Here is a 56,968-nt window from a genome sequence, read left to right as displayed (position 1 = left end):
CCGAAAAATGGTAATACAGGACTTCCCTGGTGGTCCAGTGGGTAAGACTCTGCGCTCCCAATGCAGGGGGCCCGGGTTCGATCCCTGGTCAGGGAGCTAGATCCCACGTGCATGCCGTAGCTAAGAGTCCGCATGCCTAATTAAAGACCCCACATGCCGCAACTAAGACCTGGTGCAGCCAAAATAAATAAATAAATATTAAAAAAAATATATGGCACTAGGACATTCGACTTGAGGTTGGGAACACAGAAGAGGGTGTTGGCAACTTCCCCGGGATAACTTGTGAAGCTCTGTGTCAGAGACAGCATTTAAGCTGAGTCTTGAAAGGTGTGCAGGCAGAGGGAACAGAGTCAGGAAGGGCCAGTGTGTTCAGAGTGGCCGTAACCATGCCCAGCGGTCCTAGCAGGAGAATGAGGCCAGGAGAGGCGGATAGGAGTCATATTGTAGAAACTCCCCTACCTAACTCAGAAATTGGCACTTTTTACTCTAGACAAAATATTTCTGAGCCGTGAATGACATGACCATGGCAAGTTTGTTTGAAGACATTTCGTAGGTTAAATGTGAAGGGAGGATGCTTGAAGATCAGTAACAGGCCGTTCCTTCAGGCCTGGGTATGAGAGGCTGGATCTGGGCGGCCTCTGTGAACAGAAGAGGGGAAATGGGAAGGACACCGGACGGGACACTAGTTTCATGAACAGGAGGCAAGGGACACACAGGTGCAGAGAGGACCCTATGGTATTAAGCCTTGGGTAACAGAGCAGCGGAAGCCACTGGCAGAAATCAGAACCTACTAAGAATCTCCTAAGAGAAGGAGCTTATTTTGCAGGAGAAGATGGGGCCAGGGGTGGGGTGTCTGGGTCAAGTTGAATTTGAGGTGACAACAGAAAATCCAACTGGAGCAGCTTCTAATTAAAGGTGGCCAGTTGAGCTCATGCAGTTCCCTTCCAGCCATCCTGAAGTCCTGCTAAACTACAGCAGAGGGATTTGTTTTAGGGTGTAGACTCATAGAAACAAATAGAATAGAACAAGGGAGGGAGTTCCCTGGCAGTCCAGTGGTTAGGACTCTGCTTTCACTGCAAGATCCCTGGGTTCGATCCCTGGTTGGGGAACTAAGATTCCCGCAAGATGCACGGCACAGCAAAAAAAAAAAAAAAAGAACAAGGGAGAAGACAACAGCAACAAGTTTCAGAAGCTGGAGAGAGGATGGGCAGAGAAAGCTGAGTCCTCAGCTAGTGAAGAGGGCAGCTGAGAGGCAATCTCCCTGCCTCCCCCTGCTCCACACTCGGGCCCAGAGGTCAGGGGAGGGTTGGCATGGGTTACCTTGGTTACCTCTAGAAGTAGGGATAAAGGCGAATTTTAAAAAGTAAAATGTAAGTGGTTACCAGGGGCTGGGAAGAGGGAGGGATGAATAGGTGGAGCACAGGATTTTTAGGGCAGTGAAAATACTCGTTGTGAGACTGTATGGTTGATACTTGTCTTTATACATTGGTCCCAACCCATGGAATGTTCAACACCAAGGGTGAACCTGCATGTAAACTATGGACTTTTGAGGACAATGATATGTCAGTGTAGGTCCATCAGTTGTAACAAATGTCCCTTGGGGTGAGGATGTGGATGACGGGGGAGGCTGGGTATGTGTGGGGCAGGGGGTATATGGGAACTCTCTATACTTTCCACCCAATTTTGCTGTGATCCTAAAACTTCTCTAAAAAATAAAGTCCATTAAAAAAAAAAAGCAAACTAGTTGAAAGTCAGTTTAAGGAGCAGTTAGTCCTCCAGATCCCTCCCCTACTCTGTGCAGGCAGGTCCCTTCCCCTCCCTGTACCACTGTAGGTGATGGGAGATGCATATTCTGGAGTGAGTAAAATGGAGGGCCTTTGGGCTGGAGGAAACACTGATGTAGGAGAGGCAGGACCACTACAGGGGATTGGGTGAAGGACTCTGACATCAAGGATTTCTAAAGGGCAGAGGCAGCAAAGGCCTGCCCACAGTTGCAAAGCTTGTAGAGTTCCATGCTTCAGCAGAAACCCAGGGACTTCCCTGGTAGTGCAGTGGTTAAGAATCCACCTGCCAATGCAGGGGACATGGGTTCGAGCCCTGGTCCAGGAAGATCGCACATGCCGTGGAGCAACTAAGCCCGTGCGCCACAATTACTAAGCCTGCTCTCTAGAGCCCGCAAGCCACAACTACTGAAGCCTACGAGCCCTAGGGCCCGTGTGCCGCAACTACTGAGCCTGCATGCTGCAAGTACCAAAGCCCATGTGCCTAGAGCCCATGCTCCGCAACAAGAGAAGCCACCGCACCACAACGAGGAGTGGCCCCCACTCGCTGCAACTAGAGAGAGCCTGCGTGCAGCAACAAAGACCCAACACAGCCAAAAATAAATAAACTAAATAAACTAAAAAAACCCCCCAGAAACCCAAAGATTCATAGACATATGAGGAAAGCATCTAATGTGAAAAACAGAGGTCGAAACAAACAGATGAAAGCAATTTGGAGGAAACTGTTATGCAGAGAGAAAGAAACTTTAAAAAAAATTATTTATTCTCAGAGAAATGTGATATTGCATCCATGAAATAAGAATAAGGTGCTATAAAAATGAACATTCAGAGAACAAAATGAGGTCTCAGAAATTTAAAACGTAACAGGAATGAAAATTAAACAGGAAGACTGGAAGTTAAAGATATCCTCCCAAACTGTAGCAAGCAAACAAAGAAACAAAAACAAAGAAGGAAAACAGAAAAAATAGAGAAGAGAAAATCCCTTAAAAAGTATTTCAAGAACATTTCCCAGAATTGATGAACATGAGTTCCAAACTGAACAGGCCAATAAGCATATAAAAATGTACCCTTACTGGGCTTCCCTGGTTGAGAGTCCGCCTGCTGATGCAGGGGACACGGGTTCGTGCCCCGGTCTGGGAAGATCCCACATGCCGCGGAGCGGCTGGGTCCGTGAGCCATGGCCGCTGAGCCTGCACGTCCGGAGCCTGTGCTCTGCAATGGGAGAGGCCAAAACAGTGAGAGGCCCACGTACTGCAAAAAAAAAAAAAAAAAAAAAAAAAAAAATGTACCCTCACCAAAGCACAGCATCATGGAATTTCAGAACTGGAGACGCAGATGCTACAAACTTCTAGAGAGAAAACTGAGTCACATGAAAGGATCAGGACTCAAAACAGCACTGGTTGTTCAACAGAACTGACACAGAAGATGATGGAGCATTGCCGTAGAAGTTCTAAGAGATTTTTTTCCAACCTAAAATTCCATACCCTGCTAAACTATTAATTTGTAAAATAAAAACATGTTGAGACATGCAAATTCTCTCCAAACTGCAACTCTCATTTACCATTTCTCACAGTGGGAGGGTGGAGGATGTGTTCCCTCCCCCAAACACAAGAAAAAGAAAGCAGAAAATCAACGTAAGAGAGAGATTAGGATCCGTGCCAGGAGTAGAGAGCAAGCAGGTCCTCCTGGAGAAGTGAAAGGGCTCTGGGAGAGATTTTTTCAAGAAGATGAAATGCTCAGAATGCCTAAAATTGGGACATATCGAGATGAGATCCACACTACCAGGGAAGATTTAGAGATTGAAACACTAATATGTATGAGGAAAACTAAGCAAATAAAAAAGGGCAGCTCACTCTAGAGAGAAAAAAATGTTGAAATAGTAATAATATACTAACTACATGGTTTAGCTATAAATAACATTTAGTCATAAAAATGAAGACACTGAGATCCCATTTAACCAAGAGGATGATGTAACCATGTTGGAAGAATGGGGAGACACGAAGGGGTTCTGGGGGAAGGTTCTAATGGGGAGGGTGGATAAAAGGGAATTTAATCTACATCTTATAAAGTGAGAACTTAATTGGCACCTAAAACTGAAAAGTCAAAAAGTAGCGATGCAAGTCTCTTTTCTACAGATATGTATGATGCTAAAACTCAAAGGAATCATCTAAAAGAATTGAGAGTGGGGGGACTTGGGGTGGGGTGGAGGGGTGGAGGTGGGGGGCAGGGAGCCAGGACACTGCTGCTTTCTTCACAAGACTGGTAGAGCTCTATTCTTTCAACCACAGCACAGCACACAGCCCTCTATGGTTTAATTCCGTGCTTATTCACGTGCCTGTCTTCTAGAAGATGAGCTCTGCCAAAACCAGGCCCCATTCATCTTGTTGCCCCAGCACCCAGCCCAGTACCTGTCAGACAGCAGACCCTCAATTACGTGTTTGTGGAATGAATCATCGTAGGTTCAAGCTGGGAGGGAACTTTCATTTCAACACTATCATTTTACAGATTAGAAAACCGAGGCCCACAAAAGAAAGGGCGTGTTCCCCAGGGCTCAGGTGGTGAGTGACAGCTCCAAGGCTACACTGTCAACCTCTGGATTCCTTGTCCATCCTCCTGCAAGCCCAGGGGTACCTTTGAATCTACAGAATAAGTGACAGTTTGAAAACTGAGCTGCTCTCGTGGGGAGAGGATTGAAAGAGGGAGGAGAGGTAAGAAGAAGAGAAGACAAGCATCCAGGCAGAGGGAGATGTGGTTCCTACCAGAAAGGTGTGGCCCTGCCCAAGTCAGGAGAACGACATCTCCCAGAAGAGGAGGTGAGCATCTGGGACCCACCAGGGACTTCTCCCTCTGAGGCCCCACTGGAGCGCAGAGATCAAGATCACACCCCATGGCTGCCATCCAGGGATCAGGAAGCTGCTACTGCTTCTGCCAAACCGGCCTCTCAACAGCCGGGAAGCTACAGGATGGCCCCTGGGAGGCTGCAGCAGAAAAATGGCACATTTCCTCCCCGTTTCCTGGGAGCAAAAGCAGCCCAAAAGGGCATTCACGGCTGCTTCCAAATACCACCAATGCATCTACATTAGGGGGAAACTAATTTGCACCCGGATCCCTATTGCCAGCGAGTTCTGAGAAATGTGGCTTTCAGCTCTCTGACCTCTCCAGAGAAGGGTGGACTGGAGGTTGAGAGCGACACTCCACAGTCCCCTCTGTTGATTTCACTTCATTCCTCTCCTGTCCCTCTGTCCCAGGCCAGGGCACCAGAAGCATCCCTTCTCTTCCCAGGCCTCCAAGGAATGCCCACCTGTCTGTTAGTAAGTTCACGCCAAGAGATGCCTGGAGGGACCCCTGGGCATCCAGCTCTGAATCACAGTGCGGGCTCTACGGGCCTGAGGAGATACTAGTGTCGTTAATGTCCCCTCTCAGCCATATAGGCATCCAGGATCAAGGGGGGGAGGGGAATTTCAGGTTTAGCTTGTGACATGAAAAGACTATTTGGCAGGATGCCATAGATAGGCAAGAGGGACCTCTGGGCCAGGGAAATGCCCACAGTGGGCAGCCCCGTATCCATCACAGCATGGGCACTGGGTAGCAGGAGGCTGGCCACGTGCGTCCCGGGGTTAGCAAGCTGAACAAGCCAGGAGACCGTCTCAGAGATAGTATCCAATTGGGACCATGTGAAGTCTGGTGGTGTCCCAGGCAGGGTGGGGGGCTGAGGTCCGTCTGAGTCAAAGAGTTCCTGGTCACAGAGCCCCTTTCTCCCCATGTTAACCCCCAGTGCAGAACCTGGCCTCCTTTTCCATCTTGCAGTGCCCTCCTCAGCCGGCTGCCCTCTGGCCAGGGCACCAGAACGGTCCTGGACGAGAGCAAGTTGGGCGGCACCTCTCTCTCCCTCCTGGCATGGGAACACGGGTTCTCCCCTGGTCTCCCAGCCAGCCCCTTGTCCTGCCCATCTTGGAGCTGGACAGACTAGGTCCAGTCTACACTCCAGCACTTTCTAGTTGTGCGACCGCGGGCATGGTGATGTCACCCTTCTGAGCCTGGGTCTTCCCATCCGTAAAATGGAGCGAAAGGTAACGTTTCTCCCAGGGATGCTGGAAGAATTAATAACATGTGTAAGGCTGTTGGCGGTGCTTGGCATATGGTCAGTTGCCCACTGTTGTGTAAAAACTGCTCCAAAACATAGTGACTTAAAAGAACAGCTATTTACTTCTCATGATTCAGAGGGCTCAGCTGGGCAGTACCTGTGCTGCTTGTGGCGGTAGTGGGGCACTCATTTGGTTACATTCAGCTGGAAGTTCAACTGTGGTGGCTGGACCTCCTTCTCCAGCAAAGTGGGCTTCTCGCATGGCAGCCCAGGGCCCCAAGGAGTCCAGGCAGAAGCCGTCAGTTAATTCCTGGGCTAGAACTGGCACACTTCACTTCTGGTGCATTCTATTGTTCAAGGTGAGTCCCAAGGCCAGCTCAGACTCACGGGAGTGGAGATAGCCTCTGTCTCCTGGTAGGAGGAGCGACATGGCACAGATATGGGAGAGATTGTTGGGGGCTGTCTTTAGAGACAAGGTACCAGCACATAACTTTAGGTCAGTGGTAGACGGGGAAGTCTCGCTTGACCACTCGGCTTTGCACCCTCAGGAGTCTGGCCCAGAGCAATGTTTCCCAGACGATGCGGGCTGTATCACTGGTGTCCCAGAGATGATTTGATGGCAAAAAGTAACTTTGCTTGGGACTTCCCTGGTAGCGCAGTGGTTAAGAATCCGCCTGCCAATGCAAGGGACACAGGTTCAATCCCTAGTCCGCGAAAATCCCACAAGCCGCAGAGCAACTAAGCCTGTGTGCCACAACTACTGAAGTCCATGCGCCTAGAGCCCATGCTCCTCAACAAGAGAAGCCACCACAACAAGAAGCCCACACACCACAACGAAGAGTAGCCCCCTCTCACTGCAACTAGAGAAAGCCCACACACACAGCCAAAATAAAATAAACACAGCCAAAAATAAATAAATTAATTAAAATATATTTTAAAAAGTAACTTTGCGCTTTGAGTCTTTTTTAATCCTTTTGATACCATCAAAGAGAAAGATGTTGGCTTAGTGCTAGCCTGTGTCTAACACGCTCTACCACTAGCTATTGCTGGCCCGGCATTAGTGGTATCCGGCAGGCAAAGTATCTTGCCAGAACGTAGTATGTTGCTTTGTTTCTCAGGCATTTATTTATTTATTTTAATACATTTATTTATTTATTTATTTTTGGCTGCGTTGGGTCTTCGTTGCTGCCAGCAGGGACTATTCTTCGTTGCAGTGCACAGGCTTCTCATTGTGGTGGCTTCTCTTGTTGCAGAGCATGGACTCTAGGCGTGTGGGCTTCAGTAGTTGTGGCGTGTGGGCTTCAGTAGTTGTGGCACGTGGGCTCAGTAGTTGTGGCTCACGGCTCTAGAGTGCAGGCTTAGTAGTTATGGCGCATGGGCTTAGTTGCTCCGCAGCATGTGGGATCTCCCTGGACCAGGGCTCAAACCTGCGTCCCCTGCATTGGCAGGCAGATTCCCAACCACTGCGCCACCAGGGAAACCCTCATGCATTTATCTTTACAATCATCAAGTGAACTGGCTTTCTACTCCTGAGGGTAATAGAACATTGGCTGAAGTAAGGAGAATCATCTCAACAGAGGGGTCAGAACCCAAGGGCTTCCCAGCTCCAGGCTACAAGCTCTCTCCTGATAACCCTACTTCCAGTGAGTCTGTTGTCCCCTGAAGAAAAGCCCTCAGCATCCCCACCGCCCTTACCTCCTTCACCCATTAAACTTTCCTCCTGTACATTAAATTCCACTCCCACAGACATTCCTTGGCATCTTTACAGGCCTCTTCCAGAAACTCCTCTGTGCTTTATTCTTTTCTCCCCCCTACTGAAATATAGTGGGAATCGATTTATTTATTTTTTTTGAATACAGTATTTTGTTTATTTATTTATTTAATTATTATTTTTTTTCTTTTGGCCATGCCGCACGGCACACGGGATCCCAGTTCCCCAGCCAGGGATCGAACCCATGTCCCCTGCAGTGGCAGTGCGGAGTCTCAACCACTGGACCACCAGGGAAGTCCCATTATTTTATTTATTTTTAAAATTAATTTTATTGGAGTATAGTTGATTTACAATGTTGTGTTACTTTCTGCTGTACAGCAAAGTGAATCAGTTATACATATACATATATCTATTCTTTTTTAGATTCTTTTCCCACTTGGTCTTTACAGAGTATTGAGTAGAGTTCCCTGTGCTATACAGTTGTGCTTTACTCTTCCCCAATACCTTCCCTGTTCTCTACTAGCAGGCAGTGTGGTGCAGTGGGGAACATTTGGGGTCAAACCACTTTGGTGAGGTCTGGGGTCTATCACCTACTAGACACAGCCCCACATTTCATGTTTGCAGCCCAGGGCAAGAGTGCAGAGGAGACTCCCCAGTTCCATATCTTGAGAGTTAAAAGCTTCAAATAAAGCTAACAAACCATTACGTAAAAAAAGTTCCAGCTTCCTAGGTTGACAAATACATCTTCCTTAAAACCAAAAACGTGTAAGCGTGTGTACACAGAGCTATGCTTTTTCTACAACGACAGACAGAAAAATATAAAAGTCACTGAATTTTGTGTAATTTTAAAGTCTTGAAATCAGTATAAGTCTTCCTACTTTCTACTTCTTTTCAAATTTGCTTTGACTATTCCAGATCCCAGTTTTTCTAGGTCTGAGAAAGTCTAGGTAGGTTGCCTTCATTTTGAAAGATATTTTTACTAAGTATAGAATTCTAGGTTGATGGTTTCTTTCTTTTCTTTTCTTTTCTTTCTTTCTTTTTTTTTTTTTTTTTTTTTTTTTTAGTACCTTAAGGATGTCTCTCCATTGTCCTATGGCTTGCACAGTTTCTCACGAGAAATATGCTATCACTCTTTTTCTTTGTTCCTCTTCTGAGATGTGTTCTTTTCCCTCTGGCTGCTTATACAGTTTTCCCTTTCTCACTGGTTTTCAGCAATCTGATTGTGATGTCTTCTTATGTGGTTTTCTTTGTTTCTTCTGCTTGGGTTCATTGAGCCACTTGGCTCTGTTGTTTTTAGTTTTCATCAAACCTGAAAATTTTTTTATCATTATTTCTCCTTTGGAGAAATATATATTTCTTATTTCCCTGCCCCAATCTGGGTCTCCAATTTCTCATATGTTAGATGACTTGGTAGTATCTCAAATGTCACTGATGCTCTATTTATGTTTTTTTCCCCCTCTTCTTTTTGTCTCTGGGCTTCATTTTGGATGTTTTTTGTTGCTGTATCTGCATATTCTCTGATCATTTCTTCTACAGTGTCTAATCTGTTCTTAATCACATTCAGTGTATTTTTTTATTTAAGATATTATATTTTTCACTTCTGGACATTACCATTGGATTTTTTTTATAACTTCTGTTTCTCTCCTGATCATGTTCATATGTTTCTCTACCTTCTTGAATGCATGAGACATATGAGTGAGGCACAATTATATTATCTCAGTGTCTTCCTCTGCTAATTACTTCATCTCTTCATTTCTAAAGCTGTTTCTACTGATTGATTTTTCTCCTGGTCGTGGGTCATACCTTTCTACTTGTTAGCATGTCATTTTGTTGTTGTTGTGTTGTTTCTAGATTTGTTGTTGTTGTTGTTGTTGCCACTCTGCACATCTTGTGGGATCTTAGTTCCCCAACCAGGGATAGAACCCAGGGCCATGGCAGTGAAAGCATCAAGTCCTAGCCACTGGGCCACCAGGGAATTCCCTGTTTCTAGATGTCCTTTATCAGACTGAGGAACTTTCCCTTCTATTCCTAGCCTTCTGAAAGTTTTTAACAGGAAGGGATGTTGGATTTTGTCAATTTTTCTACATCTATTAAAATGATCCTATGGTTTCCCTTTTTTCGTTTGTTAATATGGTGAGTTCAATTGATTGGTTTTCAAACATTAAACCAACTTTGCATTCCTGAGATAAACCCCACTTTGTCATGATGTATTATCCTTTTTATATATTGTTGGATTTTGTGTGTGTGTGTGTGTGTTATGCGGGCCCTCACTGTTGTGGCCTCTCCCGTGGCGGAGCACAGGCTCTGGACGCGCAGGCTCAGTGGCCATGGCTCACAGGCCCAGCCGCTCTGTGGCATGTGGGATCTTCCCAGACCGGGGCACGAACCCGTGTCCCCTGCATTGGCAGGCGGACTCTCAACCACTGCGCCACCAGGGAAGCCCCCATATTGTTGGATTTGATTTGCTAAAATTTTGTTTAGAATTTTTGCATCTATGTTCAGGCCATTGGTCTGAAGTTTGATTAGATGCTAGACATTGTGAATTTTCCATTGTTTGGTGTAGGAGTTTGTTGCATTCCTTTAAGCAGTGTTGGACTTTGTTCTGGCACATAGCTAACATACTTGAAGTAAGATGTATACTTTTGAGGCTTGCTTTTAAGATTTTTAGGACAGATACAGAGTAGCTGTTAGTCCAAGGTTAATTTAGACCTCTGCTAAGGGGATACGCTTCTGAGGACTATACTCAATACCCCGTGTATTATGAGGTCTTTCCACTCTGCCTGATGGGAACACAAACTAATCCCTGCCCTGTGTGAGCTCCAGGCATTGCTCTGCCTTCAGTGGCTCTTTTCCTAGCCTTTCTTTTCATGTGTGTGCAAATCAGGGCTCAGCCAGACTCAAGGAGACACCTCTGCAGATCTCTGGATATATGTTCAGCTCCACTTCCCTGGGACTCTGGCCTGTGAATTTCTAGCACCTTTCTAAATCTGTCTTCTCAATCAGCAAGACATCCAAGCTCTGTTTGCATTCCCTCCTCCCCGCACTGAAGCCTGGAAACTGCCGAGGGTGGGGAGCTGGGGTAATTACAGGGCTCACCTCATTTGTTTCCCTCTCTCCAGGGACCAGTCCCGTGTTGTCTTTGTCCAAAGTCTGAAAATCATTTTTTCAGCTATTTTGTCTGGAGTCCTAGTTTTTTAAGGCAGGAGCGTAAACCTAGTCCCTGTCACTTCATTATGGCCAGAAGCTGAAGTCTCATTCTATTAGTAAATTTCTTTTCCCATGTGGCTGTGACATGCAGAGCCTTCTAAACTGCAGATCCCTGGTTGGAGGCCCCTTTGCCTAAGTCTGAGATCACTAGTAACTAGATGTGTTACTTTGGGCCAGTTACTAGTCCTCTTGGTGCCCCAATTTTCATTATGGTCAGATGGAGGGGACAATAATTGTATTGACTCTAAGGACCGTCGTGAGACATGGGTGAGATCTTACATGCTTAGCACCCCTAAAACAGTGCCTGACACATAGTGAATGGGTGTTTGATAAATGTGGATTATTTCAGGGACAATCCAGACCCCCCAACTAGGGCTCCCTCAATCTCTCAATCTCCTCCCACCGTCTTCACTCAGAGAAAGAGGAATCCTTCCTTTTTTTTTTTTTTTTTTTTTTTTAAGGCCATCATACCCCCTGTCTGATGAGTTAAAAAGATCCTTTCTGGACATATTTTCTCCTGGTTTCTCAGCCTCTCTCTCTTACCACAGACTCTTTTCCCTCCGACTAAAACATATTCCTGTCTACTGCCTTCTAAACACCAAGGAACACAGACGTTCCCTCTCGTCTCCCTCCCCCTCACGCTCCCTTCCTCCGGCTTTATTTCCTTTCTCTGCCAAATTTCCTGAAAGAGAGCTCTGTGCTCTCTGCCTCCCATCCCTCACCTCACACTCACCCCACATCTCTGCACACCCCGCCCTGCACAGACTCCGCTCTCACCAAGCCCAGGGCCACCTTCTCGGGCAGTGGCCTTTTCTTAATCCTGTTCACTCAACCTCCCTGGAGAATGTGACATCGGAGGAAACCTCTTCTTAGGGCTTCCATAATTGTCTGCAAAATGACCTTTAGACCCAGACAACCAGAGTCCTTGACAGAACAAGGAGTTCATGAGGCCAAAGAGCATGCCGCCCCCACCCCCGGAGCACGTGACTTGTCTTCTAGGCCACGCTCCAGGTACCCAATATTTGGGCATCTTTGTCCAAACAGCTCAAGGCCCACTTCCAGAGCCTGCAAGGGCTTCCTGCCTTGGTTTGGCCTCTTGAGGGTGAAGCATGACGGGTGCGTGTGCCCAGGGCCTGAGGGGCAATTACGGGCAGCTGTTTACAGGTGGAGAGCACAGACGGAGCTGGGGTTTACGGTTGGAATGTGCATGCATTCCATTAATAGGAGACCCTCACTCTGCAGGACAAGCTGAAAGTGTGAAAAGAAAGGGGGAGGGGCAGGCTGGGAGCCAGGAGCCATTTGCATTTCCCAGGCCCTGCAAATGTCAGGGGTGGGCTTGATTTTGCCCCCTTGACTCTCCTGCAAGCTCTCTGACCACTTTGACCTGTCTCCTTCGCTGACTTTGCTCCATCTCCCATCCTCCTGGAAAAGGTTTCCCAGGAGCCGGCCTTTGGTCTCCACACTCCCTCCCCTGCCCATCTCTCAGGGTGCTCACTGTACAGCAAGGGGGTTCAGCATCTGCATGTCTGCCTTCTCCTCCAGATGGGAGTTCCTCGAGTCCCCTTGTTTCCCCTAGCCCAGAGTTGGCACCCAATGGGTGCTCCATCCATGTTTGTTGAATGACAAAGGGAATGGATCAATGAAGCTCACTCATTCTCGCCCATGAGCGTCTAAACTCACCCTGCTAAGCTTGCATTTCCCCAGCAGACGTGATGAAAAGACCAAAAACAGGAGCTCTGGAGTCAGACAGCCGGGCTGCAAACACCCCTCTCACCACTTGTAAGCTCGGTGTGTTCCAGGGCAAGTCATTTAACTGCTCTCTACCTCAAGTTTATTCTTCCGCAAAGTGGGGATAATAATAGTACCTACTCCATGGGCACCCTGTGAGGAGTAAAAGATCTAACCCACAGCCTCCACTTCTCTTCCTCTATGCCTTTGCTGGTGCTCTTTGTCCTACCTGGAATGCCACGGGCATCATCTCTGCTTAGTGAAGCCTACTTATTCTTCAAGACGCAACTTAAACGTGCCACCTCCTTGCAGCCTTCCAGGATTCCTACATCCTGGTGCCTCCTCCCCAGTTAAACACCTATGACATGCTTCCTGAAGGCCACAGTCCTACTCTGCCCAGGTTACAATTATGCCAGTCCAAGCCCCACTCTCCCTCATAGGGTTGGAGCTTCTAGAGGGCAGGGGATAGTTGATGCTTCATGGATGCTTCTTGAATGAACGAATGAATGCTTGCAGGATATTCCAGATGCTCTGGCAATGTCTGATAAATCTATCAGGACTCATTTTTAGGCAGCCCTGAACCAAGGCCTGTAAGATAGCAAACATATCTCCTCTAACTGACCTCTTGGATTTAAAGGGACTTTGACTTACTGAAAATCCACTTCCAACTTGTAAAGAGTTAATTATTAGCAGCGAGCTGACTCAGGAGTGAAGAAGGGCGGAAGGTCCTTCCCTCTGTCTGTTCTGTAAATCTGGAGACAGTAGGGTGCCGTGTGAAGATTAAACGACACAGTGTTCTAAAAGCCCCAGCCGAGTGCCTGGGGCGCAGCTGGCCCCCAAGAAATGGAAGCATCAGCACCAATGTTTTTTTGGTGGTTGTTGTTACTGTTCTGGAAGAACTCAGTTCTCAGGGTAAGAGGGCTGGAAAGCTGATTCATCTGCAGTTAGTGAGTAGCAATTTCTGCTTGAGGACTGTATTTCCACTTCCAACCCCATGCTTGTCGGTACACGTATTAGTTTCCTATCGCTGCCTCGACCAATGTCAGCGGCTTTACATACCACAGGTGTATCACCTCACGGTTCTGTAGATAGGAGGTCCAACACGGGTCTCGTGGGGCTAAACTCCAGGCGTTGGCAGGGCTGCGTGCCTTCCTGGGGCCCGGGGCCCTTCCCTCCATCTTCAAAACTGGCAACTGTAGGTCAAGCACTTATGCTGCCATCTCTCTGACCCTCTGCCGTCCATGTCGAAAGCCACTGACCTTGTGTACCTTCTCTCTGTACTTTTATTTTTTAATAAATTTATTTATTTATTTATTTATTTATTTATCTTTGGTTGTGTTGGGTCTTCGTGGCTGTGCACGGGCCCTCTCCACTTGTGGCAAGTGGGGGCTACTCCCTGCCGTGGTGTGTGGGCTTCTCATTGCGGTGGCCCCCCTGGTTGCGGAGCACGGGCTCCAGGCGCGCGGGCCTCAATAGTTGCAGCACGCTGGCTCAGTAGTTGTGGCTCGTGGGCTCCAGAGCGCAGGCTCAGTAGTTGTGGTGCACGGGCTTAGTTGCTCCTCGGCATGTGGGATCCTCCAGGACCAGGACTCGAACCCGTGTCCCCTGCATTGGCAGGCGGATTCTCAACCACTGTGCCACCAGGGAAGCCCTTCTCTCTGTACTTTTAGCCAGGAAAGCTTCTCCACTTTTAAGGATTTATGTGATTAGATTGGCTCCCCTGGATAATCCAGAGTAATCTCCCCATCTCAAGGTCCATACCTTTAATCACATCTGCAAAATCCCTTTTGCTATGTAAGGCAACGTATTCATAAATTTCTGGGACATCTTTGGTGGTATGGGGGGGTCATTATTCTGCCTAACACAGTGTACCGTCTTACAAGTTGTCCTGAGTATGTTTTCTGTGTGGGGACCATCCAATCTCCTCTTCAGAGGGTCTCCCTATCGTCATCATAACAGCAAGTCGTTCGGAAGGGTTACCACATGCCAGGCACTGTTCTAAGGAGCATGTATTTCTGCACTTATTCAGTCTTCACAAATTCCTTATGAGGTTCCTCACTCCTTAAGCGTGGACTGTGCACAGCCACTTCCTTCCCAGGAGCACAGCCAGGAGAGAGGGAGGAACTTCACAGCAGAGAAACCTAACAAACACCACCTCAGCCAGGTGATCAAGGTCAACATCCACAGTCATAAGTCATGTTGATGGGATGTAGTATTGAGACAACACGATGAGAAGGGTGCTTTACCCCGGGACCTTCTCCTCCTCAAATCTATAATCCCAGTCCAATCATGAGAAAAAGTCAGACAAATTCCAGTAAAAGGGCATCCTGCAATATACCTGACTAGTACTCCTAAACACTGTCAAGGTCATCACAAGCAAGAAAAGTCTGAGGGCTTCCCTGGTGGCACAGTGGTTAAGAATCCGCCTGCCAATGCAGGGGACACGGTTCGAGACCTGGTCCGGGAAGACTCCACATGTTGCGGAACAACTAAGCCCGTGCGCCACAACTACTGAGCCTGCGCTCTAGAGGCCGTGAGCCACAACTACTGAAGCGCACGTGCCACAACTACCGAAGCCCATGCACCTAAAGTCCGTGCTCCACAAGAGAAGCCACCTCAGTAAGAAGCCCGCGCACCGCAATGAAAAGTAGCCCTCACTCGCCGTAGCTAGAGAAAGCCCGTGCGCAGCAACAAAGACCCAACACAGCCATAAATAAATAAATAAATTTATAAAAAAAGGAAAAGTCTGAGAAACCATCACAGCCAAGAAGAGCCTAAGGAGCCATGACAACAAAATATAATGAGCTGTCCCGGATGGGATCCTGGAACAGAAAAAAGACCTTAGGTAAAACTAAGGAAATCTGAATAAACTATGGGCTTTAGTTAATAATAAAAAGTATCAGTGTTGGGTCATTAATTATAACAAATGTTAATAACAGAGAAAACTGGCTATGAGATACACGGGAACTCTGTACTAGCTTCTCAATTTTTCTGTAAACCTAAAACTTTTCTAAAAAATAAAGTCGACCATAAAAGCAAATAAATAATTTTATAGAACTCTACAACATAGGTGCCATCATTATCCCCATGATACAAATAAGGAAATTGAGGCTCGAAGAGGTAACTTATCCTATTAATGGTGGAGCCAGGATTTGAATACTGGATTCTGGCTCCAAAGTTCAGTGTTCTTAACCACCATGTTTTCCTGTTTCTCTGGGGCTGTCTAATCTCCCCCATTAGTCCAGAAGTTCCCCAAGGTCAGGATCTGTCTCTTCCCTCAGACTAGGGCCAGAATTGTGCCTCTCTCCTCAAGGGGCAGGACTATATTTCTGCCAGACTGGGCACCATCTCCTGGCCACTGGTCATGTCCAGTGTAGAGATGCAACCTGAGTTTTGGGGATAGACCATTGCTTTTTTTTTTGGCTGCGCTGCACAGAATCCTATTATCTGGCCAGGGATGGAACCCGGGCCCTTGGCAGTGAGAGCATGGAGTCCTAACCACTGGACTGCCAGGGAATTCTGACCATTGTTTTTCAACTGGAGTGCTTCCCTCTACCCTGCCCTGGGGACACTTGGCAATGTCTGGAGACATTTTCAGTTGTCGCAACTTGAGGAATGCTACTGGCATCTAGTGGGTAGAAGTCAGGGATGCTGCTAAACATCCTACAGTGCCCAGGACAGCCCCCAAACAAAGAACCATCTGGCCCCCAAGTGTCAAGAGTGCCAAGATTGAGAAACTCTGAGATAGACCCTATTTCTAACCCTCTCTCCCATTTTCCTCATAAAGACAGTCATATGTGTCTAACCACATGTACCAATTTTTGGTTTGGGAAATCTTGTCACTCTAAGTATAGCAGAGACTCTGCGATGGAGAGCTCCACCCTGGGGAACAGAGGAGGAAGGGTTCCACGCAGGGTCCCGCTCCTGCCTCTTCCAACCCCTGTCTCCATTGACTAGCCTACCTGACTTCCAGCGTGGCCCTTTTGGCAGAGAGGTGCCAGGATGCCCTATTTCCTGGGGCAGGAGGAAGTTCCCAGCCCTGAGGAGGTCACAGCTGAGTCAGCCCTTCTTGGCTTCAGCTCTGAGAGCACTTGTAGACCTGAAAGAGACATCCACATCACAGCTTGCTCTGGGCAGCCAGACCGGAAGGCGTGGCGGGCAGTGGGGCGCAGAAAGCTGCCAAGTCAGCCCTGTCCTCGCTCAAAGCCTTCCCGAGACTTGTCAGACAGACATGTCATGGCAGCTGGGTCCCTTTGGGCAAGTCATGACTTTCTGGACCTTGGTTCCTTTATACATTGAAAGCGGAGAACACTCACCCTCTCTCCATGGGAGGATAAAATGGCCAGGGAAAACAGCTTTATGGAGCACTGACTCAGGTACCCCGTTCAAGGTGCTGGAGAAAGTGTGGTGGACAAACAGCACCCTGTCTTCAAGGATGGCACCCCAGGTGAGGGGAGACAGAAAATTCAGTGGTCCACGTGGGTCTGTTTCTGGTGGGGTCTGCGGTGGCTGCTGTGACTTGCTGGTGCTCTGTCTGTTGGCTCCCAGCTTCATGTCCTCCCTTCTGTGTTCTGCAGGTGCTGGAAGCTAGCAAACTACATTTCCCAAACTCCAGTTAGGTTCTGCGAATGGGAGGAACCGGTGAGAGATGAGGAGGCATGAGGGAGGGAGAAGCAGAGTTTTCTGCTTCCGCAGGTTACTTCTGAATTGGCAGCAGCAGCGTGGACACCTGGGGTGGGCACTTCCTTAGCATCAGTGGGCAAGAAGGGTCCCTGCTTGCTGCTCAGTGGCAGCTGTTCCAGTGACAACACTTCAGCTACTCAACCCCAAGTGTGGGTTTGTGGGTTCCAGCCCAGGGATGGTAGCAGCTTCCTAGCCTCTGAGCATCACCTCCTCCCTTCTAAGACATTTGTGACCAATTCCCAGTATTAAACCCCCTTCTGCTAAAAGCACCTAGAACGGTTTCTGTTTTCCTGTTTGGACACTAATTGATACAAATGGCAATAAATGAGATGATAATGAGAATGTGAAAATGGCTTGCTTCTTATTACTGCAAGGTCCAAAGCAGAAAGGAAACCCAAATGCAAACTCTCCGTGATTTTCCCCTTAGTGGGAATCTGACATTATCCCACCCATCAGCTTGGCGACTTAAAGCCAGACTGTCTATCACCCCAGTGGGAGTCCATGGGCATCTTCAGGGGCCAGGATACACAACCCCCACCCAACAACCCCCCTTTCACTCCTACCACCACCTTCATCACCTGCAGTTCTGTTTTATTCTCTTGGCTATTCAGAAGCACTTTCTGATTATTGGATGCAATTCCAATCTCCATATATTTTGCTTTGTTTGTTCTCTTCAGCAATGTCAGGTTATCCTAAAAAACCCATAGACTCAGAAACAGGGCTACGGAGGTGAATAAAATTCTTTCTCCCCACCTTCAAATGTCACTTTATGCAGATATCTGAAATTCCACCGCTGAAGCAGTCCTTCAGATTAAGGCAAGTAATCTTAAATGAGCCTTACTGGGCTTCTATGGATCTCCCAAACTTGTATTGGAAATGCTATGTTTATTTGAGGGAAGTTTTTTTGGAGAGTGCCCATAATTTTCATCAGATTGTCAAAGAAATATGGGATCCTGAGAAAGCTACAACCAGGAGGTTAAGGTAAGGCCGTCTGTCAATCACATATATTCTTTCAGGAAGAGTGGTACATCATTGTCTCCAAAACAGGATTCAGGAGGAAACACTTATTTATATTTACTTCATTTATATTGGATTCATTCATATTTACTCTTTGTCTCAGCCTTTCACTTTTAAGCATATTTATTATGTACACTATATATAACATAATAGCACAGGTATATAGTTTATAAGTAAATGACACATATGGGGATTGATGGGCAATTTTAAAAACTCGATATAGGTTCACTGTCAAAATACTTTAGAGGAAGCAGGGCTTGAACACTAATGTTCATTGCAGCATTATTCAGAGTAGCCAAAAGATGGAAACAACCCAAGTATCCATCAACACATGAATGGGTAAAAAAAAAATGTGGCATATCCGTACAATGGACTATTTATTCACCCATAAAAAGGAATGGGGCCTCCCTGGTGGCGCAAGTGGTTGAGAGTCCGCCTGCCGATGCAGGGGATACGGGTTCGTGCCCCGGTCTGGGAGGATCCCATATGCCGCGGAGCGGCTGGGCCCGTGAGCCATGGCCGCTGAGCCTGCGCGTCCGGAGCCTGCGCGTCCGGAGCCTGTGCTCCGCAACGGGGGAGGCCACAACAGTGAGAGGCCCGCATACCGCAAAAAAAAAAAAAAAGGAATGAAGGTCTGATACCTGCTACAACATAGATGAACCTTGAAAATATTATGCTAAGTGAAATAAACCAGACACAAAAGGACAAGTATTGTATTCCACTTATCTAGGATAAGCAAATTCATAGAGAGGATCCCACATGCCGCGGAGCGGCTGGGCCCGTGAGCCACAATTACTGAGCCTGCGCGCCTGGAGCCTGTGCTCCACAACAAGAGAGGCCACGATAGTGAGAGGCCCGCACACGGCAATGAAGAGTGGCCCCCGCTTGCCACAACTAGAGAAAGCCCTCGCACAGAAACGAAGACCCAACACAGCTATAAATAAAATAAATAAATTAAAAAAAAATTATTAAAATGGAAAAATGTATGTTATAAATGTTTTACCATAATTTAAAACAATTAGTAATGTAATATACCAAAACCTACTAAATCATACACTTTAAATGGGTAAGTTGTATGGTATGTGAATTATATCTTCATAAAGCCGTTAAAAAATGGTTTGTATATGGAGGGGCAAAAGACCCAGAGTACCCAACACATTATTGAAGAAAAACAAACTTGAATAACTGACACTACCCAACATTAAGAGTCACGATAAAGCTACAGTAATCAAGAAAGTGTGGTATTGGCAAAGAATAGAAAAATAGAACATTAGAACAGAACAGAGAGCCCAGAAGTACTCACATAAATATAGTCAATTGATCTTTGACCAAGGAGCAAAGGCAACCCAATGGAGCAAAGACACTCTTTTCAACAAATGGTGCCGGAACAATTGGACATCCACATACAAAAAAATAAAAATAATCTAGACACAGACCTTACAGTCCTCACAAAAATTAACTGAAAGTGGATCACAGACCTAAATGTAAACACAAAGCTATAAAACTCCTAGAAAATGATGTAAGAGAAAACTAGATGACCTGGCAGTTGTCAATGATTTTTAGATATAATACAAAAGGCAGGGCCCATGAAAGAAATAACTGATAAGCTGGACTTAAAATTTAAAACTTTTGCTCTGCAAAAAGCACTTTGAAGAGAATGAATAAACAAGCCACAAACTGGGAGAAAATATTTGCAAAAGACATATCTTTTTTTAAATTTTAAATTTAAAATTTTTATTCTTTAAAAATTAATTTATAAAAAAAATAAAAATAAAAATAAAAATTAATTTATTACTTTGGGGGGGGCTGCGTTGGGTCTTCATTGTGGTGTGTGGGCTTCTCATTGTGATTGGCTTCTCTTGTTGCAGAGCACGGGCTCTAGGCATACAGGCTTCAGTAGCTGCAGCACGCGGGCTCAGTAGTTGTGGCTCATGGGCTTAGTTGCTCCACGGCATGTGGGATCTTCCAGGACCAGGGATCAAACCCATGTCCCCTGCATTGGCAGGCTGATTCTTAACCACTGAACCACCAGGGAAGTCCCACAAAAGACGTATCTGGTAAAGGACTGTTACCCAAAAATACAGAGAACTCTTAGAATTCAACAATAAGAAAATGAACCACCCAATTTAAAAATGGGCAAAAGACCTGAACAGACACATCACTGAAGATGATATACAGATACAAACAAGCATATGAAAAGATGCTCAACTTCATATATTATTAGGGAAATGCAGTTTAAAGCAACAATGAGATACTACTACACACCTATCAGAATGACGAGAATCCAAAACACTGACAACGTCAATGCTGGTAAGGATATGGAGCAACAGGAACTCTCGTTCACTGCTGGTGGGAATGCAAAATGGTACGGCCTCATTGGAAGACAGTTTGCAGGTTTCTTAGAAAATTAAACATACTCTTACCATACGATCCAGCAATCATTCTCCTAGGTATTTACCCAAATGAGCTGAAAACTTACATCCAACAAAAACCTGCATACAAATGTTTATAGCAGCTTTATTCATAATTGTCAAAACTTGGAAGCAACCAAGGTACCCTTCAACTTAAAAAGTGGATAAAGAAACTGTGGTACCTTCAGATAATGGAATATTATTCAGTGATAAAAAGAAATGGACAGGGCTTCCCTGGTGGTGCAGTGGTTGAGAGTCCGCTTGACGATGCAGGGGACACGGGTTCGTGCCCTGGTCTGGGAAGATCCCACATGCCGCGGAGTGGCTGGGCCCGTGAGCCATGGCCATCGAGCTTGCGCGTCTGGAGCCTGTACTCCGCAACGGGAGAGGCCACAACAGTGAGAGGCCCACGTCCCGCAAAAAAAAAAAAAAAGAAATGGACAATCAAGCCATGAAAAGACCTGGAGGAACATTAAATATGTATTATTAAGTGAAAGAAGCCAATCTGAAAAGGCTACATAATGTATGATTCCAACTACACAAAATTCTGGAAAAGGTAAAACTATGGAGACAGTTAAAAATATCAGTGGTTGGGACTTCCCTGGTGGTACAGTGGTTAAGAATCTGCCTGCCAATGCAGGGGACATGGGTTCAATCCTTGGCCCAGGAAGATCCCACGTGCCGCGGAGCAACTAAGCCCGTGCGCCACAACTACTGAGACTGTGCTCTAGAGCCCGCAAGCCACAACTACTGAGCCCACATGCCACAACTACTGAAGCCTGCGTTCCTAGAGTCCGTGCTCCACAAGAAAAGAAGCCACCACAATGAGAAGGCCGCGCACAGCAAAGAAGAGTAGCCCCCACTCACCACAACTAGAGAAAGCCCGAGAAAGCCCATGCACAGCAACGAAGACCCAACGCAGCCAAAAAAAAAAAAAAAAAAAATCAATCAGTGGTTGTCAGAGGTTAGGGGGAGGGAAGGAAGAATAGGTGGAGCACAGAGGATTTTTAGGGCAGTGAAAATACTCTGTACGATACTATAGTGGTAGATACATGTCGTTATATGTTTGTCAAAACCCACAGAATGTACAATGCCAAGAATAAGCCTGAATGTTAGCTATGGACTTTGAGTAATAATGATGGGACAGTGAAGATCCATCAGTTGTAACAAATCTAGCACTCTGGGGGGCATGTGGATAATGGGGGAGGCTGGGTATGTGTGGGGCAGGGGGTGCACGGGAACTCTATATTTTCCACTCAGTTTTGCTGTGAATCTAAATCTGCTCTAAAAAATAAATCTTTTTTTTTAAGACTGGCACTGTCCAGAAAATTTTAAGAGGTTTACTTATAATTGTTATAAAGTTGAATTACTTTAAAAAAAAGTTTGGAGGCCAGTGCATAAGGGCATTTATACGTGATTAACAGCAGCTCAGAATTAATTAACTTCCCTGGGGGATAAAGAGGACCTATCCAGTAGAGGATCAGCCCTGAGACCCCTCCCTCCCCCCAGGGAAGATGGTGCTGAAGGGAAGGCTGTGAGGCTTAAGCAAGTTGCTGAACCTCTCTGTGCTTCTGTTTCCTCACCTGTGAAATGGGGGAAATACTGGTACTTAATATTAATTGATATTTAATGTTGTGACTATTAAACTGGTTAATTCATGTAAAGTGCTGTGAACTGTGCCTGTCGCATAGTGAGCACCATGTAACGTGCTGGACACATGCCCTGTGAGGCTCCCTTTGCTTGCTGCTGGGTGAGCGTCAGGGAGGGCAGACCCGGGCAAGGGAGCTACCATTTACTGAAGCCTCTGATGTTGTACCAGGCGCTCACTTAATTTCTTCCCAATTGTGAAGTGGGAACCATCCTCCTGGGTTTACACAACAGAACTGGAAGCTCAGTGAGTTCAAATGACTTACCCCAAATCACAGAGCTAGGCAGAAGTGAGTGAGCCAGGATGTAAATTGGGTCTCCACGATACCAAACCAAGCCCCGCTCTTTCTACGCTGCCAATTACCAATGAGACAGAGGAGGGAGGCCAGGGCCATGCCTCCATCTCCAGCGGCCAGCTTGGAGGTGGGGGACACATCCCGAAGAACATCACAGTTCTCTCTCTGTGCTAAAGGCCATGTCATGGATTGGAATGAGCACTGCAGTGGGCTTCAGAAATGTGGTACAAGGGACTTCCCTGGCGGTCCAGTGGTTAAGACTCCGCACTTCCACTGCAGGGGGCATGGGTTCGATCGCTGGTCAGGGAACTAAGATCCTGCATGCCACACGGCACAGCCAAAAAAATAAAAGAAATGTGGTACAAGTCCCAGCTGCAACCCATACTAGTTGTGTGGCCATGGGCAAGTCACTTCACCTCACTGTGCCTCAGCTCCCTCAGCTCCCTCACCTGTAAAATGAGGATAATAGCTATCCGGACTGTGTGGGCATTAAAGGAAGCAGCATGGGAGGGAGACGCAAGAGGGAGGGGATATGGGGATATATGTATACATATAGCTGATTCACTTTGTTATACAGCAGAAACTAACACAACATTGTAAAGCAGTTATACTCCAATAAAGATGTTAAAAAAGTAAATTTTAAAAAAAAGAAAAGAAAGGAAGCAACAAATCTAGAACTATCCAGCAAGGGGCTGGCATATAGAACATACCCAACTCATGTGTACTGAATGTGACACACCACCGTCTTCTGATCACCAAGAATAGAAGAAAGGAACAGAATCAGGCCTGGGGCCCAGAGCTCCCTTCCCACCGTCGCATGCCATGTCCTTGAGGAAGGGAGGATTAGAGCCCCATTCTCCACTCTGCTCATTACGGAGGGTGTTCCTATCTAGTTGTTCAGTTCCTATCCAGCATCCCCCTCCCCCCACTACACACAAACACACCCCCTTCAATACAGTCCTCTGCAGGGAGGTCGCACCACAATGGCCTGCCCCACATTCTCCAGGGTATGGAGACCACAGCTGTGGTCCAGCTGCGGAACCCAGCCCAGCCACTGACCAGCCCTGTGCCACAGACAGGAAGCCAGGAAGAGCTGTGCCTGCCTGCTGGACACTGGAGAGAGGTGGATGCCAGGGTCTGGAGCCTGGCCAGGCTCTGTAATCACATTGTGTGGAAGGGAGTGTACAGGAGAGCTGTGCAGGGTCGCCCTTCGCTGTCTGGAGGGCTGTGGGGGTAGGGGTGACGATAAGCCCCAGGAGGCAGGAAAGAGCACTGAGTTGGGAGTCTGGAAACATGGGATTTAGTAAGCTCTTGCCACCAACTCACTGCGTGACTTGCTAATGCCCCTTCCCCTCTCTGGCCCGTTGTTTTCCACCTGTGAAACGAAATATTTATTGAGCTCTCTGTGTCAGACCCAATTCTAGGGAATACCCTAGCAGACAAAGCAAAGTCCCCTCTCTCCTGGAGCTTTCATTCTACTAATCAACAAGAGGTGAAAGGTTTATGAAGAATAATAAAGTGGTGGGAAGGGACAGAGAATGAGCGGTCTGGGATGGCCTCTCTGAGAAGGTGACATAAGTAGAGGAAACAAGGAAGGGGGCCAAGTGAATATCTAGGGGAAGCACATTCTGGGCAGAGGGAAGAGCAAGTGCAAAGGCCCTGAGGCAAGCACATGAAGCAAGTTGAAAAAACAAACTCAGGGAGCAGCAAGCTGGAAGGAAATGAGTGAGGGGAGATGAAGGCCATGGCAGGTCAAGCCCAGCTCTTGGAGCCTGAAGGTCATTGTAAGGACTTTGCATTTGACTCTGAACTGATCAGTGGGCCCCAGGAAAGCTAGGCCTGGGCTTGAATGCAGAGCCTACCTGGTGTTGAGGGGGGTGGTGAGGGGGGTGGAAGCATCTTCAGCCTCCCGCTCATTTATTCTGGGGTCCTAGCCAGGTCCTTCAGGAGAAGACAGTAATAGGCCAGGGACAACGGTGAGGTGTATAAGGTCTAGAGTGAGTGAGGCTCAGGTGCAAAACTTAAGGGAGCATCAAAAAACTCGGTAATTACAATTACTCGGTAATTACTCGGTAAACAATACTTTCCTGCAATATATCTAAAAATCAACATTAATGCAAAAAAATCTATAATGAACAAAATGCCAATATTTTAAATAAAGACAGGATCTAACCCTGAACTTGCATGATCCCATCTCACTGGCTTCACCCTAATCCTGTCCCTGGTTCCAATAAAACTTTATTTATAAAAATAGGCAGCTGGGGAATTCCCTGGTGGTCCAGTGGTTAGGACTCAGCGCTTTCATTGTTGAGGGCCTGGGTTCAATCCCTGGTTCCATCCTTGGTCAGGGAACTAAGATTTCACAAGCTGGAACTTCCCTGGTGGCACAGTGGCTAAGAATCCACCTGCCAATTCAGGGGACCCGGGTTCGAGCCCTGGTCCAGGAAGATCCCACATGCCATGAAGCAACTAAGCCCGTGCACCACAACTACTGAGCCTGCACTCTAGAGCCCGCGAGCCACAACTGCTGAGCCTGAGTGCCACAACTACTAAAGCCCACGTACCTAGAGCCCGTGTTTCGCAACAAGAGACGTCACCGCAATGAGAAGCTCGCGCACCGCAACGAAGAGTAGCTCCCGCTCACCGCAACTAGAGAAAGCCCGCGCACAGCAACGAAGACCCTACGCAGCCAAAAGTAAGTAAATAAATAAATAAAATTTTAAAAAAAGATTTCACAAGCTGTGAGGCACAGCCAATAAATAAATAAATAAATAAATAAATAAATAAATAAAAATAGGCAGCTGGCTGGCAGGGCTGTAATTTGCTGGTTTGGCTTTTTAAAAATATTGAATTAGGGCCTCCCTGGTGGCGCAGTGGTTGAGAGTCCGCCTTCCGATGCAGGGGATACGGGTTCGTGCCCCGGTCTGGGGGGATCCCATATGCCGCGGAGCGGCTGGGCCCGTGAGCCATGGCCCGTGAGCCATGGCCGCTGAGCCTGCGCGTCCGGAGCCTGCGCGTCCGGAGCCTGTGCTCCGCAACGGGAGAGGCCACAGCAGTGAGAGGCCCGCATACCGAAAAAAAAAAAATATATTGAATTAAAACATTTTTTCATCTTGGCACCTTCCTAAATTTTGCACCCCAGAGGAGCGCCCCACTTACCTCACCCTAGTCCTGGTCCTGGATAGCAATGAAACTATTAGGTTCCACACGGAGGCCCCCAATGTTCATCCCTCCTGAGGCTCAGAGAGGTAAAGGGACTTCTCCAAGGAAACACGTGGATGGTGGAGTTGGGATCTGGAACTGGAGTCCCATGCCTGGTCATCACACCATACTGTGTTTTGCCCTAGAATGTTGATTTTAATGCGTGTTGATTTTTTAAAACATTTTATTCAAGAATAATAGCCATATAAAAAAGTGTATGTACCTTAATGTTCAGCTTGCTGAATTTTCACAAACTGAGCACACCTGTATAACCGGTATGTGGGATTGAATGTAAATATTTTACATTTCCAACAAACCAGACATATTAATTAGTGTTGGGCCAGATTCAGAGGACTTTGGATCCCAAGCAGCTGATTTCGGACAGTAAGGCTGGGAGACTGGGCCGATCCAGAGTTTAGGGGCCCTGGATAGAGACTGAGAAGCAGGGGGGAGGCGGGGCGGGTTAGTGGTGCAGGGCTAGGGTCTGTGGTTAGGGAGGGGGCCCCACATTCAGGAGAGGACGGAGAGCGACGGTGGGGAATGCACTGGGGACCATGTCCACCACCCTGCCCCCTTACGCCCTTCCACTTCCACTCTCGGCGGCGGATGAGGCCAAGCTCGCGGACCCAGGTAAGCTGGTCAGAATGCTGCAGTCGCCAAGCCCCGCGGGCGCGTCCCAGTGACTCAGACCTTGCCGGGAAGGGGGAGTCCGCCCTGCTCCCCAGAATTTCCATACAACAGCCTGATCTGGGCTGGCTCCCGGAATTCCAGGCCCCCTCACCAAGCAGCGCGGCCGCGGGAGCCGGACCCCTTCCTCCCGGCCCGGGGGCCCCCCACTTCCGGCCGAAGCCACCTGGCCTCATCGCGGGGACGCGGCCTCGGGTGGCGAAAGCCGTGGGGACCACAGCGGTCCTGGCCTCGACGGCGCCGCGAGGACCTTCGAGCGTCGTAAGTAGCGACTGCGGGGACTGGGGGACACCAAGGAGAGGCCCCGAGTCCCTAGCTCGGCCCCCGCGTCCCAGCCCCGGCTTCAAGCCCGGACTGGAAGGCGGGACCGGGAGAACAGGCCTGGCGCAACCGTCGCCTCCCTAATTGCTCACGGGCCCTCGTGGTGGGGAGCCCATACTCGGCTCCGAGGAGTCCTTGGTCTAGCGTGGCCGAGACGCTGTCACCACAGCGGGCGGCCCCACCTGATCATCCCACGGGCTCGCCCGCCCACCCCCACCCAGCGGGCCGCAGGCTCCATGCCCTCCCCCATCCTCGGGGACCTACTCCCTGGGCCACGCTGAGGGTCCCTGAACCCCCCCCCCCCCCCGACTCTCTGGCCACGGCTCCTTCCTACCCCCGGCCCTGAGGAGGGACCCAGCTCACAATTCCAGATGTGTCGCCGGTCTGCCCCCGCCGGGAGGGGTTCCCTGTCTCCCCTTTCCCGAGCGCCCGCAATTTGGAAGGCCTCGGATTCCAGTCTGGAGCCAAAAGAAAGGCTGAACTCGAGAACCTCTCTTTGCCTCCAGAGTTGGGTTTCTGACCAAATTCCCACGCACGGCTGGTGGAGGTGGGGGAATTAGGGCTGCTCTAGGACACGGGATGCTAGGTGATCACTAACCGGATTTCCCGGAGGACAACTTCTGGTCTGTGCCAAGGCTTAGGACCCCGGGGCAGAGACCAAGGGGGTGGGCAAAGGGTGCCTGAGAAACTTGTTCACTCCCACCTTTAGGACAACGAGATTTGGGGGCCACAAATGTTCAGACAATTGGCTCGAGGTAGTTGTGGTTACCGTGGTTTCTCTCTCTCTCTCATTCTCTTGCTTTTTCGAAAACTTTCGCAGAGTTTAGGACAGGCGAAGGGGAACGCGCGCGGCCCCTTTTGCACGCCCCCCGGGGCGCTGGGCCTGGGAGGGGGGCGGGGATCTGGGGAGACCGGGCCCAGCTCCGAGAGCGCGGAGGAAACGCGCGGAGCCGGCTTCCTGTGGGGGCTCCAGCCGCGGCGCCCCGCGGACAGACGTGTCCCGCCCAGGCAGCGCCGAGCCCGGCGCGGGGGAAGGGACGTGGTGGTGGTGGGGGCGCCTGGGAAGGCGAGGAGGGGGCGGGGAGAGGGTGGGCCGGGGAGGAGGGGAGGGAAGAGGAGAAGCAAGCAGGGGAGGAGCGAGGGGGCTACAGGGAAAGGAGGCAGAAGGAAGCGGGCCAGCGGCGCGCGCTGGCGCCGAAATGGGAGAAAGGAGCGAGTGAGAGGGGAGGGGCGCGGGGCGAGCGCAGTGGAGCCGAGTTGCCCCTGGGCTGGGGCACTCACGGCCGTCGTGCATGGCAGGCCCCGTGCAGTGATCCCCGCGGCGCGAGAGAGCGGCGCGCAGCTCGCACGAGTAAGTCGGTCGGGGGCCGGGCTGAGAAGGGATGGGCGCACGGCTGCCGCGGGATCGCCCTCTGCCCGGCCCCCTTTTCCCCTTTCGCGCGCGCGGGGACCTTCCGCCCCGCCCGCTGAGCTCAGTTTCCCGCAGGTCCCGGGCCGATGTCCCAGGTGAGTGGCCAGCGCCCCCCTCACTGCGACGCGCCCCATGGAGCCCCCAGCGCAGCCCCCGGCCCAGGTAGGACCGGGGGTGGAGAGCTAGACTGGACGAGAGCCGGGTAGGGGGTTGGGGGCGGTGGTCATTCTCCCCCCTCCTCCCTGAGAAGCTTAAGTGGAGGTGGAGGCGAGGAATCTGGGTATCGGGGACCGGGTCCAAGGAGAGTGGAGGGCTGAGGCGATGGGGGTAGGGCCCGAACGGAGGCGGTGGCCGCGCCAAGTTGGCTCCAACTCTCCCCACTCCCAACACCAGACACACACACACCGCAGTGTCTGTCTGTCCGTCTGGGATTGGTGTCCCAGCCTTTTCTGCCCAGTGTGTAAATATTTATGGGGGCCTCAGGCGGGGCGGGGGTGTCTGAGTCTTTCTCTCCTTCCCTTCCCCCAACCCAGCCAGAGCCTAGTGCTTCCAGAAAACTTTTGTCCGACAGGACCCGGCCCCTCCCCTCCTTGCCATTTCGTCTCGCTCGTCTTCCTCCCCACCCGGGCCCAGCCAGTCCCCGCCACCACTACCCTGCAGGGACACGCGCGCGCGCACACGCACACACACACACGCGCACACACACACACACACACACACACGCTTTATCTCCTTCTCCACCCGAGTGAAACACCCCTTCCCTCAACTCACAGGGTCTGTAACCTCCCTGGGATTCCTGCAGGAGCCCCCCAACCCGGGAGGGTTTGTGACTCCCTGAGGGGGTCCGAGGAGGGGGCAGAGGGGAGTCCTGGGGCTGTGGCTCTCAGTCAATCCCCTCACCACACACGTGTGAGCTGAGGCTCACAATGGACCACAGGGACAGGGAGAAGTCAGGAACATCTGGGATATGTTGCGGAAGGCTGGAGGGGTTGCATGCAGGAGTACAGGCCCAGATTTCATGCCTTTAATCCCAGCTCTAGGTTAGTCTAATCTTCTGCCTTCCTCTCACCCAGCCCCATTCGCCCTTTCTCCCCTCTTTGAGTCTCTGAATAACGGAGGTCTGGTCCTGGACCTCTGACACTAACTCCCTGCATGGCCTTGGACAAGTTCCTTCCCCTCTCTGGCCTCAGTCTCCATATCCGCCCATGAGAGCTGGTCTGCCCGTTTGGAGAGGCCCAGGTCTACCTGGTGTGGATGCTGGCCCTTTGGAGACCCAGGGCTGTGGAGGTGTGGGGTGGGGCTGGGGGTCTCCTAGAGTGAGGACAAGTGGGAGACGTTTGGCCAGGGGCCGGCATGTACGTGCGACTAGTGTGTCTGCTGTGCATCCCACCAGCCCTCAGATTCCCCCCTCTGTGGGGACCCTGGAGTAGGGACTTCTGGGGAATAAACTCCCCCAAGAACTGGACTCCTGCAGCCTGGAGAGAGAGCTAGGGGCAGAGGCCTGGGAAGGCTCTTTCTCTGTCCCTCGCCCCTCCTCTCTTTCTCGGCCTCCTGCTTCTCTCCAACTCTCCCATTCTTCCCCTGCTTATCCATTTTCTCTGCTCTCACCTCCACTCCTTCCTTCCAAGATCCTCGCCCCTGTGTGACCCATTTCGAGCCCCAGTAGGGAAAGGAGGGGCTGAATGTGCTCAGGGCAGGGGCAAGGGCCAGGGTGGGCCACTGGGAGGGTTAAGCCCTGGGCTGTAACTTGAGGCCCCCCAGTGCCCCAGCGAGCCCCCTCCCCAGCCTGGGCTGGGCCAGACAATGTGGCTTTCATAACACGAGAAGGCCTGGCTCTGCTGCCTTGGGAGAATGAGCCTGCTGCCCAGGAAGCCCAAACCGCAGGAGACCCAGCCAAAACCCCACAGACGCCTAAATCGGAGACCAGAATCCCCCACGCTCCCTGCTAAGCGCTGACAGAACAGCAAGGCTGAGGCCCTGCTGGCAAGATAGCCAGGGAGCAAGTCAGCCCCTCCCTCAGCCACCCAAGATGCAGACAGGGGTGCAAGGGGACCCAGGGCAGCTCTGGTCGGGGAAGGTGGCCAAGCCCGCACACCCTTGGCTCCCCCAGTGGCCTCTTCCCCATCCAGCCCCGAGAGCCCCAGGAGCCTGGCTCCCTAACCCACAGATTTCTGTCCAGCACTGTGGCGTCACATTCCTGCTCTTGGTTCTAAATTGAATTTCCTGGGGAATTGGAGCCTTCAGACCTAAAATAAAACCAACTGGACCCAGCCTAACTGGCCATCTCGGGCCCTCACAAGTCCTCAGCCTGGTGACCTGAGCCTGTGACCTGTGTGTCACAAGTGTGTATCAAACGAGTCCACATTCTTGCCTTCTTGGTGCCGGGTGCCAACCCTAATTCTCACCTTCTCATTCTCTCTCCTCTTGACCTGGGGCTCCAGGCTCCAGAACTCAATCCTCAGCAACAGACATTTGTTAAGTGCCTACAGGGGGTGCAGAGACAGACTGGGGCTGCAGTCTGATTGAGGACCCGCACTTCACTCCCTAGTTACAGTTTACAGCAGGGAACCCTGGACGCTGAGTTCTCAGTAAGTGGCCACTCCGAGGAGAGACTATTGGCTCGAGGGTCAGGGAAGGCTTTCTGGAGGAAGAGGTGAAACTCCAGCTGGGTCATGAAGGATGAGCTGGATTTGGGGAGAGGGGAGAGGTAGGACATTCTGATCAAGGGGAACAATATAAGCTTGGATGGATTGGGCAGAAGGCCCTGTGGTCGCCTGGGGCCATGGAGAGGTCGGCCAGCCTGGAACATAGGCTCCTTGTCCATTGAGTAGGCTGAAGATATAGACCGAGGCCTTGAATACCAGGCCAGGGATAGATTGGAATGTGGGGCTTTGGTCACTACTCTCTGAGCAGATCAGATCCTGGCCCTCTCTCTGCAGAGATGGTCGGAGCTCCAAAGGGGAAGGCTGGGTCCACTGTCCACGAAGACAATGGAGAGGGCTCGGCTGGAGGCATCAGGCACCGGAGCTCGGGGACGAGGGCCCTGTGGACACTTTCCAGGCTTGGAATGAACCCTTCCCACCTGGAAGAGGTCCCCCAAACTCCTTCTCCATCCAGGAACAGCAGGCAGAGGGAGCACACAGGGTCTAGCTGAAGCTTGAGTCTCTCTGCTTCGCTCTCGGGCTTATGGATTTAAAGGTGATTTTTCCACCCTCTTCTGGGGCCGTCTTTCCAGAACTCAGGGCATTGACCTGAACCTTATCCCATGTTAAGGATGAGAATATGTCGAGGCACAGGGGCTCTTGCCTTTCTGTGTTTCCCCCTTGGAGATGGGGACTCTTGAGAGAAGTGCAGGGCTGGGGCTTCTGCTCAGAGATGACTCCGGCATGGCTGGCCCGCTGTGCACATTATTATTTTTTCTAAGTTTATTTATTTATTTATTTTTGGCGGCACCGTGCTGCTTGCAGGATCTTAGTTCCCCAATCAGGGATCGAACCCGTGCTCCCTGCAGTGGAAGCGCGGAGTCCTAACCACTGGACCGCCAGGGAGTTACCCCCTGTGCACATTAGAAAAAGGTGGCTCTGGTGGGGCCCCAGCCAGGGACTCCAGCCCCACCCCCACCCGGGGCAGATGCCTTCACACACAACTTGAGTTTCTTGTCCACACAGTGGCCCTTGTCCTTTGCTGGCCTCCCATCCTCCTGGAGTTTCTCCTCAGAGATGTTCTCCCCTCTGTGGCTGGGCAGGGGTCTCCTGGTCGCAAGAAGGAAAGCTGGGCTCTTTCCATCTTTTGATGGTTGAGCACATGGGCCCCGCCTCTTGTCTGGTTTTTCGGCTCCATGTGCTTGCAGGGAGAGCTGTTTCTTCTCCAGCATCTTGGCGTCGGGGCCCCTGGGCAGCGTGTCACCCGCAGACCAGGTCCTCCTGCTACTTCTTGTTCCTTCTCTGCCTGCTCCCACGTCTCTGGGCCCTCAGCACAGTTTCCTCTTCTGCCCTCAGCGCTGCTCCCCCAGTGTCTGCTGGGTCCTCTCCGCAGCCCTCCCGGCTCCAGGAGGTCTGTCCCTCAGTGTTTCCAGGTCAAGATGACTGGACTGAATTTACCTTCCCCCCTTGTTTCCTTCCGAGGTCTGATGCTCACCCCAGAATGGCAGGTTTCCTGCAGGAGGGGCCTCCTCGAGACTTTGTCTGTGCTCTCTGTAATTTCCTGTTCCCACCAGATTCAAGGTCACCAGCCCTGTAGGTGACTTAGGAGAGACTGCCCAGAGAGTGGCAGGTGACATAGGGGTAGGAGGGCCCAGGTGAGGACCAGTCTCCTAACTCCTCTTCCTCGCCTTCCTCCCTCTTCAACCCTGGGGGCCAAGAGGCTGCAATCCTGGCTCCTTGCACTGCAGGACTGACAGTGTCACCTCTGTGTGCCCTGGTGACCTCAGGAGAAAGCCTGGGAAGTGACCACAAGGCCCACCGTGCCTCAGTTATCATTCTAGTCTCCCCTCGTTCATGCTATGGCTGTTCACACTGGGGTCTTGGCTTCTGCTGCTATTCTTGAAAGGTCCTTTTCCCCTTCTTTGCTGACTGATTGATTATTTAATACCCAATGTAGGCATTGCCTTCTCCAAGAAGCCTCCTAGACACATACAAACACACACACACACACACACACACCCCTGGGATAAGTGCCCACCTTCTGTGCTTCCTCAGTTCTTAGATGCCCCTGCTGTAACTCTTGCTCTTCGGTGTATGTGACTGTCACCCACCCCATCCCCGACAGAGGACTCCTGGGGGAGTGACCAGGTCTTTCTCATTTTGGTCCACCCAGTGCTTGATGTATTGGGAGGTGCGTCGTAGCTATTACACCAAACAACACAGGAAGGAAGGAGGAAAGGAAGGAAGGGAGAGGAGGGAGGGCAGGCAGGGGGATGGGCAGGTGGAAGCGTATGTGAGCGGCCCCCTGCATGCCAGGCACTGCTGAGTGTTTCATTTACTCTTTGAAACCCTGAGGGACAAGCATGGTGAGCCCCCTTTCACACAAGGTGACCCAATTCCTGGTAACTCGCCCAAGCTGGTATCTGGTAAAAACCAAGGCTTGGGTCTTCCAGCTGCTGGCTCAGGCCTTTGTCATTACACCACCTGGGACAGTCAGCGCTCCACTTCAGGGCTTTGGCAAGACGCCTCTGGGGCCAGAGACTGGAGCTGGGCGGCCCCCTCCCTTTCTGGGAATTAGGACTCAAGCCGTGAGCCTCCCTCTCCGTGCCAGGTTGGTCGTGACCCTCCACTGTCCTGTCCCGTCTGTGCTGCTGTAGACCAGGCTCTGGGCTGGGAGAGGTTCCATGGAGCGGGCGGCCTGGATCCCCCTTGGGGGTCATCTCTGCTTCCCTGCTCCCCCTCGTCCGAGCCCTGCGATGCTCCCAAAGCCATTTGACCTCTTAAGAACGCAGAGAGCTCTCAATAGGCCCAAGGAATGGATGGGGCTGGAGGGGCCTGCTCCCTGCCTCCCCGGGCACCAGGAGGGGTTCCCAGCACAGAACTGCCACCGTTCAGTTGTGGTGGGAGCCCCAGCCCTCCCTGCACCCTGTCCCACCTCCCAGCTCCAGGCAGGGTCAATGGTTTCCCTAGGCAGGTGGGAGCATGCCAGCTGCTCTCTGCACGACCCACATGGGGTCCCTGGGGCCTCGGTCCCCCTGGCCGTGGGAGACCAGGGTCTTTGGAACAAGGATTGTTCAGGGGTCTCTGAGCCCCTGGATTGTCCCCTCCCCCCAGGATGCTCCCATCCCCCAGACCTACACACCCAACCTGAATTGAACCCTCTAATGATCTCCTTCCCTACCCCTCCGCCCCCATTTGGAGACAGCTCAGGGAAGGAACCCCTATGTAAGGCCCTCTGCGCTCTGTGATTGGTTCCGTTACTGTTTCCAAGACTAGCTTTCGTCTCTCTCTGTCCCTGTGGGTGTGTCTCGTGATTTCTGTGTGTGGTGTGTACGGGTGGGCGCTGACCTCTTACTCTCTGGGTTTCATCACCCTTTCTCTTCATCTTTCTCTGTGGCTCCCTGTGTCACTCTCCTCTCCCTGAGCCTTTGGTCTCTGTGTCTCTCTGAGTCTCTCATTTCTGTCTCCCCTGCTCCCAGTGCGGCTTGGGGGAGGGGCACCCTCTTGAGGCCCCTGTCATTCCCACTGCACGACCTGGGGGCTGATGGGAGGCCCAGGCTGCACCCTGTCATTGCCCAGCCTGACCCCTGGCCCCATGACCCTGGGCTTCACCCTTCCTGTCCACCCTCAGGCCTTCCCACGCCCAGTCACCTTTCTGCCACCCTGCCCCACATCTCAGCCCCCAGAACTTTCCTCCCCTGGGCCCAGGGGGCCCTAGTCCTCCTGCCTCAGGACCTGTAGGTGGCTCCATTTCTGCCTTCCGCCCACCCTGCACAGAGGGGCCGAGCCATTCACTGTAATTACATGTGGCTGCCATACGCCTCTTCCAGCCCTCTCGGGCCGTCTCCCCGTCTCTCTTCCTGCCCGGAGCCCCTCCGCCTCACCCCCCAGGGTTCTCTGACTCTCTTGCTATCATCCTCTTTCTCGGCCCCAATTGCTCACTGTCTGTCTCCCTCTTGCTCTGTCTGTACCCCACTCCCTCTCCATCGCCTCTGCCTCTGACCTCATCTTTATCTTTCTCTCCATCGCTGACTTTCGCTCAGTTGCTGAGTCTCCTGACTGTCCCGGGCTGTCTGTCACTGGGCGTCTGGGGCGCCCTCCTCCGTGCCCAATCTCCCACATTCTGATGCACTGTCTGTCTTTGCTTCTACCTTTCACTGTGCCTTTGATTCTTTCTCTCTCCATGTCACTCTGGATGCCTGTCCCTGTCTCCCCATCACTGCCTGTCTCTTCTCTCCTGCACTGTGTTTCTGCCTCCCCCCACTTCCCTTATACCATGCATCTCGGGCCCCACTCCCTGACAGTGCGTGCACACACACACACACACACACACACACACTTGCACATGTACACACCCTTGCTTGTTCACGGGCTGTGGTTTGGGAACTTTCTATTCTAGAGTCTGGCACTGTTGCCAGATAGGGTAAGGGCTGGGTAACTGGTACAGAGTCCGAGAATAAGGGCTCACAGCATTCTGGGCTGTGGGAAGGGGACCAGGGCTGGGCAAACAGGAGGGCACCAGGAAAATGTCCTTCGGTCATCTGCTTTTTCCCTAGCCCAGACCCTATCCCTCCTGCCTGGGCTGGAGGTAGTGACAGGATCCGCCCAACCTGCAGAGGCAACGCTAGAGGAGGGCTCCCTGGAAGAGGCGGCACCCTCCATGCCCCAAAGCAATGGCCCTGGGGCCTCCCAGGCTCTGGACAGCACTGACCTCGACATCCCCACAGAAGCTGTGACACGTGAGTCCTAGGGGTCAGGGGATTGGGATGGCAACATGTAGGGGTTGCTCTAGGGAATCCAATGCAGATGGGCTGGCAGAAATGCCGTGGGTGCCTGTGGGAGCCTACCGGTGGGCCAGGACCTTGAGGTGTGGGCGGTGGAAAGGTGTAGGATGTTGCCCTTTCTGTCTAGGAAGAAGACCTCCACATACAAAATGATTCGGATAAAATTAGTTCAAAATGAGTGTGGCCAGGCTCCAGGCAATATGGTTCAGGACAAGAGAGCGTGAGGCCAGGGGCAGGGAGCCAGAGCCTGAGGCAGCCCAGCCTTCAGGGTGTCAAGAGCAAACCGGCAGGAGAGACACCCGCAGTTGCTCTCTGTAGAAAGGAGCAAAACTCAGCTCTGTTCCCAGGTTTAGCTCCGTGTCTCCAAGGAGGTCCTGGAAGGGGAGAATTCGCCACTGTTACCCTCAGGAGCAGGGGAAGGGACAACCAGAATCATTTTGTAATTACCAGTAAGATCCGCAAAATCTACAGACACATTGGCACTTTCCAACTTTCTTTCCCGGCATGATCTCACGCGCTTTCCAAATTGGCCTGTATTGAGGCAGCAGGATAGCTCTTGCCAAGCCCATTTTACAGATGAGGAAACTGAGGCACGGAGACCCACTCTCCCTGGACACAGACTGGGGAGCTCAGGTCTCCTGGCCCAGTGCTCTTTCTTATGCGTGCCTGCCCAGCTGGCATGGCCAAGTGTGGAACCGCCTTCAACCAGGGCATCTGGGGTAAGCTGGACTCCCTGGAAGTCAGGGTTACTAAATCCTGCTAGTGCACTGCCCTCCAGACACACCCACCAGCAGAACTGAGAGAAAGAGATGAATGCCATGGTCACGGAGGAGGGGACCTGGATGGGAGTTGGACAGACACCCCTGTGTCTATGGGCCCTGAGTGTTTGCTCTGTGACTCAGCCACCACGACCACCGCCACAGCCATGGCTACAGGCGAGCTCTGTGTCTGCCCCAACCTCCTGGGCCCTTAGCTCACCACACGCTCCCGCCCTCTGGTCACTGTGTCCATGTTTAGGCAGCAGGGCAGGGGGCACTGAAGCTGGCCAAGGACTCAGCCCAGTCACCCACCATGGGGCCAGGAGTTGGGGGCAGGATGATTCAGGCCTGGCCACTTCCCCTGGCCTTACCCCTGTTTACCCAGATGCAGGCACCAGCCACTGCTCAGGGCCAGAGACTCCCAGCACGGTCCTTCCCAGAGCCCTGTCTTCCATCATCTCCCTGACTCCCCAGCTTGTCCTCAGCTCCCTTCTCCCAATCTCCATCCCCTCCCCACTCCCAATTCCTAGCTGTGGAACCTCTGGTAAGTTTTACCCTTTCTGGGCCCCAGTTTTTTCATTTGCAAAATGGGCTAGTAATAGGAGATCTGTTTGATGCTTAAGGAAGTTACTACTGGGAATTGCTGGTGGTCCAGTGGTTAGGACCCAGCACTTTCACTGCCATTGCCCAGGTTCAATCCCTGGTCAGGGAACTAAGATCCCGCAAGCCACTCGGTGTGGCCAAAAAAAAAAAAAAAAGCACATAAGGAAGTAGTTACTACACTTAGAGCTCTTAACACTGTGTGTGTCTGGCACCTAGTCACAGCTCAAACCATGTCAGCTACTAGTTATAAGAGTAGTGATGGCTGTGATAGTAGCGGCTTATTCCTCAGTCCCTTGCCTCCCAACCTCTGCCCCGCTCCTTGCCTCTCTGCTCTCGAGTCCCAGCTTTTAGCCTCCAGGCTGGTCCCACCTCTGACACTTCGCTGTGTGACCTTGGACAAGTTACTGTACTTCCTTGGGACTCAATTTCCTCATCTGTAAAAGGAGGATACTGCCCTATAGAGATACTGAGAACAATTCGCATGCCAAATGCTCCGAACAGTGCCCGGCGGGCGTGCAGTGAGTGCCCAGCAATGTGCTCCCACCATTACTAAAAGGCCCAGCCCCCTCAGTTAGGGGAAGCACTGAGGCCCCCTTCCGCTCTCCTCAGCCTCCAGCTCCCGCCCCAGACACCCCCTCCTGCCACAATCCAAACCCAGAGACCTGACCCAGAGGGAGCTGGGGATCTAGACCCCAGGGCCTGAGAGATGGAAGTGCCCCACGTTCACGTTTACTGAGGGTCCTGAGGGCCAGAGGGTCCCGCCCAGGAGTCAGGGGCCCTGAGCAGAGGGATCCTCGAACTCCTGTGACCCCCTTCTCAGACTTCTCCACACACACACACACACACACACACACACACACACACACCTGCCCTCATCTCTTGAGACACACACACACAAACCCCTGCCCTCATCTCTTGACACACACACACACACACACACACACACACACACACCCTCTGCCCTCATCTCTTGAGAACAGAACCGTGCCATCCAGGTGGGCAAACCTGAGGGAAAGAACGGGCTGTTTGGGGGGACCTCCAGGGCCAGCCTCCCCACACCCCACTGATAAAGCTGCTTTGGTTCCTCAGCCTAGGATGGGGACCCAGGGCTCCCAGCTTCTGGGGTCTCCCTGCTTGGCCTCCCTCTTCCCTTCTCCCCCTCGTCAGACCCAAGGGGCCCCTCAGCAAGCCCGTTCTGCAGCTGCCCCACAGAGGCTGGATGGGGCGGGGAGCTGGAGGCAGAAGGAGCGGGAGATAGGGGGCTGCTCTGAGGAGTCCCTGGATTCCAGGGCCAGGGCATTCATCTCCAAACAGATGTTTCCAATCAATCACCTGGCACACGAAGGGCAAAAGCAGCAGGGGGCTTGGCAGGGGCCGAGGTGATGGTTAACCGCTTCCCTGCTGTCCCTCCACCCCCAACTGCCACCTCTCTCGCCAGAATCTCAGGACCCCAAGAGCAGGAGAGTGGATTTCACGTGGGGTAAGAAGGTGGGGTCCAGGGCCCTGAGCCTCTCCCTTTGCCTTGCACCTCTGTCTTTTCTAGAATGAGCACAGACCTGGGAGTCAGGAGCTAGGCTCGACTCTGTGGCTGTTTCATGATGTGCCACTGGGCAAGTCAGTTTCCCTGGGCCTCAGTTTCCCCATCTGCAAAATACAGATCAGCTAGATGACTTGTGGTGTAACTAGGAACAAAGCAGGCAGGATTCAAGCAGAGCCCCGGGAGGGTGTGCGGGGACCCCCCCGCCAGCTCCCACCTTCCCCATTGCCCTTTCTCATCATCTTCCTAGGCCAGCCTCAGGGGAACCCCTTGGGCTGCACCCCACTAGTGGCGAATGGCTCTGGCCACCCCTCGGAGCTGAGCGGCACCAGGAGGACGGGGAACGGTGCCCTGGGGGGGCCCAAGGCCCACCGGAAGTTGCAGACACACCCATCTCTAGCCAGCCAAGGCGGCAAGAAAAGCAAGAGCAGCACCACGTCTGCTGCCTCCCAGATCCCTCTCCAGGCGCAGGAAGGTAAGCACCCCACCCCGCCTCCCTCTGGGAGAAGCCTCCAAAGCTGGCTTCCTCGAAGTCTGATGCCGGGGCCAGCGGCAGCATCTTTACAAGGTTGCTGGTTAGAAGTGCAGCATCTCAGCCCCACACCAGGTCCGCCAGAGCTGAACCTCTGGGTGGGGCCTGGGAGTCTGGGTTTTAACAAGCCCTCCAGGGCGTCTGATGCAAGACTCTTAAATCAGAGAACCTTGCAGAGGACACATGTTGGGTAAGGTAAGGCACGTGTGAGTTCTCAAGGCCAACTCCTTCTCATCCCTACTCTCCCAGAGTTGCTCTGACAAGAAATGGAGCCATCTGGGCTCGTCCAGCTTAAGCCACCTCATTTCTGGAAACAGAAATGTTCCTTGAGGAATGGACCATCTGTTTAGTGAGAGCACAGCACTTAGCGTAATAAAATGATGCACCATCAGATGCTTAATTGGGGCGGGATGGGGGCTGCAAGGTTCAGTGGGAGGTCAGAGCACCCAGATATACCAGCCACTGTTCCTGCCACACAGAGGTCCTCTGAGGGACTGACCTGGGCAGTCAGGTCCCCCTCCCCACCAGGCATCAGTTCAGCATGGGTGACGGCTACCTGTAGCCCAGTGATGCTTGACCTTCACCCCAGAACTTTTAAGTGATTTCTCTCCATGCTGGGGGACTCTGGCTGGTCCTCTGCAAACAGGATTCAGTGTACACATTTGCACACAATGTGTTCATAACTTTCACCCCCCCCCAGAGCAGATTCTGCCCAACAGGCTTGTTTATGAAGGGGGTATTCATGCATCTGAAGTGAACTGGGCATCTGCTCTGAGCCAGGCACTGTGCTGTGTGCTGGGTACCCAGGCCATGGCCTCATAAAAGCTCTCATCAGAGAGATACAAACAGGTGATCACTCTGTGATGTGATAAAAGATAAATGATGAGTGGGCTTCCCTGGTGGCGCAGTGGTTGAGAGTCCACCTGCCAATGCAGGGGACACGGGTTCGTGCCCCGGTCCGGGAAGATCCCACATGCCACGGAGCGGCTAGGCCCGTGAGCCATGGCAGCTGAGCCTGCGCGTCCGGAGCCTGTGCTCCACAACGGGAGAGGCCACAACAGTGAGAGGCCCGCGTACCGCAAAAAAAAAAAAAAAAAAAAAAAAAAAAAAGATAAATGATGAGTGATAAATTGAACACAGGGGGACACCCACACCAGCCCAGAAAGCTGGGGAGGGGAGTCTGGGAAGGCTCTGGAGGTGTCTGAGCAAACCTTAAAGGACCCATAGGAGGATCTAGCCAGGGTGCCTTAGCACAGAGGTGAGAACTGGCTAGTGTGGCTAGATTATGAAGTTCCAGGTGAGGAATGGTGGGAGGTGAGACTCCAAGCAGACCGGGACTCCTGCGGTGGAGAGTACCTGGTAAGCTGCATAGTGGGTCTAGACTTCATCTGGAAGACAGTAGGGAGCTTCGAAGGGTTTTAAGCAAGGTGGTGACCTCATCAGATTTGCATCTGAAGAGAACTCCCTTATCCAGTTTGCCATAGATGGCAGGGGTTCCAGCTGTGCGAGCCCCCATTCCCTGTACACAGGACTGGGTGGGGACGTCAGAGCCTGCATGGTGGTGTGAGACTCCCACAGGACCAGCCGCCTTGAGCCAGGGGCCCGCCTGGTCAGGGGAACGGGACACTGCCCATGGCCCGACCCCTGGGAGGGGTGCCAGCCCAGCATCCTGGCAGCACGCCAGCGGTTCAGAACACGGGCTGCTGAGCCAGTACCACCGCGTACCAGCTGGGTGCCCAAGGCAGGGTCGTGTGTTAGTTCACTTCCTGTGTATTTTCTCAGCACCCACGATGTGCCAGGCACCGGTCTAGGGACCGTAACAGACAAAGACGCCGGCCCCTGCGGTGCTTGCCCTTTAGTAGGCGGGGAGAGCTGTGTGAGCCCAGGGAGGTGCTAAGTCCTGGGCGGGGAGGCAGAGCGGGCCCCGGCGAGGCCGGGGGGTGGGGGTCGGCTGGGGCCCGGCAGCTCGCAGTATTCAAGAGGGTGCTCCCAGAAAGCCTCCCCGAGAGGGGACATTTGGGCAAAGACGGAGGGGACAGAATGAGCAGAGCATGTATCTGGGGCTGGAGCACTGGGGGGACAGGGGGCAGTGCCTGCATGACCAGGAGTAGCCAGTGTGGCCACAGCAGAGTGATCTGGGGAGGGGCCGTCGGGGCTACTGTGAGCTCCTGGGCTTTTCCTCCTGGTGAAGCGGAAGCCGCTAGAGGGTTGTGAGGGCAGGAGGAGTGGAATCCAACAGAAGTTTTTCAAGGGTCCTTCCGCCCGGCCTCCGTGTGTTTGCGGAGTAGGTGCGGGCCGGGAGCAGTAGTCAAAGGCAGGGAGTGGGGAGGCCAGCAAGGTCGCAGTTGCTGTCACCAGGCAAGAGCTGAGCAGAGTGGTAGGATCCTGGAGAGATTTTGAAGGGACTTCTCTGTGCCTCAGTTTCTTCATCTGTAGAGAGGGGCTAATACAGCCCCACCTCAAGGAGTTGTTGCAAGTTTCAATGAGTTTAATTCGTGCACAACACTTAGAACAGTTCCTGGAACACGTCATCCCTCGGTGTTCGTTAAATGACCGAGGGTGGTCAAAGCAGGGACTCGGCATCCAGGCTGCCGGGGCTCAGACCCTCACTCCACGTAACTGTCCGTGTCTTGGGGTCACCTGGAAGGTGGGTCCCCCTTTCACGGAGCCAGGGGAGGGCTGCACGAGCGTTATGTCAGCACTCAGTGAGCCTGCGCCCGCGGCTGGTCTCCGGCCCCTGGCCGTCTCGCCTGCAGACTGCTGCGTCCACTGCATCCTGTCCTGCCTGTTCTGCGAGTTCCTGACGCTGTGCAACATCGTCCTGGACTGCGCCACGTGCGGCTCCTGCAGCTCCGAGGACTCGTGCCTCTGCTGCTGCTGCTGCGGCTCCGGCGAGTGTGCTGACTGCGACCTGCCCTGCGACCTGGACTGCGGCATCCTGGACGCCTGCTGCGAGTCGGCCGACTGCCTGGAGATCTGCATGGAGTGCTGTGGGCTCTGCTTCTCCTCCTGACCCGCGGTGTCCCCAGCTGTCACACGAGGCTGGACCGCCCCCTCCCCCTCCCCCGGGCCTCTCCCACCCTCCCCGAGCCCTCTCGGAACCCCAGCCCGGTGAGAGGGCGGTGCTGGTCCTCCTTGCTGGTTTCCCTGGACAACAGCACCTAGGACCTGGGGGGAGGGGGGACCGTTCCTGGCTCGGCTGCCAGGGCTGCAGAACACTGTGAAAGTTGGGGGAGGGGGCCGGGACATGGGGGAGGCTGGGGTGCTGGGGCTGTGCGCTTTTCTACCTCTCACTGCCCCTGTGCCTGCCTCCCCCCTCCCCTGCCCCCAGGCTTAGAGGACAACAAAATGTGAAAAGAGACACCCCACCTGACCTCAGCCAAGCCCCTCCCCAGTCTCCCCACCTGTGGGGCCTGACCCATACAGTGACCCCAGAGGGCAGGGCTGGGCTTGGGCCCAGGGTGGGGTGGGAGGGGGGAAAGGTATAGAAAAGACTGGAAGGGGAGAGGGAGGGAATGGAGGGAAGGTCTGTTCTATTTGTTGCTGTAAATAAAGATATGGGTCCATCTCACATTTCCTCAGGACACATGAGTGATAGCCATGGGCCAGGACTCAAGAGCAAACACTCCCACAACTCCCCTACAGAGTCCCCAGATGGATGGGGCTTTCCTGGCCTCTGAGGTCCCCTCCCTTGTTTCATGTTCCCCCCTGAGGGAAGGAAGGAAGACGGGTACCCACGCCCCACCTTTATTTCCTCTTCCTGCCAAAGGGACAGAGAAGCCCAGAAAGGGAAGAGTTAACCCTTGGCATAGAATTAATTAACAGCAGATGTGTTCAGGTTTTGATTAATTAATCTCCTGCTGACTCCTGCTTCTCGAAGCCATGATGGCTCCAAGGCATAGGGTGACGCCTATGTCAGTGGCAGAGCAGGGCCTGGGGAGGGGGCAACCCTGGGCCCCCGCACAGCCAGGGCTGCACTGGGAGGCAAGTTTGGCCTGAATGGAGGTCACGTGGCCCAGCCTCAGTTGTCCCCCTGATTTCCAGGGGGCCTGAGATAGAAGAAAACTGTCAGGACTGGCGGGAGCCTCAGAGGTCAGGTGTCCAGAGCCCTTGGGTGCGGGAAGGAGGGGCAGACCAGAGCACTGAAGCTGACAGCGGGGAGGGCTGTGTGGACCAAACCCCTCTCCACCCCATCCTGGACCTGGAGGAAGCCAGGAGGGGTCCAGGGTGAGTGAGAGGACAGCTCATGGTTGGACTTGGATTGTCCTGAGGAGAAGACATGGCTGAAGAAGGCCTTGAAAAGTGGAGACCTCATGGGAAACTGGTGGGATGCTGCTTCCAGGAACAAAGGGTGGAGTGGCCCTGACGGATTCTGGAGGGGAGGAGGGAGCTCAGGAAAAGAGCCAGATGAAATCTGAGCTCTCTTAAGGAATGCCACATTAGGGAACAGCCCATGGCCTTGGGTGTGGGTTGCAGTGTCAGCAGAAGGAGGTGACAGGAGATGGTGAGAAGGACCCCACCCCGCCTCCCCTGCAGCCCCTCCCCTCATACACGTGTACACAGGCCTCACTTTGCCAACACCAAGGTTTCCCGACTTCTGGGACCACATAGGAAACTCAGGACACAGAGAGGAAGTGACCTCCCCAGGGTCACATAGTCAAGATCAAAGCCAGGAGAGAAGCCCCATTTTCTTGGCCCCCTCAATGTTCGTTTGTCTCAAGGGTTTTTGTTTTTTTGTTTTTGCTTAGTTATTGTATGCTCAAAGTACAAAAGGTTCAAAAGTCTCATCAAAAGTGCATGCACAAGCATTTACCCATATCATTTTTCTTTTTTTTTTTTTTTACAAAATGTCAGAATCCCATGAATGTTGCACCATTTTTATCACTTGACCATTTGTTTTGGGGCTCTTCCTTATCAGCACTTTGAAGAGCGGCCTGGAGCTTCACGGAGGGATGAGCCGCACATGATCCAGTTGCCCAGCTCCTGTTTAATCCCTTCCATTAATTTCTCTGTTATAAACAAGGTTGCGTGAGCATGTCCTTTTGCACAAATGAGCTGTATCTGTAGAATATTCCTGAAGGTGGGATCGCTGGGCCTCAGGGTGTGTGTGTTTGTGAGTCTGACCTCGATGAGGGGATGCCAGTCTGCCCCCATTGCTGCGGGGAGCGTCCACTTCGCTGCTGCGCTTCTTTGTCCACAGGAGGACGGCTGACGGTGGGAGGGTCCCCGTTCAGTCCCCGCTCAACCCAGCTTCTCCCCAAGGCTGCGGTTCGAGGGACGTTAGGGAGGACCAGGGTGGGGGGTTCGCCTGACCAACTCAAGGTGTGGTCCAGGTGGGCAGGAAGGCCCCTTCCCGGCCCTCTCCCCTCCGTGGCGACTGCTGCAGGAAGAGGCACCTCTGAAGTCCAAATAGTGATTTCCTGCAGGACAGTGGCTGAAACCCGAGAGGCTGAGCTGGGTGGGGGTGAGACAGAGGCGGGATTCAGCCACACACACACAAACACACACTCTCCTTACAGCCACATACTCACATACATTCCACAAAGACACACACATACCGTACACACACACACACACCAGACATAGACACACACACATGTGCTCACACACTGCACATTTCAGAACCTGCAACACCGCCAGCCCGTTCAGCCTGACCCTTGTGTCTGCTACCCGCCCCCCTGCATCCCACGCCTTCTCCACCTTCCCCAGCCCCCGCGTCCTTGCCCAGGTGGCCTCATCTCTGCTGGGAAGCAGACGGCATTTATCTTAGAGGCCACTGACCAACCCAGCTCTGCCCACAAGTCCTTCCAGGGCAAGCCCTGGTTCTGGACCGTTCCCCTCCACACCGTGGCCCTTCTCTGTTGGCTCCCAGTCTCTGCTTTCTGACCAGCTGATCTGAGCCGGGTTCTGCTGTAGGTTCTGGGCAAGAGGCCCTTTCACTCTCTAGGCTTCAGTCTCCTCGTGTGTACAATGGAACAGTGATGAGGCTCTGGAAATCTAATGGCGGCCACAGTATCCAGGGAAGTCGCCTGCTTCTCTGGTTTTCTTCCAACCCTGGGGCAGCAGGTCAGCAACCCCTTTGCCCAGGAGACTTCTTGAGGGCCACTCTCCTGCCCTGGGTCGTCTAACTCAAGACAGGCATTACCACATTTGTGGGAAGACAAGGTGGTGAAGCCAGGCTGAGTTGTCCCTGGCCAGGACCGCCCATGACCTCTGGGTGATCTGGTGTGTTTGCCCTGTAACCGAGCGAGCGGCTGAGCCAGAGGCGGGCTTGTGTGGGGAGGGGTGGTCTGCCCGCCACGCCCCGGCCTCCTGAGCCTCCACCAGCTTCTCTCCATTCTTTGGCACATTTAATCGGCATTCTCTGTGCTTGTACTCAGAGCTGGGCCAACTCCAACTCGGCTTCGGGCCTAGACACCCCATGTCTCCGGGCCAAGGAGGGGACACCTTGAAGCAGCCCCAAGGCTGGACTGCCTGCAGCCAGCCATACCCTGGGGCCTTCACCAGCTCCCCGGGCAAAGGAGACAGTGGTGGGGGACTGAGGGCTGGTCCCCAAGGCTCAGGACAGCTGCTGCAGACACTCCCCGTTGCTGAGCGGGGGCAGCAGAGAGGACAGAGGTCATAGACCTGGCCCCTTGTCACTTCCGTGTTTATGCTCCTTTCCACATTCTGACTTTCCTAGAATGATACGGAGACAGGCATGGGATGGTATCTCCCACAGCCCCAGCCCTCCCCTCCCCACCACCTCCTCCAGAGAAAAGCCCCTCCCAGCCTTCCTTGCCCCGCACCTGGTTTTCCTGTCTTTCCCCGACCCTGTAGCGGCCTCTGTACCCCACAATGCCTACCATCCCTGGGTTACAGCCTCATTCCCTCATGATGCGGACAGGTGTCCAGAGGTTCTCGGAGGCGGGAAAGAGAGGTGTGTTCACGTGCTGTGTCTCAGGCATTTCTCAGTTTTGCCACTTCAGGGGGCCCAGGGAAAGGCACTAAGGCCCATCTCTGGACCAGTCACCGTGTCAGGGGACGGAGGGCTACAAATGAGCCAGGCCTCTGTGGCCAGAGACGGTGGGTTACATGGCTGCCCTTCCAGAATCAGGTGGGCACATTTCCCAAAGAAATAGGGGTGCTGTGACAAAAAGCGGGGGAAGGATGGCAGATTAAAACAACAGAGGTCACTATAGGTGGGTCCAGAGGAGGCACCTGGGCTGGGGAGGCCTGGCTGGAAACCTTGAGCTGCACAGGGCATCTGGCTGGAGAGGGAAAGTCAAGGACAAAGGCTTTCAAAAATCCGAAGCCTGGGAGGAGAGTGAGGCTCAGTCTCGGGCTCCAGTGGCAGAGGTAAGACCCAGAGGCAGAGGTAATGACACGGAGAGAGATCCCAGCCCCAGGCAAGAGGGAGAACCGCCCCAAGGGGAACTCACTGCAGCAGTGGTAGGGGGCCGTCCCGGTTCCAGACTGTTCCAGGGGAGGGGGTGTCAAAGGGGTGCCTGCCCTGGTGTTGACTGTTGGCAGGGAGGACAGATGGAGGAGGGTGGGTACAGGTGGCGCCCACAGTTCCTGCTACGTCAGACCTTGTGTGGCTCAACGATGCAGCCAGTGACCGTCTGATAAGAGAGAAACAGAGACTGAAGGTAGACAGACCGGAGATGGAGTGAGATGCAGAAAAGGAGGGGAAGAGACAGCAAGGCAGACGGGACAGTGCGGACAAAGCATCCCCAAGGCCCTGGAGACAGAAGAGCGAAGCAGGGAGGCTGCGGACACGCGTCCCTCGGCTGCTCCCAAGGTCACCCGCCGCCGGGGCTTTGGGGGCAGTGGTGCCCCTCCTTTTGGTCCTGGGTCCCTCCCGTGCCTGGAGCCTCTACAACGCTGGGCAGCTTGGCATTAATTAGGGGCCTGGCTAATGGCTCGGAAGATTGGCCCGTTCCAGGGACGCTGCTGAATAGAGACCTCGGTGAGATTTATTCCTAATTATCTCATTTGTCTCCCCCCATTACTCTTTATGGCTGGGATTTATGGGGCCATTAATGGGGCCTGGCCAGGATGAGTGTGAGCCTTGAGACGCTTCATAATAATAACAATAACAACGCTCACCCTGGCCAGATTAATGGGTTCTTGCCCTCCCCACCCCCTGTCCTTGGGACCCCAGCTACCTGCTGCCTAGAAGTCCCTCTCACTTCTGGGACCCCTGGTCCTCAGCCACCTGTGAAGTTTGAGCCTGTGGCCCCTCCTCCGCCCCACTGCACCCCAAGCCTCTCTCTTAGTCTTTCTCTGGTGTCACTAATTGGGAGCTCCAAGGTGGTAGCAGGAGTGTCGAGTTCAACGGTAACACCTCTGGGACAAGGCCTGTATCAGCAATGGATGAGCTTGGCTGCAAGCAGCAGAAAACCCAGCCGAAGGTGGCTTAATCTGTAAGGACATGCACTGTCTCCTTAACAAAAATGCAGAGGTAGGTGATCCCAAGCTGATTGGGAGACTCAGAGATGCTGTCAAGGAAGCTGGCTTCCATCCTTTCACTCTGTCATCCTCATCGTGTGGTCCAGGTCTTCCCTCCTTGTCACAAAGTGGCTACCGCAGCCCCAGGCATCAAGCTCACACAGCATCCACACAGAACAAAAACAGCAGAGAGGGAAAGAGAGACCTCCTCCTCCTACGCCTTTCACCAGAGGGGAGAAAAGCATTTCCAGAAGCTCCTAGCAGGTCTACTTACATTTTTGTCCAGACTGGGTCACATGTGGTCTTAGGTTAACTTCCCCAGAAGCAGGCCCTAGACAAGGTTTCAAGTGCAAGTACGTTTGTTCAGGAGGGGATTCCAGGAAACATCAGTAGGGGAGGAGGGGAGTGAGACTGGGAGGGAAGGCAGACAATAAAGGGTGTGTTATCAAATTGGTTACCACTGTGGGTGGATAGCACTCAGTCCTGACTCTGAGGGAGCTGAGGTATTTATACACCAAACCCACCATCACTGGTTGAAGGCTCTTCCCAATGGAGTGTCAGTTTTCTGGTGCTTGCTGCCTGGTTGGGCTGCTGAAGGAAGCCCTCCGGCAAAGAGGCAGAGATGCAGGGAGACAGAGGTTGGCCAGAGAGCTCTTCATTGGTAATGCCTGAGGGGACAGGCAGCCCCATCACCTGCAATGCGTGTGCAGTGACTAGCAGACAGACCAACCTGATCCACTGCTGGGCAGGGAGAAGGGGGCCGGCTGTTGAGGAGACCACCACAGGGTCTGCCACAGCCTTCCCCCCGTCTCTCCAGGGCTGAGACTCTTCCACCAGAGGCCAGTCACAGGGACTGAGCAATTTCCACATCAGTGTGAGGGGCACGTGGGGACAAACCCCACAGAGAGGAGGTGAGTTTCAGCCCCGGTGCTGTTGGAATGTGGAGCTGTCACCTCAGCCTCCTCTACCTGCTTAGCTCAGGAGGAGAGCAAGAGATGGCCCTTCCAGACCCTTCCATGGCCACCCTCCCTACAGGCTGCCAGTCCTCCTCCATCCCCATTCCTGGGTGTTGTTGCCCCCACCTTCCCACTGCCACCCACTCTCAGGATGGAGAAGTCTAGCTTTTTCCATCCAGGCACCAGCTTCCCCCCACTTTGCTGTAGGTAGAGACTGTCTTACCTCATGTTTCAGCACCAAGAACCCTTGTACACCACCGCTGGGAGTGCATCTCCTCTGGCAAAATAGACACGCATAAGCCATTCAACCCAGTGATTCAATTCCCTTCTTGTTGCATATGAAAAAGGTCTAGGTGCACACATGTTCCAAAAGGCACAGACTAGAATGTTGACCACAACACTATCCATAGTGACCCCCAGATGGAAACCCAATTGTCCATTAATGGTAGAATGGAGAAACAAACTGTGGTGCAGTCACTTGATGGAATTTTGCACAGCAGTGAGAATGAACAAGCCCGACTCAAGGGAAAGAAGCCAGACACAAAAGAGCAGATTATGTGATTCTTTTTACATAAAGTACAAAGACAGTGGAAACAGTCCATGGTGTTGGAAGTCAATTACTCTTTCCCATTGTTTCTTCCTTCTCTGTTTACTGTACCTATATGAGATGATTGATGTTAACTGAACCTACTGTGATAATCATTTCACAATATATGTTAATCAAACAATCATGCCATACACCTTAAACTTATATGTATCTCAATGATTTCTTGATAAAACTGAAAAAGAAAACATACTGACTGGGCTTCCCTGGTGGCACAGTGGTTAAGAATCCGCCTGGCAGTGCAGGGGACACAGGTTCGAGCCCTGGTCCAGGAAGATCCCACATGCCACGGAGCAACTAAGCCCGTGTGCCACAACTACTGAGCCCATGCTCTAGAGCCCTCGAGCCACAACTACTGAGCCCCTGTGACACAACTACTGAAGCCCACGTGCCTAGAACCCGTGCTCTGCAACAAGAGAAGCCACCGCAATGTGAAGCCCGTGCACCGCAACAAAGAACAGCCCCTTCCATCGACAGATGAATGGATAAAGATGTGACATATATATACAATGGAATATTACTCAGCCATAAAGAGAAACGAAACTGAGTTATTTATAGTGAGGTGTATGGATCTAGAGTCTGTCATACAGAGTGAAGTAAGTCAGAAACAGAAAAACAAGTACCATATGCTAACACATATATATGGAATCTAAAAAAACAAAACAAAAAATAGTTATGAAGAACCTAGGGTCAGGACGGGAATAAAGACACAGATGTAGAGAATGGACTTGAGGACACGGGGAGGGGGAAGGGTAAGCTGGGACAAAGTGAGAGAGTGGCATATATACACTACTAAATGTAAAATAGATAGCCAGTGGGAAGCAGCCACATAGCACAGGGAGATCAGCTTGGTGCTTTGTGACCACCTAGAGGGGTGGGATAGGGAGGGTGGGAGGGAGATGTAAGAGGGAGGGGATATGGGGATATATGTGTATGTATAGCTGATTCACTTTGTCATACAGCAGAAACTAACACACCATTGTAAAGCAATTATACTCCAATAAAGATGTAAAAAAAGAGCAGCCCCTGCTCACTGCAACTAGAGAAAGCCCATACGCACCAACGAAGACCCAATGCAGCCAAAAATAAATGAATAAAAATAAATTGAAAAAAAAAAAGAAAACATACTGACTGATCTACTTCCCGTCTTGTGACATTAGTTGCTCTGTGAGAGGAATGAAGAGTTTGCCCCAAAGTCTTACTTTCCTGGCGAGGAATCCAGAGAGCTCTGCATCTACCATGCCGGTGACAGAAATCCTATGCAAACCAACTTAAACAAAAAAGGAATTTATTGGCTCTCATAGCTGGAAGGAACACTCTGGTATTTGAAAAATTAAAGAAAAATCTTCAGCAATCGGTGGGAGCTGGGGACCCAATGCCACCAGGATTCTCTCTCTCTCCTTTCCTCTGTCTCAGCTCTGTGACCCCCTGAGTGTTGGCCTCAGCGTCTCCTGTTGCAGACACATCTCCTCCATGTTGGTGGAGGGGGAGAGAGCAAGGCGGATAGAAGCTAGAGATGCCAAGAACCCCAGTGAGGAAAAAACCTCTAATCCTAGGAGAGGACTCAGGATGGCTCTCTGGGATCACATGTCCATCCTCTGGATGGATCACTGTTGCCAGAAGCATTGGCTACACTAATGCGTGGGCCTGGATCATCCGTTTACTCCTGTTGGGGAGGGGGCTTTGGTAATTGAGAGCCTCATCAGAGCCCCAAGGAGGGGAAGAGGAACAGTTCCTCAAAGCAGGGACATTATTTTAGAAGAAGGAGAGAAAGGTTGCTGGGAAGACAAAAGAAGAGTAGATGCTTAAGACACACCCACCTGCCCAAGGAGAGAGGCCCCCTCTAAGGGGTTCTTTCTACTAAAAGTTGCCCTGCATCTCGCTGGTACATTGAGTGAAACCAACCCCACTGCCCAGAGAAGTACTTCCCATTGAAATCCTCCAGGAGCCACTGTTCACACTGACCCCTCTGAATGGTGCCTCTTAAAGCCAGACGGTGTGTGGCAGCCCTGAACTTGACCATGTCTGGTTGGACAAGGGATGGGTGGCTGAGCCATGAAGGAAGCATTGAAAACGATGAAATACTTAGTGATAAATCTGACCAAAAATGTGCAAGACTGGTTCACCGAAAAATTAAAATATTCAATACGTTGTTGAGAGAAATAAGAGAAGAAATGGGTAGACTGTGTACATGGATCAGAAAACCCAATATTGTTAACATATCAATTCTTCCCCAAACTGATCTATAGATTTAATGCAATCCCAATCAAAATTCCAGCAGGTTTTTACATGGATATTGACAAGTTGGTTCTAAAATTCATATAAAGAGACAAATGACATAGAATAGCCAAAACAACTTTTAAAAGGAACAGCAGTTTGGAGAACTTACACTCTCGGATTTATAAATCTACAGGAATCAGGACAAATTGATGGAACTGACAGATGGACAAATGAATCAATGGAATAGAATAGAAAGTCCAGAAATAGACACATGCATGTATGACAAATTTATTTTCAATGAAGGTGCCAAAAGGCAATTCAAATTTCAAAGGTGGCCCCTTCCTAGTCCCTGACATACAGTAATTCTATGTCACCAAAACCTGGTGGGATGCTACAAAGGCAAAAATACAGATGACCCCACATCCCTGTGGTGTTGCCTGATGGTATCCAACTAGATTGCCAGCTCGGGGACACAGACCAGTGGGAGGCATGAGGAGGACCAGGCCTCCGGGGGGATATCAAGGGATGCGGGGTTAGAGGCAGAAGAGAGAGCTCAGATCATCTAGCTTGTTTTCTGGGCAAAGCCCCCAGGACAGAGAAAACCAAAATGTTCTGATAACATATTTCTTCCCCAGATTTCATCCTGGTAGAATTACTGGCCAGTAGTTACCAAGCAAATTAGAGAATCTACCAGAACTTGTCCCTAATTAGAGAAAGTTGTCAAATGGGAACAATTATCTCTGTTCTGTTTCACTTCCTCCCCCCTCAAGCCAAATGTCTCTGCTTCCCCTCCCCCACTGGGCCTTCTTGCTACTCTTTTTTTTTTTTTTTTTTTTCCTGCTACTCTTGAGACCGGGGGTTGGGGGGGGGCGTTGAGGAGGTAGAGGCTCCTGTCTGTCGCCACCACTAGCACCAGCCCAGGAGGTAGTCCCAGGGGCCTGTCCTGTGTTCCCAGGAGCCCCATGCCCTCACCACCTTGTTTTCAGAGGGCTTGTCTCTTCTCCCACTAAACTACAGGCTCCCTGTGGGCATGGGTTTGTCTTCATTATCTTCCCATCTCCGGATCTAGCCCAGGGCCTGGCTTCCAGAGAAGGCTTAGAAAAGATTGTTGAAAGGACGATTCTGGGTCCCAGAGTGATAGCCTCCATCCTAGCACAGGGGAGGGGGCTGATGGCCTGACCTCAGCTGCCCTGCCATAGCCCAGAAAGGCCATCCTGCCCACATCCCAAGGAGGAAGCCTGGCAGGAGGTGTGTGATCTCAGCCAGCCTCCTGCGTTCTGTGTTGCTCTGAAGTTGGAGACGACGCTTCTGGGTTGAGGGATCAGGGAAAGCTTCATGGAGCAGCTAGCGTTTGGTTTGGGGATTTAGAGTTAAGAGGAAATGCCAACAGAAGCAGCACACAGATGAGGAGCTTGGTCTGGCTGAATTATTGGAAGTTTGCAAGAGGGAAGGAAGGCAGGAAGCCACGAAGGCAGGCAGGCAGGCAGGCAGGAAGGAAGGAAGGGAGGAGGGAGGGGGGAGGGAGGGGGGGAGGGAGGAAGGGGGCTGGGGTTGTGATAAACCTTCAAAGACCACCAAGGAGTGTGGGCGGCCTCCCATAAGCCTTGGGAAACCATCCAGCAAAGACACTCTCGGAAGCTGAATCCAGAGTCGATGCTCACGATGGAAGCCAAAGGAGAAAGATGAGGGGCAGAGAACGGAGGCTTGAGGTGGGGCAGGGGGGATAGTACAGGAACTAGAGGAAGGCGGCTGTCACCTGTCATGGGGCAGGGATGCCCCCAACAACTCTGATCAGACAGTGAGGGCAGGAGGGAGTGGGGAGTCAGTTAAACAAAAAGCCTCAACTTTTGTCCTAGAAATTTCCCTTTTAGGAATGTACTCTGAAGAAATTATTCAACATGTGCCTGAAGATCTTGAGTTCCATGATGTCTATCACAGTATTATTTAAAATAGCATTAACAGGAGAGGGGAAAACATTATGCTAAATAAAAGAAGCCAGGGGGCCTCCCTGGTGGCGCGGTGGTTGAGAGTCCGCCTGCCGATGCAGGGGATACGGGTTCGTGCCCCGGTCTGGGAGGATCCTATATGCCGCGGAGCGGCTGGGCCCGTGAGCCATGGCCGCTGGGCCTGCGCATCCGGATCCTGTGCTCCGCAACGGGAGAGGCCACAACAGTGAGAGGCCCGCATACCGCAAAAAGAAAAAAAAAAAAAAAAAGAAGCCAGTCACAGAAGACCCCATCTTGTTTGGTCCCATTTATATGAAATGTCCAGAGCTGGCATATCTGTAGAGACAGCAAGCAGATTAATGGTTCCCTAGGGCTGGGGTTGGGGGGGGAGGGTGGATTAGAGGGTGACCACTAATGGGTACAGGGTTCAGTTTGGGGCGTGATGAAAGTGTTCTAAAATTAGATTATGGCAATGATCAGACAACTCCAAATGTACTAAAAGCCACTGCATTGTACAGTTAAAATGAATGAACTTTATGGTTTGTAAATTGTACCTCGATAAAGCTGATCAAATTGTTAAACAGGGCAGGGGGATACTGTGTCCTGTGAGGAAAGTGGTTTCTGCTCGAAGCCGTGGTCAGCTCTGGACCCCAACAGAAAATGAAGCCGCCCTGCATTAGGAGACGGCACCCCTCTGGAAGAGAGAGGGACAAAGTAGCAGGGGAAGGGAGAGCCTCGGGGAAAACAGCTGGCTGGGAGCTGAGGGTGAGAGAAGAACCCACTGAATGTGATGCGCCAAAGATGACTGTCATCTCAAGTCCCTCCCTGTGGACAGCCAAGCAGTTGGGGCCCAGCTGCCATGCTCTACTGCACGGTGGCTCTGCACCCAGCCACCAGGTCAGGTCCTGGCTGAGAAACAGAGGAAGGTGGGGTGCTCAGGTAGGGGCAGAAGAGAGAAAAGCAAGAAGAAAGAACCCAACAGTCTTGGGGTTGAATCCCAGATCTGCCACTTAACTGGCTGTGTGACCTTGAGCAAGTTACTTAACCTCTCTGGGCCCCTGTTTCCTCACCTTCCTCAGGGGAGAGCAGCTGAAGTTACCAGCTTTAGCAGGTGTAGAGAATGGGGTGCAATGCCTTAAGGGCCCCCTGTCATAGGAGCTGTGCAGGGGCCTCATCACTCGCTGGGGTGAGCAAACCCTGGTGATGGGGGAGAGCCTCATGAGGTCGCCAAACCTCCATGACCAGAGCCAGTGGGGGTGGAGCCAGGGGTCAATAAATCATGGATCCCAGAACTGCAGGGGGTACAACAGGAGGAAGAGGGGCTCCCCTGCAATGCCTGATGTATCTCCTAGAATCCACTTCCCCACCCCACCACCCCCACCTGCCATTCCAGAAGCTTCCAGCATGAGGGTCTTTCAGGCTTCTCTGAAGAAGACACTAATTAAACCTTAATTGACACAGAACTAATTAGCTTCTTAATTACATGGAACCACATGATTAGCTACTCAGCAGACACTAATTGTTCATTAGGAAGCAGCCTCCCCTCTCCCCCTTCCCTTTTCTAGAACCTACCAACTAAGGCACCTGAGGGGCCCATGGTAGGTGGTGCCCCCGGACCCCAGCCCAGCCTCTGGGCCCATCCTGATGGTAGAGGGGGGCAGCTGGACGAGCTCATGCTGCCTTGGCCTGAAGTCAGGTGCCCTTCCGTGATGATCTAAATAATAACAACTTCTACCATTTTGAGCATCTCAGATTCAGGAGCCTGCAGCCTTCCTCCTTCAAACCCCTGGCCCCGAATCAGGATGGAACTGTGGACTCTGGAGCCCCGAGTTTTGGCCTCCTTGGGGTGAGGGGAGCCCAGGGCAGGCCCAGCTTGGAGAGCAGGAGGACAGGGACCAGTGTGCATGAAATACCCACCTTGGGCTGATCAATCACCTCCCACAGCTTAGTGTCTGGAGCCTCTGACACCCAACAGAACAGTATTTTCCAGAAAGGGAGACTGAGGCTCCATGAGAGCGAGAAGTGTACCCGGGGGGTTCACACAGCTAGTAAGCGATGGAGCCAGAGTCAAGAATGGGTCTGACTCCAGAGCCCAGCTACTTTCTACTAGTCCTGCTGCTTCCTGCAGAATTTCCCAGATCTCACGATGTGCAGAACTGGGAACATCTGCCTCCATCGACACAGTTTAACTTCTCTATAAGCCCGGAGCAGAGCCTCAGAGAGCAGGGATGGGTCGCCTAGGTTCAGATCCCAGATCTTTCTAAGTTGTGTGGCATTGGGCGAGTTACCCTCGACCTCTCTGTGCCTCAGCTTTCTCCTTTCTAAAATGGGGATAATAATAGTACCACCCCCACCCCCAAGGCTTGCTGTGAGGATTAGGTGAGTGAATGCATGAAAAGTGCCCAGAAGAGTGTCTGCCGTGCAAAGCCAGTGCTTTATAAGGGCGGTGGTCACTATTTTCTGTAATGGAGGTTGTTGGTACCTCCAGGAGAGCACCTTGGGATTTGGGGTCCCCCACCCCTCCTTCCCACCTCTCAGATTTTCCTCTCCATTGTCTAGCCTTGGAAGCCACTCCCAACAGCTAGGATGTCACCTCCCCTCCCTGAGATTCTGCCCCCAGCTGTGACCCTCTCTATATGCTTCCCCGGGTCCAGGCTGTGCTGGCTCCTGAGGGCCTCAAGGTGGCCAAGCCGGCTGGCCAATGGGGGCACACAGATGTCCCAGCGCATCCTACCAGAGGTGTGGGCAGGAAAGGGAGCAACATCGCATATAGATCTAGTGACCACACATCTTGCTTCACCCAGGACAGGCCTACTTTTTGCCTATTGCCTTGAGGTAATTATTCATAGGGCCCCCTTCCACTTTTAAAGGGCCCAGATTTGGACAATAAATGATATGATCCTGGGACTTCCCTGGTGGCGCAGTGGTTAAGAATCCGTCTGCCAGTGCAGGGGACATGGGTTCGATCCCTGGTCCGGGAAGATCCTACATGCGGCGGAGCAACTAAGACCGTGTCCCACAACTACTGAGCCCTCGTGCCACAACTACTGAAGCCCACGCGCCTAGAGCCCATGCTCCGCAACAAGAGAAGCCACCGCAATGAGAAGCCTGCGCACTGCAACGAACAGTAGTCCCCGCTCGCAGCAACTAGAGAAAGCCCACATGCGGCAACAAAGACCCAACATGGCCAAAAATAAATAAATGTTTAAAAATGATATCCTGAAACGGAGCAGGGCCCTATAGTCCTTCCTCCCCTCATGCCCTCCACCTGCCTTTTGTCTGTGAAAAAACTTTAGCAGAAGAATAAGTTTAATCAGAGAAGCGAGCAAAAGCAAAAACAAAGGAAAACAGTCCAGCAAGACTAAATAATAGTGCAGTCATTATGCAGAGTCAAGGACCTTTAGTTCCTCCTCAAGGGCTGTAGATAATATTCTGAGCCATACCCTGTGAGCTCTTATAGAGTCTGAAACCCCCAGCAGGTGGAAGAAGTTAACTACATGATGACCAGGCGGTAGCCATGATATAAGCTGCCACAGTTCTGAGAACTGGCCTCAAGGAAATGGGAACAAACCAACCCTGGAACTGAAGATTAACTGTACCTAAAACAATCAAGATGATGCTAGTTAGACCACCGCATGACCAACTTCAAGATGACTGTCAGAGCTGACTGTGCTGTTTCAGCATGTAACCCCCTCCCTCAGCCTATAAACGGTCTTGCCCACTGGTTGTAGGGGGGTGCAGAGTCGGCCTTTGGACAGGCATCTGCCC

The 56,968-nt window shown here is 52.0% G+C and overlaps 1 protein-coding gene across 1 annotated transcript; it reads left to right on the top strand.

The window, feature by feature from the left end:
* The first annotated feature begins 26,372 nt into the window (after positions 1 to 26,372).
* Positions 26,373 to 42,054, top strand: MDFI (MyoD family inhibitor). Its single transcript, XM_060110930.1, is given in 7 exon segments — positions 26,373 to 26,396; positions 26,508 to 26,532; positions 26,535 to 26,714; positions 28,261 to 28,347; positions 35,384 to 35,566; positions 38,760 to 38,984; positions 41,798 to 42,054. Coding segments are annotated over 7 exon segments (981 nt in total).
* The last annotated feature ends 14,914 nt before the right edge of the window (positions 42,055 to 56,968 follow it).

The sequence above is a fragment of the Mesoplodon densirostris genome, chromosome 10 (genome assembly GCF_025265405.1).
Source record: "Mesoplodon densirostris isolate mMesDen1 chromosome 10, mMesDen1 primary haplotype, whole genome shotgun sequence".
Taxonomy (NCBI): Eukaryota; Metazoa; Chordata; class Mammalia; order Artiodactyla; family Ziphiidae; genus Mesoplodon; species Mesoplodon densirostris.
The sequence above is the reverse complement of the archived record's forward strand: the minus strand, read 5'-3'. Positions and strand labels throughout refer to the sequence as shown.